This window comes from Canis aureus, chromosome 19 (genome assembly GCF_053574225.1).
Source record: "Canis aureus isolate CA01 chromosome 19, VMU_Caureus_v.1.0, whole genome shotgun sequence".
Taxonomy (NCBI): Eukaryota; Metazoa; Chordata; class Mammalia; order Carnivora; family Canidae; genus Canis; species Canis aureus.
In genome coordinates, this window is record NC_135629.1 from 21,284,730 (window position 1) to 21,356,818 (window position 72,089).

At 42.2% G+C, this 72,089-nt stretch overlaps 2 protein-coding genes across 2 annotated transcripts; one reads left to right on the forward strand and one right to left on the reverse strand.

Annotated features, from left to right (window-relative positions):
• The first annotated feature begins 29,537 nt into the window (after positions 1 to 29,537).
• On the forward strand, positions 29,538 to 43,254 carry PROK2 (prokineticin 2). The gene is made up of 3 exons (XM_077858063.1): positions 29,538 to 29,687; positions 33,099 to 33,224; positions 41,612 to 43,254. Exons 1-3 carry the CDS (start codon positions 29,592 to 29,594, stop codon positions 41,714 to 41,716), a joined length of 327 nt encoding a protein of 108 aa, XP_077714189.1. The 5' UTR covers positions 29,538 to 29,591; the 3' UTR covers positions 41,717 to 43,254.
• An 11,743-nt stretch (positions 43,255 to 54,997) lies between these two features.
• On the reverse strand, positions 54,998 to 57,665 carry GPR27 (G protein-coupled receptor 27). The gene has a single exon (XM_077858078.1). It carries the CDS (start codon positions 57,615 to 57,617, stop codon positions 56,457 to 56,459), a length of 1,161 nt encoding a protein of 386 aa, XP_077714204.1. The 5' UTR covers positions 57,618 to 57,665; the 3' UTR covers positions 54,998 to 56,456.
• Positions 57,666 to 72,089: the final 14,424 nt, after the last annotated feature.

Genomic DNA, 72,089 nt, shown 5'->3' on the forward strand with positions numbered 1-72,089 from the left:
GTCTAGGCCATTCCTTTGACATACACAAGTCAACTTGGACTTACATTGTTTTTTTACAGCCTATATATATGGACAACTTCATTTGCTATATACATTTAACTCCATTTATACAGGACATTGTCAGTAATTGCTGGGGAGTATCTTAGACATAAAAGAATATGTCATCTTAAGGATTCATCCACAAGATGAAACCAAAAACAAAACAGCTAGTCAATTCAGAGAAAAGATAACATTGCTTAAAGGAATCCAAGAGGTGGGGCAGCCCCGGTGGCTCAGTGGTTTAGCGCCGCCTTCAGCCCAGGGTGTGATCCTGGAGACCCGGAATCGAGTCCCGCGTTGGGCTCCCTGCATGGAGCCTGTTTCTCCCTCTGCCTGTGTCTCTGTCCTTCTCTTTGTGTGTGTCTCTCATGAATAAATAAATAAAATCTTAAAAAAAAAAAAAAAAGAATCCAAGAGGTTAGCTGAGTGAGCCATTTGGGTATCCAATTAACAGATATTCATACAGCGGTTTGCCAGCCACAGCAGGTGCTGTCCCCTTATGGCTGGCTCCCTCCTCAGGTTGCTGACAGTCTAGCCCAGTGGTTAGGAGCACAAATCCTTAGCTGCGTGACCTAGAGTAGGTTATTTAGGCCCTCTGTGTTCAAGTTTTCTCATCTGTGCAGTGGAAAACACTCCCTACCTCAAAGGGCAATGGTGAAGGAGTAGATAAATTCATAAATATCAAGTGTTTAGCACAGTGGCACCCAAAAAGCACTGAATTCTCATTACTGTGTGTAATCATTTATTTTATGTGTCAATTTGGCTAGGCCATGGTGCCCAGATATTTGGTCAAACATTATTTCACATGTTTCTGAGAAGGTATTTTTTAAATGAGATGAACACTGACAAATCGGTAGAGCTTGAGTAAAGCAGATTATCAACAATGTGGATGGGTCTCATTCAATCAGTTGAAGGCCTTGGCAGAAGACTGACCTCCCCTAAGGAGGTGGGAACTGCACCACAGACTGCCTTTGGACTGAAACTGCAATTCTTGCCTGAATCTCCAGATTGCCGGCCTACCCTGCAGATATTGGATTATATACATCTATATGTATATATAGATAGATATACATTCTGTTGGCTCTGTTTCTCTGGGGACCCTGACTGATACACTATGGGATAATAGTAGCTAGTTTTAGGGGATTTTTAAAGGATTTTATTTATTTATTTATTTCAGAAAGGGAGAATGGGTGGCGGGGAGGGGCAGAGAGAGAGGAAGAAGCCTACTCCCCGCTGAGCAGGGAACCCAATGTGGGGCTTGATCCCAAGACCCTGGGATCAAGTCCTGAGCTGAAGGTAAATGCTTAACCCACTGATCCACCCAGGTCCCCATAACTAGTATTTATCAAGCCCTTCATACCTACTATTTAACACTTCAGATATGATCTCACTTATTCTTCATAAAAGCCCTATTACTCCCATTTTACAAAAAAGCAAACTAAGCCTAAGAAAGGCAGCAGACTTGGCCAACATCCATCCAGCTAGTATGTGACAGAGCCAAGTCTCTCCTCCAAACTCCCCCTCCTCCAGTAAATGCTGGCATTGTTTAATTTAGGGTCAAAAAGTTAAGACTTCCAGTTCTGGGTAGAGTGATCTGTCTTTGGCTTACCCACAATGCTGGGGTGACACAGAGATATTGATGTAGCTGTTTTAAAACCCATTTCAAACTATTGAGAGATGTTAGATGCCAAAAAATACATGCCTAATGAATTTTGCTCACCTTTGATTGTAATTCTTGACTGAGTTGAACTGCTGAAGTGCTTTCGTGAAGCTGTTCACAATATTGCAGACAGAAGCCAACTAGACAGGAAAGAGGGTGGAGCCCACCGAGTCCCCTTACTGTGTGGGTTGTCTGGCAGAGACCAGCAAGTGTAACATCTTAAGTGAAATTAGCCAAGTTTCCAAGAAGACCAACTATGGTTTTGAGGGGAACAAATGTCTTTTGAGTTAGATGGGAGGTTCAACTGTTTGAGAACAGACTTTCAACCCCACTCCGCCCCTATCCAGGGAGCACATTAGCGAATTGGCAAATCCAATCAGGCCTCTTCCAGTAAATGACTCTGATCCTTGAATGAAGCTTATCTGAGGATTCACCACCTGCATTTAAACCAGTCTAGAATCATCAGGCAAAACCAAATTAGCTTGCATTCAGAAACAATTTCCTTTTATGTACAAAGCTGTTCTAAAAAAAAGAAGAAGAAAGAAAAAAAGCCCTACAGAGTTCAAAAGAGCTGTAAGGAAATATTTTTACAATCTGTTCCTCTGGGTAACAGATTGAATTTAGCCTCAGCTGGTGATTTTTGTCTCCTTAATTATGGGCAATAACAACACTTTAAATTGATATGGTGCTTTTAACTTTGCAAAAGATGGTCAAGTTCATTTATCAACTGATCCACTTTGTTGTATTGTGCTATAATTTTCAACAGATAGTCCAAGACAGCAGGTTAGTACATTATACAGAAAGGCATTCTAAGAAAGGTGGTCAATATATCTTTTTTTTTTCTAAACAGGATTGAGGTGATGATGACATAATTTAAAGAAGAGTATCTGATATAATTTATTTAGTCCCCAGAGACAAAATATCTACATGTAGGTAAACGAATAGAGGACATTTGATAATATATATTTTTTTTAAATTTCACTTGCATGTGTTAGTATAAAAATACAAACCAAAGCCAACTAGGAATGACTGGGCAATGAACTTTGCTCTGTGTTTCTCTCTGTGAGTCTAGGCATTGAGAATTTACTGTGCTCTAAGGGTTCTGAGAAATACTGGAACAAGATTAAGAGCAGGGGCTTAGAACTGACTTTTGAAAGATACATGCTGTGCTTGGCTATAGAAGCATCTTTATCTGGTTATAAAAAAAATAATTCAGACACTTACCATAATAAGGAAGTGATAGTTATGTTGGCAAACCCTTCAACTGTAAAACTTGCTAAATGGTGTTTAAAACAGCAGGAGAGCCTTTGTCTATACATCTTGTATTTCTGTTTTGAATTGTATGAGATAAGATTATATGGCATATTTTTAAATCACGTGACAAAGGAAGGCAAAATTCTTAAAATATATGAGGCTCTAAACTTATATTTTAATATTTCACTATATAAAGAGACAAATTTGTAAAATCAAATTAATGGAGACATGCTTACACAATTTCAGAAGGTAAATCACAGAACTAAGGCTATAGGATGTGGAATTTCCATCCAGGAATAAGACATGAAGATAAAGGAGTCAATAAGAGGTATGTGTATACCCAAAATATGTACTGAATTCTATTATTTCATGTTTGAAAAGAGGAAAGTATTATCAAATAACTATAAATGTCATGTTACTACATCCAGAATCAAGGATTTTTACAGCAAAATTGCAAAAAAAAAATCTGTGATTAGTCACAGTTCACACTTCATTTGGTCTCTATCCATTGTATTCCATAATGCTAGCCATTTCTCTTCCAAATTTGGTGCTGCACAGATCCAAGCACCAAATTGGAGGTTTGTTGCCTTTTAATATACTCAACAAAATTACTGTGGTCATTACCTATTACCCCAAGAATGAGGTCTGTGTGTCTTCCTTTCTGTAACTTCCATGAGCTCTCTATCTGTAATGGCAGAAGAAAAGCAGAAACCCAGGGCTTGCAGTATTGTATTACACCAGGGGCAACATTCACATTTTCGTCCAAGTGAATGTCTAGCACTATTTATATAGACTACCATGTGAGTGAGGCTTTTGGAATGATGTAAATGCCCTCAAGTTAGGTTAAGCTCTAGAAATTGACAAAAGTAGGTAAGGTTATATCAAGAACATACAACATTTCTCTGCTGTTTTGTGTTCTCTCTTCACCTTTATGAGGGTCAGACACTTCCTTCTCATCTTCCTGGCTTTGCTTAGCCCTACAGTTCAGGCACCTAATAGTACAGACCAGATTGGAAAATCCAAAAGACCCAACATGGGCCAGGTACCTACACCTTGGCTCACACAGCCAAAGCCACAGAAGTGGTTTCATGTAGTTAGCAAGAGACAGAATCTGAGAAAAGTTGATGGATTAGACAGGCAAGTTGGTTTTTGAGCTTTCTGTGGTTACATAGATAATGCTAGATTTTTGTCAGGAGAGTCTATGATCTCTATGAATATTCCCATTATGCAGAAGTCATTCACCCTGAGATAACTATTCTTCCATGATAGTAAACTACTTCTCTTAATGAGTAAATTTTATTATTTATTTTAAAATATTTGTTTCCCCTCCCTGTGAATGAATTATGGTTTCTGCCCCACTGAAGTCAGGCTTGGCCATGTGACTTGCCTTAGCCATTGAAATGCTAGTGAAAATGGTGGCTGTCAGTTGTGAGCAAAAGCTCTAAGAACCACCATGCACTTTCCCAACTCCTCCGTTCCTTCTGCTATGATAGAAGCAACAGTTTAGAAAGTCCTCCCTATAGCTTAGATCAGAGTGAGCCAGAACAGAGGTGATAATCTCTGCCTTTTGATGGACATGCTTATCCATTAATATGTAATGCAATTATCAAGATGATTTCATTTAGATATTTCATTCTATTATTTTTCTCTTTTCCCTTCTGCCTTTTGTTCCTCTGTCTCACCTTTCCTGTCTTCTTTCTGGTTATAATATAGAAACTCTTGCTTCTGTTATATTCCTACAAAGTGTTGATGATTTTGTTTAGTAGGCAATTAACTTGGACAGACTCAAACGGTGAACTCTGTGCTGCCATGGAAGGTAGCAGCTCAAATCTCAGTGTACTTCTCTTAGCCTTCCTCCAAGCTGCTTTAAGTCTGTCACACACATTGTTCAGGGGTCAGAGACCTGGAACAAAATTTATGCACAGAATTGGTGGCCCTTCTGTTCTGGCTCACTCATTTCTGGGATTTCCTCCTCACTTTCCAGCAGCAGTGAATGGCTCAGAATCTATGGTTTTTCAGACCAGGAAAACAACAGGTTTTCTAGTAAATTTTAGCCCACCCATGCTGTGACTCCAGGCTGACCTCACACTGAAATGGGAAACTCATGTGATCATCATCAGCTCTGGTGACGATGACTCTTCCAAGTTTTGACTCCTTCCAAAAGCTGCCTGCTTTTGCTCACTCTCCAGAGCCGTTGAGTAGTTTTTGTTCTTGTTGTTGTTTTGCTTTGTTTTTATTGTATTTTGTTCAGAGTTCAGAGTCCTTATTTTCAGGAAGAGCAGTCTATTTGGAACTTGCTCTGCCATACTGGAAGTAGAACTCTCCAAAGCCAGTCTGAGGTGGGTGTATAATGAGAAGCAGAAATCAGTCTGTATGATTGAAAGTCTTTGAGATTTGAGGGTGTATATGTTCCTGCAGCTTAATTTGCCCTAAACTGAGTAATTAGCCAGCTAGGACAACCTGGGGTATTATTACTATTTGACTATTTTACACCTGTACTTGTAAAATCCATTCAAAGGCAAATGAATTTCCCCAAATCATTCTGATTTTATGAATTTTGCTTTGCTACTGACACTGTTAGCATCCTCTAAGTGGTGGTACTCTTTCCTCCTTAATTTCCACACAATCATGAAGAATAAACCTCCTAAGAAAACATTCTCTTTCCATGTCTCCATATCTCATCCTTATCACTGAAATCACAAGGTTTGGATACCAGGATTCACGACCTAAACTGAATGCATGTCTACCATACTGAGTCACTAACAGAATTGAGCCTGGTAAAAATATGAAATATTTCATTTAAAAGCATATAATTAATTGACTTTGAAAGCATGGTAATATCCAGAAGCTGTAGAAATTAAAAATAAAAGAGAAAATTAGGCAAAGGTGGGCAGCCAGGATGGCTCAACGGTTTAGCACTGCCTTCAGCCCAGGGTATGATCCTGGAGTCCTGGGATCGAGTCCCACGTCAGGCTCCTTGCATGGAGCCTGCTTCTCCCTCTGCCTGTGTCTCTGCCTCTGTGTGTCTGTGTGTGTCTCTCATGAATAAATAAATAAAATCTTTAAAAAAATTAGGCAAAGGAAAGCATTTTTTCTTGGGATTGCCATTTCAATGTTTACTTCCCCTAAAACTGATTCAGTAGAAAGTAGATATTTCTTCCTGTAATACGGCAAAGCAGATCTTTGATACAGTTGTTGCATGTTATATATGGTATTGCCTTTAATAAGAATGCAAGATTATGGATATTCAAGCTTCAAAATTCATAGTTATCTCTCTTAGTTGATTAAAATCATGAAAATATATATATACACACAAGCTTAATTACAACCACATACATTTCCTAAGATAGTTACTTGGCAGTTTAGGATCTAACTGGTAATAATTTCTTCACAAAAGTCTATCAGAGAGTTATAGATTAGAAATTCTTTTGGGGTGTCTGGATGGATGGCTCAGTCGGTTAAGTTGGCCGACTCTTGATTTCAGCTCCGGTCATGATCTTGCAGTCCTGGGATGGAGCCCCGCGTCAGGCTCCCTGTTCAGCAAGGAGTCTGCTTCTCATTCTCCCTCTGCCCCTCCCTCTGCTTGCTCACTCTCTCTCTCTAAAATAAATAAATAAAACCTTAAAAAAAAAAAAAAAAAGAAAGGATGTCTTTTGGAAGTGCATCACAGTCTTTGAGTATTGTTGATTTCCACTTAAATTAGGAGTAAAGTCTAGGAGGTTGACCCCAGGGGATGTCCTATAGGCATCCTCGTAACTTGCTTTTTCTTATTTGAACACACATCTGTAACTCCTTGTAAAGAGTCTGAACCTATGTTTATATAACTAAGCTCATTATGTTTATTTTCGTCCTTTACATATTTTCATCAAATTCAGCAGACTCTTTATTCAACAGATATTTTGTTTCAACAAATATTTATTCAATGGCCACTTTGTGCCAAGCACTGAGGATACAGGAGTGAACAAGACAAAATTTCAACCTTTCATGGTGCTTCCATTCTCCGGGAGAGAGAGAGGACAAGCTAACACATAAGTAGTATCATTTCACATCGTAAAAGATGCTGTGAGGAAACATAAATCGGGACAAGGAGCTAAAATCCACTGGAATTCTCTTTTGCTCTGTAATTTTTTTACCTTTGCATCATCACTAATCACAGTGACTGTTCTGACTTGTAAGTAAGCCCTGCACGCAAGATCAATGGTTTGTCCACATTTCACTTCTACATAGCCCAAACCTAACCCACGCCAATGACGCTGCTCTCAACAAGGACATCAATAACCTCCTCACTTCTAAATTCATTGAACACTTCTCACTCTTTTTCTGAGTTGAGTCCTCTGCAGCAGCTGACATCATTTCCCACTTCCTTGAAGAGCTCTCCTGAGCTGGTGACATCTCTGGCCACATTTTCTCAGCTTCCTCTAGAGTTTCCTCTTGCTCTGGCTGTCCGGTCATTCTAGTCTCACATTGTGGAGTCTAAGAGGGCTGGGCCCTCGACCTTCTTTTCTTCTCCTCTGACATGTTCTCCTTCACGTATTTCATGCACCCCCACACCTTCTTCCTTACCCACCAGCAGCAGTCCAAAAATGTGCGTCTCGGGCTGAGCTATTACTCCCAAACTCCAGATTTGTGTCACCAACAGCCTTAAAATACATCTACTTGGATATGTCTCAGGTTTGTCAAGTTCACTATGTTCAAAACTGAATTCACCATCTCTATTTCCTCCCCACCATGCCTCACCTCCAGCTTTCTCCTTCCTAGCCATTCCCCATCTCAGGAAATGGCACCACAGTCTAATCCTCAGCTGCTCAACCCAGACAGCTGGGTGTCATCTCTCTCCCTCACCCTCCACATCCACTTTATTACAAAGTACAATCAACTTGACTGCTCTGGTATTGGTCAAATCCATCCCCATGGCTTCATGCCCACTCCCACTCCCTTAGACCAGGCTGCAGTGTGGTCTACACATTCTCAGATCTATGCTTTCAAATCCTCCCTTCACACTGTAGCCTGGATGAGCTATAGCTCTAACCTGATTGTGGCTGCCCCAGGCTTGCAGCCTTTTAAAACTTCTTTTTCTTTTATTTGTTTAAAAAGATTTTATTTATTTATTCATGAGAGACACAGAGAGAGAGAGGCAGAGACATAGGCAGAGGGAGAAGCAGGCTCCTTGCAGGGAGCCCAATGCAGGACTCGATCCTGGACCCCAGGATCACACTCTGAGCTGAAGACAAACACTCAACCACTGAGCCACCCAGGCATCCCTACCTTTAGAACTTGTTTTCAGGAAAAAGACTATGTTTCACATAAACCTCTCCAACTTCATAGATTCTTTTAACTTTCTCCTTTCTGAAGGGGCTCAGTTCTGCTGGCTGGGGCCCACGTCGAAGTGGTGGGCCTGCATAGCCTTCCAGTCTCACATACCAACCTCCACTTCCAGAATTGCACAAAATGCCACACAATGTGGCATAAGGTCTGGCTTCCCAGCTAGTGCCAGGTGATGCAACCAGAAAGATGGACAACTTAACTCCCAAAGGATATTATTTGAATAAAGGAAAGTAGAAGATGGAAGAGAGCTGGACAGAGAAATTTCCCCTTCTTGATACTTTTGTGAACTACGATAAGAAGGGGTTTCTTCCTGCAACATTTCAAGCAAAGTCCCTGTCCCAAGTAGATTCACTTGCTAAGTTAGTTACCTGCTGTCTGATTTTGGCTTGTAACATGGTGGCCACCAAGGCCTTGTACTACAGTTCCCTCACACTGCTTTGCTTCTGCATTTGCCTTACTTCCCTTTCTAACTTACCCTCACTGCCCAGCTTTGCATCTCCCATATTGTCACTGCTTTAACTCTTATCTCAGGGTCCACTTTCTATAGGCCCTGTGCTTAGACAAAGACCAAACTTCCTGGCTGCTGCTTATCTCCCTGATTCTAGAGTCTGTCTTCCCCTCTCTTTGGACATTGGCTCAGCTCCCACACTCAGCAGCATGATGAACAATGCCATGTTCTCTCCTTCCTCCTGCAGGCCTCTGTAGGGTGCTCTCATATGTCCCCGAGCGAAGTCTTATGTCTCATTTGAGAGGCATTCATTGACACCGCTGTTGCACCAACTGATTTAGGCACCATGTTTCAATGCTCCCATGGTTCAGACACTTTTTTTTTTTTCACCTGTGAAGTCCTCCCCACCTGGCCTGGTGATTGCTGTTTGGCTGGTCTGTCTTTCCTACTAGACAGGAACTTTTTTACTCGTGTACTTCCAGCACCTGGCACAACAGCTGATGCATAAGGGCCCAATAAATATTTAATGAATGACTGAATGGATGAATACATGTGTTCAAAAAAGGATACATTTTATGTAAAAGGGTACACCAGCAATAAAATTGAGCAAGTGTTAGACTATTTTTTGAGAAAGATTTAGTACTTTTTTTTTTTCTAAAAAAGTGAAACATATTCCATTCTTGTTTTGCAGTGGTGATGGTGTGTATATGTGTCATCGTGAACCTTCATAGTTTTAAATACTGTATAGTTCAATGGTTAGGTTTAGTACTAGGTATAAGTCTGGCTCCAGAGCTACACTGCCCACGTTGAAATCCCAGCTCTCTCACTGACCTGTTTTGGAGAAATTGTATGTGTGTGTGTGTGTGTGTGTGTGTGTGTCCTTGACATACACCTGGACAAGGATTTCCTTATCTGAAAATGAGGTTAATAAAGATCTCTACCTCACATGATTGTTTAGAAGCATAAATAAGTAAAATAGCCAAAGAGTTTGGTACAAAGGTTGACACAGTGATGAGTAAACATTGGATATCATTACTATTATCATTTGAAGAAGGCACTATTAGTATCACCACCTAAATTATTCTGCAGTCCATTAGGTAAAATGTTTCTGGTTGCAAGGTACTTGAAAAGCCCATTGTAGATGACTTCCACAATAGGCAATATATTATCTAATGTCATTGGAAAGAGAGGAACCATCAAGGTACTATCAAATACCCAGCTCTCTCTTTCTCTCTGCTCCATTTTCTCATGATGACTGAAATGTAATTCTGGAGTACCATGTGATTGCGACAAGCCTTCAGTTGAAATCGGACCTACACGCTTCTTTGTCCTCAACCTTCGAATGGGAGAGGGAAAAACCACACCATTCACATGAAATGTAAATCTTTCCTTCATTCTGATTGGACCAGCCTTAGTTATGTGACTAATCAGAAACACAGAAGTGGGCAGAGAGGAAGGGATGGCCTGTGATTGGCTCAGACTGCTTAGGGTGTGGTGCTAGAGTTTAGTCTTGCGTTACATTCTCTGGAGGCGTGAGACATGCAGAATGGTGAGACTCTGGATTCTGTTGGCCAGAATCTGGATTCTGTTAAGAAGAAAGAAAGGGGTGAATGGAGGCCGACTGATCAATCAGCAGTGTTGACTACGTGTGCTATTGCTGTCAGAAAATAGGGAGATGCCTCTATTAATCAAAAGGATGAATTCTAATACGTCTCTCTATATAGATATAGATACTGACATAGATATAGATATAGATATATACAGATATAGATAATACTGAGAGGTTACTTTGTACCAGACATTATGTTAAGTCCTTTACATCACTGTTCCCTTCAATCTTCACAATCTCATCCTTCATTAGTAAGGCAATACTTATCGAGCACATACCATATTTTGGGCACTGCCCAGTCACTAGGAAGTTAGTAGTGATCAAAAGAGACCAAGACCTCTTTCTCCCACGTGCACCCCATTCTATAAATAGGAAACTGCAGCCCAGAGGGCTTGAATGTGTTGCACTCTACCACAGAGCTTGAATGTGACGGAGGTGGGATTTGAACAGGGGGAGTCTAACTCCAACGCCAAGAGTGAATTGTGACAGGACAGTGTTTGACTCGAAGTTGAAGCAATATAAATGTGAAGTAAGATGTTAACTGAAATTCAGTCACAGCACCCAGCCAATCCCAGATTCCCTTCTTTCCAGCCTCTGCTTTTCCAGGGAGGCTGTCTGTGGCTGAGAAGGGGCATTGCTCCAGGCTCACATGGCATGACCTGCAGCAGAGTCACCGCCAGAGAGGTGACCCCAGGACCATGAAGGGAAGACAGCAGGCTAAGAAAGGTGTAACAAACAGAAACGATGAGCACTGAGGCCCCAAGAGAGCTCTGCATAGATTTTAAACTCCCCATAGGAATTCGCCCTTCTTCCCCAATCTCCACTCTCCTCTGTAGTAACTTCATTTAATGTCACCTGTAGCTTTGCTTCTGGGATGCCATTGTAGCCAGCCCGCTTGCCAAACAGAGGGCTTTGTGGTAGCCAGTAGGGTGAGACTGCTGGGCTTGTCAGTGGGAACCTAAAGCTAATGGAGGAATGAGACACACTTGAAGATCTTAGTCCCTCTCCTGTTATATTGACCCATCACCTCAAATTTAAGTGAAAATTTAATATCCAACTTTGACTAGGTTACTTTGAATTCCAGTTTAACCAAACAGAATCAAACCTATATAATTAGTCACAAATTGTTACTGAATCATATGAACGCCTGAATTCAAATGTCTCATTTCCCTAGAACTAGTTGGTCAAGTTCAACATTGTTATGTTGGTTTTTTAAAGCAATCTTGCAGAGGTTTTCAGGCACCCACTGTGTGTCAGGTGCTGTACTAGGTGCTGGTGAATAACAATAACAAGGTTTGTTCCCCGGAAGCAGATGATGAGACAAACGTCTGTGAAAATGATTTCTAAAGGCAGTGTTCCCAGGAGACCCATGTAAAGCAGAGGGAGGGAGGGAGGACAGACAGAGCAAGCCAAGGAAGACGGCAAGCCAGGTGGTGCTCTCAGGCAAAAGCCCAGCCTCTGCCCATTCCTGCAGGGAGCTTTGGGAGACTAATTACACGTCTGAGTTGTCTCCGACGACTGGCACATAACTAGCATTCACTGGCTACAGGCCACCCCTCTGAATGGAAACACCCAGGCATTTCTGGCTCCCTGCACAGACAGAATGAAGCCTGTGAGCAGTCTTGCCCCTGGGTCTTCTGTTAGCAGCAAAGGTATAAGGCAGCTACAGGAGGAGAGTGCAGGAACCAAAAGAAGGATGGGGGTGCAGCTGCGCAGGGCCCAGCCTTCCCTGCTACTTGCTTCTTACAAAGTTTATCATCTACTGGGTTGGCAGGAGGGACCAGTCGCAATAAAACAGATAACAATGTCCTTATCAAATATGATAAGTGCACATGGGCAACGAACAGAGTGTGATTTTTAGAGACTAACAGGTAAGCATCTAGTTGGAGTGGTCGCCGGAGGTGGACATTCTCAACCCACAGGCACCCTTTACCCTTTGCTCTTCTTCTCTCCCCACCACCCCAGGGCTGTCCATGGAGCAGCCAACTTACCACCCTGGGGGGACATGCATGAGGACCAAAGTTCTAAGAATGGCGGGGCGGAAGGGTGGAACAATCCCTTGTCTCGGATGGCATCATGGAGCCAGTGTGCCATCCTGGAGAGTCACCTCCAGACTTCTTTTTTGTGAAGAAAACAAAACTCCCGTTTGTTGAAGCCAGAGGACATTGGATGTTTCTGTTACATGCCACTGATTGCATTTATTTTTAAAAGACTTATTTATTTTAGAGAGAGAGCGTGCATGGGTGGAGGGTGGGGGAGCAGAGGGAGAGAGGCGGGCAAGCAGACTCCAAGCCAAGTGGAAAGCCTGCTGCGGGGCTCGATCCCCAGGACCCTGAGATCACCACCTGAGCTGAAATTAGGGGTCGGATGTGTGACTGACTGAGCTGCCCAGGTGCCCCAGCCGAATTTAATCTTAAGTAGCTCCCAAGCTTTGGAGGAGGGGTTGACGTTCTAGAAGAGAAGATCAATTTCACAGGAAGGAAGCAGCAGAGGGTACATACAGAAGTAGGTCAGAGAGTTTCTCACAGTAGCTTCTCTACAGAGATTCAGGGTTATTATGACACTTTAATACAGTAGCGCTCAACAGACTGAGCACAAGAACATGGTTTATTATCATTGTGGGAATCTTCACCTGCAGTAATGGGTTCATTTAACCCGGGCCCTCAACATCAGCACTAATGACATTTGGGGCCAGATAATTTCTTTCTCTAGAGGCTGCCCTATGTATTGTAGGATTTTTACCAACATCCTCGGCCTCTGCCCACTGGTGGCTGAATAGCACCCCCTCCCCCTAGGTGTTACAAACAAAAAAATGTCTCCAGAGGTTACTGAATGTCCCCTGGGAGTCCAAATCACACCCAATTAAGCCACTGGTTTAACCTGTGGCCTTTTTCTTTCAAAATGCTATTTAAAACCTCTAAGTTTTATCTATAAACTTTACAGTTAATGATAAATTATTTTTAGGGTCGCTTCGTGGCTCAGTTGGTTAAGCATCTGCCTCCTGCTCAGGTCATGATCCCAGGGTCCTGGGATGGAGCCCCAAAGGGAGCCTGCTTCCCCTTCTCCCTCTGCTCCTCCCCCCAACTTGTGCTCTCACTCTCTCTCATAAATACATTTCTTTTTTAAAAATGGTAAACTATATTTAAACCACAAGAGGACTGTGAAGAAAACAAACTTCTTTTGTTCCTATAGGCCTACCTTCTTTTAAGTGCACATTGAAAACAGAATCTGTTTTTATTAAAAAAAAAAAAAAAAAAGAATAGTAATACAAATCACAGAAGAAACTCACTTTAACTGTACCTTAGGTAAGTCATTCTTCACTGTGTATCTCAGTTTCCAAATCAACATATGGAGTAACTTACCTAAGATAGCTCAGAAGTCTTTTTTTCCTTTAAAATTATTCTGTGATTCACTGAAAAGTTTTTTGTTATTTCCCTGGACCTGAAATGATGATTCAGTTTACAAAAATGTGATTTACATGCAAATTTGGGGAAAACAGGTCTATTGAATGAGGCATACTGTTTTTTCCTTCCAAAAGTCTTGCTGAGGAATATAGGAATATAATTATTTTAAGGAAAGAAAAGAGTCATTGATACATATATACAAACACATATGTATACGTGTATATATATTTCAAAATTCTACAAAGCAATTGTGCTATCATTAATTCAAGGTCAGATTTTGACATTGCCATCTTCTGAACACATTCATTAGGAGGTTCTTTGCATTCTTTTACAACTGACATGGCCACAGTCAAAAAAAGAATAGGCCAAGGAAAGGTCAGTAAATGCTGAGGTGAGTCAATTTGCATAAGGGAGAGAAGGAGGGGGCTGTTTCCATGGCTTCTAATAGAAGCAGAGAGAGAAATGTGAAAAATGAAAACTAGTTTGCTGTGGCAAACAAAATGAACTGGTCTATAAATATTTCATCATTTTAGCCCCATAAAGTCTCATTGTTTGGTGGTAATCTTTATTATGACTAATCATGGGTTGCTTTTGTGTTTGTTTCTGGCTTGTTCTGCTGATCTCTGTGCCATACATCTCTGAAATAGCACCCACTAATTTCTTTTTTAATTTACCTCACTCTGGTATAGAGAGAATATATGTAGTCATCAACTAGGAAGTTAGAGACATAACTATCCAATTTAAACGAATAAAGTACATTTTTAGAGTCAAAAGAGTATTGTATGTAAAAATGAAAACCCAAAGATAAAGTCCTCAGTCATGTTTTCCTTTTGGAATAGAATGATTTTTTTAAATATCCTAAGAGGTTAGGAAGGTCAACTATACATAGGAGCAGTTATGTTTTTCTTGTGTTTTGGGAGGGTGTACACGGCTCTTCAGGAGCTGAGATGTGTACATAGTAACCCTCTGCTCATAAGCAGGGCACTCATCTCTTGCCTTTGCCTGTCCATGCCCCCCTCTCTTCCTTTGTTAACAGCACCTTCATTTTCTTTAGGAAAACCAGCTCCTCTCACCCTAAGTACAAGTGGTCTGATGGGGCTACCCTCATATGTGTATCAGCATCACCCACCCACCCCCAAATCACAAGCCTTTAAGGCAGCACATTCCAACCTTGTGGTTACAGTGATTGGTTCAGAGATGAGGGCCTAACTCAGAATGGTCCACTGAGACTCAGTCCTGGGATTTCTGCTGGAAATGTTGGGGCAGGAGGTAGATGTAGAATTCCACTTTTGGTAAATGAGAAATAGCAAGAATATCATCCTGGAAATGCTGGGGTAGTTCATTCAAGAAAGCAGGAAGAGGAGGAGACTGACCCAACCCAAAACACGATTGAAGACCAGCCTGGACTCAACGCCTGCGCCTCTGTTTCCGGGGTACGTCAATTCTTTCTTTGCCTAGCCCAGTTTGCATTGGATTTCATTATCTGCAATTGGAAGATTCCTGAGGAATTCAGAAAGTCAAGTTCTGCAGATCCTGGAGAGGACTAAGGGCTCAGAGATTCGTGTGGAATGGAGTTAGAAGAAGAAGCCACATTTATTTACGATCTGTGCATAGTCGGCAAAACTACAAAAACACGACTTAGGAAATGGTTAACAAACAAAAAATTCAGGATTTGTATTTGGGGAAACCTAGAAAGGGCTTTGGGAGCAGTGGCCATGTCCAAACCCTTTAGCTAGCTGTTGGCCACACAGACACTTAACTTACTCTTTTTTTTTTTATGTACATATGTATTTTATATCTTATGTATGGGTTATGTATTTCTTATTTTCTTAGGGTTAGGAAACCTGCACAAAATCACAGGGTTTATAAATGGGGCAGTATTAGTACTTATCTCATGGGTCTGGAAGGATTAAATGAGGCAAAGCATGTAAGGCTTTGACATCATGCCTGGCACGTGGCAAGTGCTTAGTAGACGTTAGATGTTGTGCTAATAATAACTGTTTTGGGATGTTGGGAGGATTACGGAAGATAATACATATTGAACACTTTGTACTGTTTCTGACATCTTGGAAGTGCTTATTTTCATGTTTGCTATTATCGTTTTTACCAGAACTGGTTAATATGTTTTTCTGGCCAACATATCTTCTGTAGAAGCAGGTCATCCATGGTGTTTGTGGCTCGAGCATTTCTCTCCTACTATTCAGGCTATAGCAGACATTTTGTACAAAAACGATATGGGGAGAGATACTGGTACATCCTTTGTATACTTTTCCAGCCTTACGAGTGAAGGTTCTTTACAGCAGTGTAGAAAAATTTCAATTTGTACCTGTACTGTACCATATAGTAATCATGAGTTACATATGTCTATTTAAATTTAATTTTAATTGGAAAGTTTATTCCTCAGTTATAGTAGCCACATTTCAAATGCTCAAATGCATTTCAAGGCATTTGAGACTAGTTGTATTGCTGTGGACTGCAAGGACATGGAATAGTCTCATCATTGTGGAAAGTTCTTTTGGCCCACAGTGTGCTGTTCTGGGAGTGATTGAAACCAAAGCTGGAAAAGCATTAAAACCCTCCATTTGTGAAGCTCAGAGAAAATGCACTTTTAGGGGAAATTTTCTGGCTGTGTTCCAAAAGGGGTCACAGGTGACCTCTCCCCTTGACGCAGTGACAATAGTCCACTGTCTCCCTACCCGTCTGTACCTCCAAAGAAAGAGTGAGGCACTTAGGATAACCAGCCTCCTCAGTTTGGGTCATGAAATCCTAATGCCCACCTGTTGCTTTAGAATGAAAAACCTCACTGCCCAAGGACTGGCACTCTGGCACTCTGGCCCTCTGGTTCTATATAAGCAGAGAGCTGTAGCGATCCAGAGTGAGAGCAAGGTCAGTGGTTCCTGTGGTCTGAATGTGCCGTTCCCCAAGTTCAAGGGAGACCTGCCAGTCACTGGAGCTAGACAGGCAGATTCTGAGGCCAGAAGCCCCTGAGCCCAGTGATGGTCAGCTTTGCTGAATTTGTATTCAGAGACTCCCCATTTTTCTTTCTCTCTCCTTTTAAAGCTTTTATTTATTTATTTACAAGAGACACACAGAGAGAGACAGAAATATAGGCAGAGGAAGAAGCAGGCTCGGGATCATAGCCTGAACGGTAATCAGATGCTCAACCACTCAGCCACCCAGGTGCTCCTCTTTTTCTTTCTTTCTTTCTCTTTCTTTCTTTCCTTTCTTCCCTCCTTTTTTCCTTCTTCCCTTCCTTCCTTTCTTCTTTTCATTCTTTATTTTGAACTAATCTTATACTCACAGGCATAGCAAAAATGATACAGGGGGTGCCTGTGTACCCTCCCCACACATCCCTCCAGCAGCCACATGGTACATAACCAGAGCACATTCTCAGGACCAGGACATTGATGTTGGCACGATACCCTTTTCCTTTGATAAGAGCAAATGTCTCACTGGGTCCTTTTACTGCATGAGGCACATTGTCTTTTCTCATAACAACCCTGTACCGCAGGTATTACTATATTTAGCTCCGTGTTCTTGATAAGAGAACTGACGCTCTAAGAGCTTAAGTCTCTTTCCCAAGAGTGGTCAGGCTGTCAGCGGTGGAGCTGGGACCGGTCACCATCAGATCTAACCCCAGAGCGGCACTCTCCAAATATGATTGGGATAAAAAGACTAACATGCATGTCTTAGAGGCCAGAGCAGAAAGCCTTTCTGCCTGTTTGCTTTCACATCCTCCATCTGAGTTGATCCCATGTCTGTGTAAATCTGCACATGCCACAGGAGGGGGAAGGGAGAGTAGTTGACTATAAGCTCCAAATTGTGACAACCTGTGGTTCCACCCCAAATTTGCTCAAACTTTCAGTAAATTTATTGTGATACGTAAGAGAGGTAAGTAATAGCATTTCAAATATAGAGTATGTTTTAGATGACTTGTACTTTTATACTCTTTGAGTTCAGGAGCTCATCATTTGATATCATGGCTCATTATAATTGGGACAAACATTCAATAATCAAAAAACACCCACCAGAGGCCTAATATTAGGGAAAACCAGAAAAATTATAAATAGGTTTACTCTGAGGAAATGTAATAATACAAAAGAATATGCAGTGATAATAGCTCACGTTTTTCAAATGCTTCTGTGTCAGGCACTTTGCTGAGCACTTTAAATATTTAGATATGTCACTTCCATTATTCCTTACTCCACAGCTCCATGATCTGGAAAATGTGTTTATAGCTGGGTTGGAGGTGGATACCCATACCTCAGAGAGGTGCACATATCGTCAAAAAAGCATGATCTCATCCTCATCACTAATATAATAGGTACCAAGCAAAGTATGCTGCTCAGTTTGCTTTCTCATTTAATCTCATTTTAATATTCTCAATCCTTTTGTTCTTGCCTACCTATCATTTCCTACTTATTAGGTAGGGAACTGACAGCTTACAGCTATTGAGCTCTTGTGATGATGCAGTTGATGGATCATAGTTAGTCATTATTTCATTTAGTTCCCATAACAGCCCCCTGAAGATGGAGCCATCATTATCCCCATTTTACAGATGAAGCCAAGTCATGGTGTCACAGCAGGTGAGGGAGCCCTGACTCAGATCCAGACATATCTCACAAGTGATTGAAGGGTACACTCCAAATGCTCTCAGGTTTTAGAAAAAAATTTCAATGTGGACCGCAGTCACATGGACAAGAGGTGATGCAGAGCTTTGGCCTTTAGGAGCAAGTAACTAGTAAGACAGAAGAGGGACAGTCCTGTGGGAGTGATAGAAGAAAGAGAGATGCTCACAGCTTGTGTGATGTCAGGAAAGAAATCTACCTGCTTGGGGACCCCTGGGTGGCTCAGCGGTTTAGTGCCTGCCTTTGGCCCAGGGCATGATCCTGGAGTCCCGGGATTGAGTCCCACATCGTTCCCCCTCTGCCTGTGTCTCTACCTTTCTCTCTCTCTCTCTCTCTCTCTCTCTCTCTCTCTCTCTGTGTGTGTGTGTGTCTCATGAATAAATAAATAAAATTAAAAAAAAAAAAAGAAATCTACCTGCTTGGAATTCAAAGGGGAGACTGCAAGGGTGCCTGGGTGGCTCAGTCAGCTAAGCATTTGCCTTCTGCTCAGGTCTTGATCCTGGGGTCCTGGGATACAGCCCTGCATTAGGCTCCCTGCTCAGTGGGTAGCCTGCTTCTCCCTCCCCCCCTCTGCTGCTTCCCCTGCTTGTGCTCTATCTCTGTGTCAAATAAATAAAATCTTTGAAAAAGCCGGGGAGGGGGTGGGGAAGTCTGCAAGATAGGACCTGTGTTCCAATCACAAAGAAATTTGAAGGTTTTCAGAGGGATGTAGATTTAAATGGAGTGAGCTTGTCGTTTAGAAAAGCAGTTTAGGGATCCCTGGGTGGTGCAGCGGTTTGGCGCCTGCCTTTGGCCCAGGGCGCGATCCTGAAGACCCGGGATCCAATCCCACGTCGGGCTCCCGGTGCATGGAGCCTGCTTCTCCCACTGCATGTGTCTCTGCCTCTGTCTCTGTCTCTCTCTCTCTCTCTCTCTCTCTCTCTCTCTCTGTGACTATCATAAATTAATAAAAATTAAAAAAAAAAAGAAAAGAAAAGCAGTTTAGTGCCCTTGTCATGATGAGCCCCATGTGATGTATGGAAGTGTTGAATCACTATATTGTACATCTGAAATTAATATAACATTGTATGTTCACTATACTGGAATTTAAAATAAAAGAAAATCAGATTAGGACTTTGAACATGGTAATGGTGAGACAGTTGCTCTAAAAAGAACCATCTGGTACCAGCGTGTGGTGTAGACTGATTCTCACTGCACTTTTCTCACGGTGTCCACAGACCCGTGTGTCTCTAGTGGATAAAATTGCCTGTGCTCTCTCCTCACAGCTCCCCCTGCCCCATCTGCGTATAAAAGCACCAGTAGAGAAAGGCAATAAGGAAGAATTTTATCTGACAGCATTCTTACCAAAATTTGGGTGTTCCCCTAAGGGAAAAAAAAATTTGAAATCCACTATTTTACACAAACGGAATATAGAAGAGATCAACTTGCAGATCAGACTAGCTATTAATTAACTTAAAAATAACTGAATAACTGCAAGCAGCTTGTGCTGGGATGAGATTTGGGGGGTTTCATCAGCTTTAAGGAAGACTATGAGCACCTCAGTCAGGGTGGGGTTCTGAAGCCCCACCTGCTCTACAAGGAAAACACTTTGAAGCACCCCAGTAAACCTATCTCCTGATCTCACTCCCTCTCCTCCACCCCCAGCTATTATGATGGGGGTCTATTAAACAGACAAACACAGGAGGAAGTAGAGGGGAGAATGTGTAATAAGATCATAAAAGCACAATTACTATGGATCATTGGCTAGGGCTTGGAAATACTTTCATTATGGTGAATTGCATCTACCAGTTCAAAGACATTTTAGAAGTAAACAAATGAGTTAGCAGTTTACAGCTTAGGATCCTCCAAGTGAGGGTTTATCCCACCACAAGTTATTTTCCAAAACCCTCCACCCCCAAGCCTATGCTATCCTGTTTGCTAATTCACAGACCAAATGTTGATAATACTTATATATACATTGAACAAACCCAAACGCTGCCAAACCATATGAAGGGCAAACGACAGACCAAGGGTGCTTTCACATCGAATGCACAATGTATTGGTGGTCATCTCTCACTGTAGGGACAGTGGAACCAACAGCTGTAATGGCTCAACATGTAGGGCAGGAAGCTCCACAAAGTAGTTTCCTTTCTTTTTTTTTTTTTGGAAAATGTATTTATAACTGTTTTGTAAATGGAGGCCCATACCTCAAAGAGGTGCATGTATAGTCGGAGAACATTTGAATTAGAAAGTAGGAGAACTATGATCTGCCCCCAGCTGTCTCCTAGTTTCTATGAGATGAGGTCTTCTGGATTCTCAGTTTCCTCATCTGTAAAGCAAGTTAGATGAATCAGAATATCTCAGCATTCCTAGTATTTGATTGATGAGTTCATCTAAGACTCATGATATTTGCAAAGCACTTATTCTAAATTTAGTGGGGGCTTTTTGTTAAAGCTAGTATGTGGTCAAGATAGGGGATTTAGATTTGCCTAACATTTTATCCCCAACACATGCAAAAGGTGCTCTATTACCAATTGGTTTGGAAATCCTAGGTTGCACCAAGTTAGGTTGATTTCTTTTTGCAGGACTTCTCAGGGTGTATAATGTGTTGATAGAAATGGGGACTTCTTAAAAGATCTCTTCCTACCTAAAAAAGCAAGCAGCATGCCTTTGGCAGGATAGTTACCTTATGAGCAGAGGTACCAGTCTTCTCTTCGAACCCTAACAAATGAACCTGAAGAATAGAAATATTGATCACCTGTTTCCTTACCAAAAAAAAAAAAAAAAAAAAAAAGATAATAATAGCTCTTCTGAAACTTCCCTGCTTTAAAATCCCAGGGAATCCCTCTGGACAAAGCCTCAAACAAAAAAATCTAGAAATGTACCTGCTCTCTGACATTTTGTTCTTGAGTTTGATCTCTGAGTTGAAAGAGAGAGAGGGAGGGAGGAAGGCTTAGAGATGAGTGTGAGGAAAATTCATACCATAATGATAGTTTCTTGCTTCTGGTTATTGGCTAGCTAAATTTTGTATGGCAATATTTATGTAAACCATATACATAGGAGCCAAAGCTATAATATTGAAGTATTTGGCATTAGACTGATTGGGTTGAAACCCAGCTTTCCCACTTACAAATTGTTACAATTCTGTGCAACATAGTTCATCTCTCTGAATCACACTTTTCTTGTCTATAAAATGGGGGTAGTGATGGTAGTTACCCCCATAGAGCAACTGGTACTCTTATACAAGATGTATTTTTTAAAGATTTTATTTATTTATTTATGAGAGATAGAGAGACAGAGACAGAGACACAACACAGGCAGAGGGAGAAGCAGGCTCTAGGCAGGGAGCCCGACGTGGGACTTGATCCTAGGTCTCCAGGATCAGGCCCTGGGCTGAAGGCGGCACTAAAGCACTGAGCCACCTGGGCTGCCCTCTTATACAAGATGTATTGAAATTTATTTACCATGTGAAAAGCATAGAAATAGTCAGCCTTTACGTTTAGAAATGGAGGCTCTGTTTGGATCCTGGAGTCCTGGGATCGAGTCCCACGTCAGGCTCCCTGCGTGGAACCTGCTTCTCCCTCTGCCTGTGTCTCTGCCTCTTTTTCTCTGTGTTTCTCATGAATAAATAAATAAAATCTTTATTTTAAAAAAAGAAATGGAGGCTATGTTAACTGGTTTGTGCCTTAAATCCCTATACCCAGAAGCCTTATTATTCCAAGTCATTTCACTCAGTAGAAAAATAAATATGATCCAAATTTAGGGGTGAAAGACAAATTGCTAAGTGAAATTTATTGGTGTGGGATAGCTAATAAATGTTGATCTAAAATAATAAAGTAATTACCTAGCCCTGGTTTTTATCTTAAAACTCTTTACTATGTGAGCTTTCTCTCTTTCTCTGTGGAAAGTTACTAAATATACTACAGATTTGCATAACAATCTCTTCCTTTTAGTGAAGTACATGATATATAAACCTTAGCCTTACGGCCCATCTTCAATGCTAAAAATGAATATTAAATACATTCAGCATTAAAATGAATAAAACCTAAATCTTTTAGAAACAACTATTCATCCTGACCCCTCAAATTCTTCCAGATGAATTTTATACTAATTGTTTTAAGAAAACTCTTTCTCCTGGATTATATTTCAAATACTTAAAAATAAAATAGGTAAACTTTATTGTACATTATCACTTGAATAGACTAAATAATTTTGGTGCCTCCATAGACAATTGGCTTTCAAATGGAAGCACAGTGATTTATTTTTAAAAATAAAGAGAAATCATCAGCATTGAAATGATTAAAATAGATGTCTTATTTAGAATTATAAAAGCAGTTCATTTTTCATATGTCACATTTAAAGCCTGGTTATTATTTGTAAAAAAGTATTTCAGACTGATAATATGGGTTTGCTAACAAGAAAAGCCACCATGTAATAATATACAGTGATAAAAGATGGAGTGAAAAAACAAGCATAATATGTATTTTACTTTGTCTGTTTGCTTTAAAGAGAGAGCATATGCACAAGCAAGAGGGGCAGAGGGAGAGGGAGAGAGAATCTTTTTTTTTAATATTTATTTATTCATGAGAGACAGAGAGAGGGAGAGAGAGAGAGAGGCAGAGACACAGGCAGAGGGAGAAGCAGGCTCCATGCAGGGAGCCCGACATGGGACTCGATCCCATGTCTCCAGGATCAGGCCCCGGGTTGAAGGCAGCGCTAAACTGCAGAGCCACTGGGGCTGCCGGGGATAGAGAATCTTAAGCAGACTCCATGCTGAGCACGGATCCTGACTTGGGGCTCCATCTCACAACCCTTAGATCATGACCTGAGCAGAAACCAAGAGTCAGATGGTTAACTGACTACACCACCCAGGCGCCCCTATTTTACTTTTTTAAAACCCATCTAAATGAAAATCATTTATTAAGACGAATGGGACCAGCTATGAAGTTAACAGGGCCACCTATTATGCTATAATAATCAGAAGTCACATGAAGAAGACACACACGAAAGTAAGTTCTCAAGCGAGCTGGAATCATTTTTAAAACTAGAGTTTCATATACAAGAATATTAAAAGTTTCCTCGATGTATATGGTTGAAAAAAATATTTCAGATTTTTAGTTCAGCATGGCAGACCAAACAAATGTATTGTCCTTCTTCCTCCAGTTCTACCAAAAAACATTTATTGAGCATCTACTATGTAACAAGCAGTTGAAGTGGAAGTACGTATAACAAGGTGAATGTGCTAGGGGTCCAACAGGATACTAGAATTTAAGGTAACTTCCCAAACTTGGAAAGCTGATAAATTAACTGATAAACCAAGGGTTTTCCTAGCCTATCTTAGGCCCAGGGAAATTTTATGGTAACAAATTTTCCCTGAGGAACAATAGAAAAAAATCCATATATGTCTATGATATAGACAAATGAAAAGATTTTGAAGGAAACAGGCCAGAATTTTATACCCAGCCCAGCCTCTTCTCTGTACCCTAGTCCTGTCTGATGGCCTGTCCCCACACCGGGGTATATTTCCTGCATCCCTAGCATTGCTGCTGTTGATATGAGGTGAATCCTGGGAATAAATCTTGATTTTTTTTTTCTTCTCTACTCTTATCTTGACCAACAGTGAACTCCACCTGTTTCACTTAAGTGATTCAATTGACTATTGTCCCTCTTTACTGCCAATGATGTTAGCAGAAGCCCCCTGGACCTGCCATCAGATCCATCTTCATTCACCCTATCCTACCTGCAACTTCTTCTCCACATTCCCAGTAATTTGTTCAGCAAACACTTGTTGAGTACCTACTATGTGTCAGGCACTCTTTCAGATGCTGGAGATAAATTGGTAAACAAAAGACATTAAAAAAATTTCTTGACCTCATAGAGCATATATTCTGGACTATGTGTAGGCTATGTGTAGGTGAGACACAATGGGACAAAGCAATGAACCTATAAGTAAGTAATAGAGTATGCTAGAAGATGGTCAGTGCTATAGGAGAAAACCAAATATGCAAAGTAGAGTAAGGGACTCTGGATTGCTGGGGCAGTTGCAAATTTAATTAGAGTGGTCAGGAGAAGCCTCTTTGAGAAGGTAAGATTTGAGCAAAAGGGAGTCAGTTGCATTCTTGTCTATTTGGTGGAAGAGCAGTCCTGACAAAGGAAGTTTCAGGTCAAAGTTCCCATGGTGGGAATATGCCTGTGTGTTCCAGGAGGCCAAGACAACTGAGCCAGCAGTAAGACAAGTGGTAGTCACAGTGGATGAAGCTGAAGATCTCAAGTTTCTGCAAGGGAAATGGGAAACCACTGCATGGTTTTGAGCAAAAGTTCTGAGATATAGATAGATAGATAGATAGATAGATAGATAGATAGATAGATAGATATAACATATTATATATATTTATATATATAGCTGAGATAATATTTAAGATTTATCCATTTATGACTGAGACATCCAGGCACGCCCTGACTTATATTGTAAAAGAGCTCAGGCAGCTGGGGTGATGATAGGATGTAGAAGGTAGGAGTGAAACCAGGGCACCAGGCAGGAGCTGATGGCAGCAATCCAGGCTGGAGATGGTGGTGGCTCAGAACAAGAAATGTGGCCATAAGAGAGGGCAAAGTGGTCAGATTCTAGAAATATTTTGAAGGAAAGGTCCACAAGATTCTAGGTAGATTGGACATGAGGTGTGAGAGGAAGAGACAGTCAAGGATGTCTCCAAGGTCATTCTCAGAAGGATGGAGTTGCCTTCAGCAAAAGAGGTTTGGGTGGGGGCCAGAAGGAGTTTGGCTCCGGACATGTTGCATCACACTGCAGTGAGTCTTCTTTACAGAAGCTCTTCTCATCATGCCTGGTTCATCTCCCTGGCCATATAAAGATGGAATTCCTCAAAGCGACCCTCCATTGGATCCCTACCACCTCTATTGCCTCATATTTGTACTAGATTTCTCTTTAGCTCATTCTTCCAGCCACTCTGATCTCTCTTCAGCTCCTTGAACATGGATGGTCTTTCCAGTCTCCAACATAAGCTGATTCCCCTGCCTGGAGTGCCCAGCCACCCTCCACTCATGCTGTTCCCCCTCTTCATCCCAGTTAAATCCTGTTCAAGCTTCAGAGCTCAGCTTAAGCTTTGCTACTTTAAGGAAATCTTCAGGTCTCTCCCTATGCCATGTCCTAATGCACTACATTTGTTTCCTGTAATTACGTAATTGTATGATTATTTGATTCATGGCCTTCCCACTAGACTGTACGCTCCCAGGGGGCTGGATTCACATCTGTTTTGCTCACCATTATACCTCCAGTGCCTCACACAATATCTGGCATATAGTAAGTATTTAGTAAATGTCTGTTGAATGAATGAATGATGGCTTATTACCCACCTCAAAGAAAATATCAGCTTATACATTTACGCTCTTGCAGAGTCTTTGTATAATTATAGCATAAGGAATACTGAACTAGAAAAAAAAAAACACAAAGGAAATAACACATTATCATTTATAATCATCCAGAGTTCAATATGCTCATTCAGGAATCCAAGCCACGGCAGATCCCTTTCCTATAACAGATGGCCTTGCTCACCAGATTTCTGGTTCCCCTCAGATTTACATTGTCCATCCCTTTGAAGACAGGCTGTCATGTGACTTGCTTTGGCTATTTCAATGTGAGGAAAAGTGATAGGTGTCAATTCGAAGCAGAGGCATTTGAAAGCTGGCAGGCAACCCTCCAGTTCCACCCACCTGTATTAGTTTCCAGTGGCTGCCAGAAGAATGTATCACAACTCAGTGGCTTAAAACAACAAAAACCTATTCTGTCACAGTTGGGGAGGCTAACAGTCCAACATCAAGATGTCAACAAGGCCATGCTTCCTCGGAAGTCTCTAGGGAGGAATCTTTCTTTTGACTCTTCCAGGGTTGGGGGGCTGGGGGCGATCCGTGGCATTCCTTGCCTTGTAGATGCATCATCACTGCAATCTCTGCCCGTCTTCACATGGCTGTCTTCCTGTGTGTCTCCTCGGTGTCTCTGCGTCAAGATCTCCCTCTCCATTCTCTTATAAGGATACCATTCACTAGATTTGGAGCCCACCCTAGTCCAGGATGGCCTTATCTTAAATTGATTACCTCTGCAAAGACCCTACTTAGAAACAAGGCCACACTGACAGGTACGGAGGGTGGGAATGTGAACACAGCTTTTGGCAGGGACACAGTGGAACCATTCTATTCATGAAGCACATGTTGAGGTGGAGCCTTCATCAGCCCGGTTCCCTGGGTCATGCAGTGAGACAGGTTTGTGTCTCCCAGTTCACCTCGGTCAGTTCCATGTCCCCTGAGTTAGAGTGGTGGGCTGAATCACCCGCACCGGGCCAAGTATTTATCCCTACGGCTGTTTGGTGAGTACATTGCACTGATTCATGCAAATTAAATGTGTCTGTGCTGTCTTTTTCTTATGACCTGTCTCCAGACTGTGTTCCATATGATATATTCCTGTTGATCATTAATTATGCCTATCATTATGTTATGTGCCAAGAGGAATGTGTGGGAAATTAGACACAAGGAGCCCAATTATAAGGTTTATATAATCTAATCTGGTGGACAGAACAGAAGAAACTATCAGTGTTGGCATTTGAAACTATCACAGGACACCAAATAATATCATGGAATAAGAGATCATACTAACAGGACTTCTGGTTTGTTCTAAGTACTATGGTAAGCAATTTACAAGTATTATACTCTTTCAACCCCATGGAGGTGTATCCCATTGGATGATGTTTTATAACTATTTTACAGGTGAGGAAACAAGCTTAAAAGTCTCAAGCAGCTTGCCCGATGGTCATTCAGGATTCCAGTGCAGGTTGGTCTGATTCACAAATTTGGGGTCCTATGGACTTTACTGCCCATTTAATTCAGCTCAGCCTTGATAGCCTGCTAGTATATGGTAGTCGACACTCTGAGCTACACCAAGTTTGGTTCTCCTTATGCAGTTAACCCTGGGCTGATTGATGGTTCGATCTCAGTTTTAAGTTGGCCTTCCCACCTGATTTTTATGAAGTAATCCAAACTCAACCTCCATCTTTCTCTAACTTTTTAATTTTAATTCTCTAAGCTGGCAACAGATACAATGATTTGTTATATCGGGGCCTTCATTTCTCCCCTAAAGCATTAAAAACAATTAAAAGAAACAAAACGATCAAAGGAAATGACATGAAACCAAACCAACCCTATTTTTAAGTGTTTCCAACCTTGTTTCAAAACAGCCTTATGAGGATTGTTTTCCCAACAGCCATGTATGAAGCCGTCCACTTTTGAAATCTGATTTTCCTATGTAGACATATCCTGTTTTCTATGCTTGGAGAAGCAGGGAATACCCAAGCTGGCATTCAATCGCAGCAAATATGAAATAGACCATTTTAAAAAAATTGTAGGAATGTTAAAATCCATGTTGACTGGTTTTTACATTTACCCGGCAGCATTCCCATGCTAGCGTTGGCATAGAAACTGGAAAAGGAAACTTTCCACCAATCTGTCACTTGCTACTGTTTCCACTTACTTTGCTGTAAGTCCAATTTTAACAAATTTCTTTTAAGTTAAAAAAGTTTACTTTTTTTTTTCCTGTTTCAGGATGTTTCCCCAAACATAAAAACACGAGCAAAAAGAAAGATTTTAAAACTCAGTCAAAAATTTGGTTTTCCAAATATTCAGCTGTTTAAAATTCAGATAATTGCCTTGCTTTTTTTTTTTTTTTCTTTTTCCACATTTAGTCTGAATGCTTTGGCATGGGGAACCCCGCAGTCTGAAAGTAACTTTGTCCCGACTCTCCTCACTGCATTTATTAAAGAGACCAAAAGAGGCATCTGCTTTTCAACAGTTTGTGGTCCGAAGGCCACCAGGGAAAGCCAGAGAGGTTCTGACGATTCAGGAACAAATTCGGGTTTCCCCAAAACTTCGATGCAAGCAAGGTTGGCAGCGGTCACAGCTAGGTATTCCTGAGATCGTTTTCATTGGAGAGAAACAGGCTGGGATTCTCGGAACCAGGCTTGGGTCAGGGAGGGAGGGCAAATCTGCCACTCGTCCTCTCGTGCGTAGCCTAGAACCCAGTAGGCACTCAAGTCCTGCCTCACGTGAACGAATGAATCCCAGTGATGCTGTCTGGCATCTCCCGAGACTGAAGGGTGATCTTCCCGGGGCTGGAGCGTGAAACAAGAGGGAGCTGCCTACCTGGGGCTCAAGGGGCCTCAGCCTGGCACCCCAAGCCAGGCGTCCTCATTTCCCTTTGGCACCATCCTGAAGTGCTCTGGAGCTGGCGCGATGTTCCAGAAGGGAGGAAATGCATGTGAGGAGGATCAGGGAGGAGAGCAGATGTGAGCATAAAGGGAAAGCATTAGAAATGAAAGAAAAGAACTTGGACTCCCACAGCTGGAAGGACAAACCTCACAATGTCGTCAGGGATGTGGGATTAGGGGTGATTCCGCCTGCCCTTTGTTCTTGTTTTCCCCCCTCCTGTCTTCCACGTTTCCCGGTTTATTTGTTTGATGCGTGCCTTTTCTGCTCGGTTATTGGACCACGAGGCCAGACCCCCCCCCCCTCCCCGGGTGGCCGGTACCTGGCACGCAGCGGGCGCCCCAATGCAGGCGGCCCGAGGCTCCCGTGCCTCCCGTGCCTCCCGCGCCGGCTCCCCGGGGGGCGTCTAAGCGCCTGGCACGTAGTAGGCGCTCCCTAAACATCTGCGCAGCAAATGAGCTGCAAGTTTTCGGCGCCGAGCACGTGGAGCCCTGGCAAGCAGGAGCAGGACACGGCACGAGCGCGTCTCCCTGCGACCACAAAGCGGCTGCGGCGCGTGCTGGAGGCGGAGGCGAGGGGCGGGCGGCTGCAGACGAGGCGCGGGCCGGGAGCGGGGCGCCCCGCGGGGGGCGCTGCCTGCGTGGCGCCCGGGGCGGGGGCGGGGGCGCGGGGAGCCGCGCGCGGCACGTGCTCGTCCCGGGGCCGCCGGGCCGGGCCGGCCGGGGTGGGCGCGCGTGTGCGTGTGTGCGCGCGTGTGTGTGTGAGTGTGCCCCCCGCGCGTGCTGCCGGGCGGGCGCCGGCGTGAGTCACGGCGGGGCTCGCCTTTATAACGGCCCGGAGGCTCGCGCCAGCCGCCCGCCAGCCGCCCGCCAGTCCGCCCGCCGCGCGCCGCGCTCCAGCGAGCGCGCCCCGGCCCCGGCCCCGCGCCCCCAACCGCCCCGCAACCGCCCCGCAACCGCCGCGCCGTCCCGAGGGCGCCATGAGGGGCCCGCGCTGCGCCCCGCTGCTCCTGCTGCTGCTGCTGCCGCCGCTGCTGCTCACGCCCCCCGCCGGGGACGCCGCCGTCATCACAGGGGTAAGCGGCCCCGGGCGCACCTGTCCGCCGCCGCCGCCGGGGAGGCGCGCCCGCGCTGCGCCCCTGGGGCTCGGGGAGGGCAGCGGCTCGGGGAGCGGCGCCCCCGGGCGGGGACGCCCGCCCCAGGCGCCCCGTGGGGCTCGGGGAGAGGTGCCGGGACCCGAGGGCGGCGCACGGCCCGCCGCCCTGGGCGCACCGTGGAAGAGACGGTGACCCGCGTGCCAGCCGCCGTCCCCCGCTCGCGCCCCTCTTAACCCGCCGCCAGCTCCCTCCGCGAGCCCGGTCTGCGTTTGTGTTAGCGCTGCAGGAAGTTCGCGTTCACATCTCCTCCGGCACTTCTTGGAGACTTCAGCCTCGAACCTTAAGATTTGGGGAGGCCCTGCCTGACGCGCGCAGCGGCCAGAGAACCCCCCCCCACACACACACCCCAATCCTGAGACTTTAATCCTCTGCTCAAGGACCTTACCCCCCCCTTGCACCCTCCACGGAAAACCCCTTGAAATAACTTGCTCTGAGGCCCTGTGTGCGCTTGGAAAAGCAACGGGGGTGCTTCCTTTTGGTTTCCACGGCTTTTTGCTTGCTTCTTTTTTTTTTCTTTCTTTCTCTCTTTTTTTTTTTTTTTTTTTCTTTAGCGTCTTGAGGTTTTCCTCGTAAAAGTTTTTTTTTTTCCATTTGCAATTCCCTGATAAAGCACCTCCAGAGCTGGACATAATTATGGAGTTAGGTTACAATGTTGATGTTTGTTTCAACTTAGAGAAGTTGTCCTCCTCATTTTCGGAAGTGGGAACTGACTCAGTCCTCTCCTACTCCCACCAACAGTCCTGTGTGTGTGGACCTGCAGGACGAGTTTAGAGTACAAAATTTAAAACTCTGGTCGACATCCACAGTGCAAAATCGCTTACCATTGCCCGGCTCCTCGACTGCTTTACTCTTTTATCTTTTTTTCTTTTTTTTTAAGTCTGAAATTTTTTTACACCTCCATTACATTATTTCAGTTATCCATGTGCGCATTATGGGATTTAAATAAAACCTCTCTGTTTGAACTGGTAATAGATAATGAAATAGTTAAATGTGAGGGAAGTCGGCCCTTGTCTTGAGAAAATAAAGCTCCGTAGTCTCCAAGTTAGTTAATAGGTCCATAGCATCTTGAAAGCCCTTGTACAGTAACAGTATTTGGTTATATCCTATAGGTATAATAAACATTGTGGTACTTATTAAAATACAGATTTTTTAAAAGTGTATTTGAATAGCTTTGTTAGTGTGGTTGGAAAAAAGAAAAGTTTTTACAGGTCCTTCTAATATATGTGTTGGAACATGATTGGGCTTTTCCCCCCTCTTCCCCTGCTGGCTCATTTTAAATTTCTCCTAATCCTCTGAGCCCAGAATTCCTTTGCAATATAAGTATCTTTTTGTTCCATTCACAGGACAACACTATTTGAATAGGTCTGCAATGGGTTAAGGATGAAGGGCGTTAGGAAACAGCAGTCTAATTAAAATTATATAAACCCATGCATTTCTTTGTAAATATTTCCAAGAAGTGAAGCTTTCTGTTACAGAAGTGAAATTTTATCACATTGGATGTTTGTCTGTTAGAGACATTCAGGGTGAACTTACATGGGATGTTTTTGTTGTTGTTTTAACTCAATGTTACAAAAAGAGAATTTTTTAAAATTTTTCTAAGCAACGTGGCAATAAAGAAATGTAGTTATGTCTTCATGACAGGAACCATCTGGAGCCAAATGAAAAACTTGGTAACTTATAGTCTTCAGGATGTTAAACATCCAAGTGATTGATTGAATTTTTGAAAGATTTTGGCTGGATTTTGATTGTCTTATAAAAAGAGTTAGTGGAGCTTCAGAATTCCAGATCTTGAGCATCTGTTGACAGAAAATACTGCCTGAAACCTCCACCTTAAATATTTACATTTTTTGGTAGTAGGTGTAGTTATTTTGATGTTGATTTATATTCCGCATAGATTTGTTAAAATGGAAAAGATCATGTACTGAACCTCTCATTTATGGAATGTAATGGCCACGTATACATGATTCCTGGCGTACAGATAAAAATTGGAAAATGGAAATGTTTGGATGTTTTCCTGTGTATGTCCTAAGACCCCAAGGTGAAAATTGTTGCTTTTGTCCATATAGTTTTAAAGAGGCTGAGAAAAAAATTCTAATGAAGGAAATAAGCCAACTCTAAAGTAGGATGGTTAGTAATTTTTAACAAAAAATAGTGAATAAGGGTATGCCCATATATTTATATTTTGAGAACTTGTGGCTGGCCCCAAACTTTGAAGGAGAAGAATCTTGAAGGAGCGTTTCAGTTGTTTACAATAAATGTAAAAAAATTTAAATTTTTGTCTAAACTATAGACTTTTTAGTTTCTTACTTATATAGTACAGGGTGTTTTTGCCTTATTGCTAGCAAAACATTATTACACACTACTTAAGCAAAGCATTCTATTTTTTGTTAGCTCTAGGAAGGAACAATTGTTTTTCAGATCTATTTTCATGCAAATAAATTTAGACTGTGTTATTTATTTCTACTTAGAGTATGAAAATTCCTCCATAGTTGATTCTTTAATTATTTATATTTACAATTTTTATATTGGGAACAGATGCCTTCGGTAATCATTGCCGAAAATTGCATCTGCCATTTGCATTTCTAAATCTGATTAATCTTAGGTGTTCAACTGACTTTGTAATATACACATATGTACACTCTGAGCCAATAATTTCTTTTTTTGCATGTTACCTGAAAAAAAGTAACATAAGACAAAAGTCTTGGTTTGTCCATTCCCAACCTATGAAATTTCTTTCTTTAAAGAGGAAATGTGAAAATCAAGCCAGTGGTGTGAGAAACATCAAGTCTCATGAACCAAAATGCAAATATTTGAAAGGGAAAATGAGCACTTTTAAAATTTACATCAGTGCCTTTATGGGTCTGGAGCATTTCATGCCAGATTTAGAGACCATTTAAATCCCTTCTTAAATTTGGGCCCAATGTATTCTGCAGTTAATAGTCATAAAATCTCATGATTCAATTTATGTAGTTCCTAATGGCCATGTATGGTATAAGTCTAACGCAGACTCGTTTTTCAAATTCAAAGCCAATTCAGCCACAAAACACTAGAAAAATAGAGGTGATTTTCTGTGTGTGTTTATTTAAGATTTTCATAATGTGTAGGCCATTCTTCAGGCCATTTTTTATAAAACTAGGAAAATCTCTTCTCGTCAGATTTTATGGTAAATATGTGCAAGCAAATGAAGATTACAGTTTTTTTTATATGTGTCTGATTATTAAAATCCTAGTGGTTGGTGATTTAAAGAGCATTTTTACTGCTAATTTTAGATTTCCTTAGCTTGAGTCTTCCCCGCCATCTATATTTATCTGTTTGTTTGTTACATTTCAGGCCTGCGACAAGGACCCCCAGTGTGGTGGAGGCATGTGCTGTGCTGTTAGTATCTGGGTTAAGAGCATAAGGATTTGCACACCTATGGGCAAAGTGGGAGACAGCTGCCATCCGCTGACTCGTAAAGTTAGTATATATATTTGGATTTATGGTGGTTCTCGTATGTTGCAGTAACTCAGTAACTCAACTCCCAACAAGGCCTGTCTGACATGAAACCCAGGGTAATGTGCTTGAAATTATAAGTTAGAGAAGATGACAATGGAAAACCCCTCCTCTCCCCCTCCCCTCCTATTTTAAAGAACTGGATCCTCTATCATCCTTACTCTAGTGAATCATTTTTCATGTCATTACTCTCATGACATGAGAAACATTTCATAAAGATAATTTCAAATGCATGAATTTGCCTAAAAATTATTTAAGGACAAAAAAAATGTATGCTGCTTTGCAGAAATCAGAGTACAGAAGTTCTGGAAAAGCCTTTTGATATCAGACCTACTGATAAGGCAAAAAGTAAATAACTTTGTGTTTTGTTTCTTGCAGAAAATCATCAATGGTACAGTTATCCTTGTATCTTTAAAGGTCCTTTATTTTCACTCTGTCTACTCAGTACACTGTTCATAATCCTAGAGGTTAAAGACATTTAAGTTTTCAGTTTATTCTGTATCCTAAAGACCTAAACAACACTTTTGAACAGTTTTGGTGGTAAGTGGCATGACCGTATATCGGCAGGATTGGATGGCACTTTCCAGGTTGTGTTGCAGACGCTCCTGTCTCCAAGAGCCAATCAGTGACATTACTTCAGGAAGCGGAATGGGGATGGGTTAGGGACAGGAGGGAGCAGAAAAGTGTGTGGAGCCTCAAGAGTCTTGGCCCTTCTGAATCAAAACTTGAAAGAGTGGGATGTCAGTAAGATCCCCTAGAGAGGCCAGGTAGCAAGCAATACCTTGCTCCCCTAGCGCCATCTCCTGGTTTCACCCAGTAGCAAAGTGAAGTCGGGGCCAGCAGAGGCCTTGTCCCAGGCCAGGTGGCTTGACTGGAGGCAGAACTCAGTCTCTCTGCCACTTTTTCTCTAGGCCAACGTTGTATACTCCTGTTTTGAAATAGATAGAAGGCTTTCAAAGCAAACGACGTGCCTTCTACCTTTTTTTTTTTTTTTTTTTTTTTTTACCCCACCTGTGGTTTAGGGTTGAAAGCAGCAGTAGAGCCCCTCATCTTCCCTATGCTGGACAATTGCAGATAACAGTTACTATTTTGACTTTCTTAGAGTGAAGGTAATGAAAGAAATTGGTGTATGTTTAGCTCTGTGAGCTGTAATAGGGACTCCACTTGTTTGAGTCTCTCTGAAGACAGAGCTTGTCTCTCCTGTGGTTTCCTTGAGAAATACTTCCTGTTCCGTTTAGACCATTGGTCCCCATGGCTTCAGTATCATAAAACATGACATGCACCTTTTATTCTTAGCCACTTGAAGACAGAAAAGGTTGTAAACGGTTAGTTGTCTGTCTCAATGCCAAACTCCCAGGGAGGAGATGACACCAGCCCAGCCACCTTTGGCATTGATGTCAGTTTTGTCATCACCCTTATCGAGTGTGAGTCTCAACTTTTGTACATTTGAGCCACTGTCATTGCAAGGTTTGCTCTTAATCTTTTCCTTTAAGAATGTTTTTGTTTTTGTCCAGTCTTACCATACCCTTACACCCCCTGCATACCAGAATCATGCAGCCTGTTTGCTAAAACAAGCAAAGAGCAACACATTCTATGCAAGTGTTCTTTGTAATTGTGGCAAAGCCCAGTTGCCACTGGTTGAAGGCTCTGATGCACCAGACACTCTGTATGAAATGTTGTATATGCATTTCATATTTAACACAACAAGCCCGTGAAACACATTTGTTTCCAGCACGTTCTGCATACAAACACACTAAGCCTTAGAGGGACTCGGTATCTGGCTGAGGTCACGAGGTGAGAGGTCTCAGAGCAGCACTGGACTTTTCATTTCTGTCTGATGCTCCATTGGTTGTGCGGTCTTGATCACCATACCCTTGTGCCACCTTGAAAGTGGTTTCATCTGAGCACTTTGGACTCCAGTTAACCAAAACTGGGTTGTGTAGGATAAGATAATGGTCCTCCAGGGGAATTTGTCACGACCTGTATTTCTGATGAGTTTTCCGAATCCGAGGGATTTTAATAAGAGAACCCAGTTCTGTTTCCCTGGGTGCCTGGACAGCTTCCAGTTCAGGTGTAGTGCAAGGTTATTTCTGAGAGTAAACAAAATCATTTTTCTCCCAGAAATCCAGATACATCTCTACAGCTTCGTTTTTAATCACAGTTTGAGTAATGAAGTCTTTAATAACAAATTATGCTTTTCATAGCAGAATTAAGTGATAAAAGAGTGAAAGGACTAAAAATAAAATAAAATAAAGGTTTTATGTCAGATCTTGACTCTTCCCCCATTCGGTTGCCCACTTGAAAAGTGTTACTAGAACTCATGCTTTACAGCTTTTCCTACTGGATACTTTTCTGTCTTGAAAATACATTTTCATATGTCATTTCTATTTTTAAAGTAGGTCCTGGAGTTGTTACTTATTCTAGGTGATATTAATTTATCCTGGTAAAAATCTAGTTACTTCCAGATCTTCTCTCCACTATATTCTATTCAAAACAACTTGAGAAGAATATTTTTTGCAAATATATCCTGGTGAATGTAATACACAGTGTTCAACTTCAAATTACAGTTTTAATGGCTCATTAGTATGTGGCAAAAGTATACACGCTGCATAGAAAATTTTCTTTTAATGTGATGTGATCATTCTTTTCTATTTTCTTCCTTTTTTTTGGTAAAGGGATTAACTGGTTGTGGTCACAGAGATTGGTGTTTTAAAAACACAAGACAGTTAATAAGTGGGGATTACACCTGTTTAAATTTTAAACTTTCCGTTCTGGCTCGGCTTAGACATTAGCCACAAATGTCTGTTTATTTTGATAAAGCGAGTAGTATTTGATGAATGAAATTGTGAACTTCAAGTAGGAATTGATAGTCACAGAATTCAGTCTACTATTTTATTTCAGATACATCAACTAATGTGTGGAGTTTATAGTAACTGCTAGGCTATAATTTTATAATTGTACAATTTTTAACTTTATATTTGATAATTGAAAAATAGAATGAAATATCAGTTCACCTAAGAAGAATAGTATGTTTTCCAAACACACTTTTAGTCATAAGTTTTAACATGTATTCATTCTTAGCAATTTTTAAAGTTAGGGATGAACTATTGAATCATATGTCTACAAGGAATATTTTGCAATTTAAAAAAACAACACTATTTTGGGGTGCCAGGGTGGTTCATTTGGTTAAGTGTCTGCCTTTGGCTCTGGTCATGATCCCAGGGTCCTGGGATGGACTCCCACAGCGGGCACTCTGCTAAACAGGAAGCCTGCTTCTCCCTCTTCCTCTGCCTGCCACTCTGCCTGCTTGTACTCGCTTGCTCTCTCTCTGTTAAATAAATAAATATTTTTTAAAACCCCCCACTATTTTAGTATTTTTATTAATACCTAAACTTTTCAGAGTTTAAAAGATTGGCTATCTCCATCCCATTCTGATTACTGCTTGGCTTTGAAAGTTTATGTGATTAATACTTTCATTTTTATTACTTATCATTTTATAAATTATTCAATTTAAATGACTGTTTCCTCCCCCAAAATTGTTTTTGCTTCACTTTTTATGTTAACATTTTTAGTACCCGTTTTGCCTTTTGTTTTCTGGTAGTTTTTTTGTTTTTTGTTTTTTTTTTTTTAGCTACACTTTAAAATTTGACCAATACATTTTCCTTTTCTGAAAAAAAAAAAAAAAAATTAAATTAAAACCTGGGGCTTGTCTGTCTTTTTTTAAAAAAAAGGAAGATTTAAAATTTATTAGTTTCTGTTTCAGAACTAACCTATGATGAAACATTGTAAACGTACTTTCAGGATAGAGTTTACCTTTAAAAAATATTTAAAAATATATAAAATATATAAAAATATATTTAACTAAAATATAACTACAGAATTTAGTGGAAGATGGGTGGATGAAAGCTTAATACATTAATTTCCTCATCTTTCCTATCACAGATGTCAGGAGCCACTATCTACATTTTCTCTCTCTGGGCAGCATCATTGGTGTGAATACAAGTTCATTGTCAGACTCAGAGGAGGTAGATATACAGAGTTTCTCAGCCTGGGCACTGTTGACAGGATGGGCCCGATAGCTCTTTGTTGTTGGGACCACTCAGTGCATCATAGGATCTTTAGCAGCTTCCCTGGCTTCTATCCACTAGATGCCAGTAGTCTCCCTCTCTCAGTTGTGACAACCAAATATGTCTCCAGACTGTGACATTTCCCCTGTGACAGTTGGGGAGATGGACGTTGCACTGCTTGAGCACCACTGGCCTAACACTACATTTACCTAGCCCCACAGGACACAGTGTAAGAGATACAGCAGCATCATTGCATTGTGAGCTCACAACTTCGCTTGCCCTCTCTTCCACATGGGGTACTTGTGGTTGCCCCAAATGAGAGCCCGAGTGTGTGTGGGGTAGGGTGTGGGGGGTAGGTCCCCTTGACTCACAGGAGCTACCATCCTTACTTCTTGCAAGTATTTGCCCAGGCTTGCATGCCAACAGCTTCCGCAGCCCAGATGAAGTTCCACACAACCCATGAGCCTCACTCCCCTATTCCTTCCTTTCTGTTATTCTTTCCAAGGACACAGTGAGATGGGAGATGAGATCTCATGTTAACCCTCTACTCACAAGGAGATAAATCCTTGCATTGTTTTGGGTTACATGGATATATACTTTGAAAGAATTTGAAGAGACCTCTTAAGACTTGACCAAATTAAAGTATGTTGACAATCTTCCTAATTACTAAAGCTGGAAACTTGTGGGAATGGGACAGGTACTGTGAGACTTTTAGTTTCTATTTTATGTGCTATTACATTATCTGAAATTTTTTGAACTGTGTAACTTTATTGACAAAAGTTATAACAAAACTGGCTTCATTAAAAATTGCACATTGTTTTGATGAAGTAAAATTGGTGTCTAAATTATATAAGTTTCAGGTATACAACCTGAATCAATCACAGTCACAACATTGTGCTTTGACGTCGGTCTGAAGTACAAAATGATCCTCATCCATCACTATTCAAGTTGACTCCCTTCACCCATTTTGCCTACCCCAAACCTCCGTCCCACAGTAGACCCGTGCGTGCTCTTCATGTGACACAACCAGGGTTTCCTCCATCAATCCTTTGTTATATTTTTTTCTTTAAAATTGACTGTTTTGAGAGAAGTCACAAACAATACTCTGCTTTGTTTCTGTGCTATTTTCCCTTTAAAGGTGCTGCAAATGGATCACATTGGATTGAGTTTATTCTAAAATAAACCCTCAGGTTGGGACTGAATGGTTAGCTCCTGGGCCATATTTATTTGTGCCTCTGAATATGCACCTTCTGTATACTTTTTCATGTGACTATAAGACACCTGTGACTATAAGACACCTCTTAAGTTTGTCACACAAAATGTGTAGAGCTAGTGAGTAGGCCAGTGGAGGAGTTCCCAAGCATCTACTAAGTGTATAACGTCAGAAATGATGTTCTTTGTCATTAGCTCACAGATGGAAGGGGAGGAGGAAAACCACTATGTGCAGGTGCAGATAACAGGACCTGGGAAGGCTACCCCTCTGCCTTTGGGCAGCGCACAGTCTTGGGGTTGGGGGCGTTGGAAGGATACCAGCTTTTAACTTGTATTTGCTTAAGTGCCTCCTGTGTACCAGGCTAAGTATCATGTGTTTACAAATAAGATGTCCTTTCTTCAAAGAGCTTGGCATTGGAGGGAATGGTGGTGTTTGAGAAAAGAGCAAAATCTGGAAGAAAGTGGGACTGCATTTGATTGTGATATGTTCCCTTTTAGCTGGGTGACTGCAGTTAGCCAAGTAATTTCACCTCAAGAGGAAGCCACTTAGCTTGTGTCAAAACAAGGCAAAAATCTGGCACACAGGTTGGGTGTGACATTGACATGCAGTGCCTTATGAAGCCTGCATTGCAGGCTGCCACCATTATTTTTCTTTGCTCCTGTTTTCAAGGCACTGGGAGCCCACATGAAGGCCAGAGGCCGGCCATGGTGTCTTGATGCACACAAATCACAGGACTGCAAGCTCCATGGGGGTGCCTATTCAGAGCTTAAACTATCTTACTGGTTATCTGTCTTCCATCATTAAAATTTACACCCCATGAGGGGCTGAGGCCTTTCCTGTTTTGTTCATCACTCTATCTGTAGCATCTCAACTATGGAGTGCTGTGTCAGTGGCACTCAGTATATATTAGCTGAATGGGTGAATAAAAGAAACATGCTTGGTGTTGTCCATGTGTAATGGTTTGACATGTTCATTATAGTTACATTTCACCTATCTCAGGCTTCTTTACCTTGGGTGTTGCTGTTGTATTTGTTTTTCTCAACGTTGGCACCGTTGGCACTTTGGGCCAGAGAGTCTCATTGTTGAGGGGCTGTCCTGTGCATTGGAGGCTGTCCAGCAGCATCCCTGGCCTCTACCCACTACTAACACTCCCTCCCCCAAGTTGTGACAATCAAAAACGTCTCTGGATATTGCCAGATGTCCCCTTGGGGACAGAAGCACCCTCATCTGAGAACCACTTGCCCATATAGTGACATATGTGACAAAATGAGGCTCTCCAAGTCTCAGGGCTAGAATAGATCATAAAGGTCAGGGATTATAACTTCTCGTACTGTCCACTTGTAATTGTCTGAGCCAGCGCAGCCAGGTCCACGTCCTCTGACAATAGTCTCAGTGCCAACAAATGAGCTAGCCATCCATGTGCCCTTTGACACACACAGTGGCAGAACCATTCTGAGCACAAGCCTGCATGGAGCTGACGGCCTGCATGGAGCTGTGGCACCCGCGTGTAGGCACTGTCATTACAGCCTTGAAAATAAGGCCCTTGCCAAATGGCAGAGGAACCCGAGGTGGCTCTGCCTCTTCACCACCTGCCTGTCAATGTCTGCCTGTTGCTTCCCTTTCTTCCTTTTGTATTTATTGATCTCCATCATTTCCCTGGCCCTTCCAGAACCATTTTGGAACTGGAAGGCAGGAAAGAAGAAAGAGGAAGAGAAAAAAAAAAGGAAAGAGGAGGTAAGAAGAACATGAGCATGGTACCAACCCAAAGATGATGCCCAGCACAATCAGCCCTGACCATTTCTGGACTACTGTACAGTTGGGTCTGTCCTATTAGTTCAACCCCAAAGTAAAGTTAGAATGGTTCTGTCACTGTCTGCAGACAACATTTTTTTTTAATGTACAGAGAAATCATTTAGAAGGCATCTGGAAGATGCATCTCAGACATTCTCATTAGGACAGGGATAATTGGCATGGGGTGGCCTTTTTGGGTGGAGTAGAATAGGAAATACACTAGAACGATACTGAATAAAGCATCTGAGTTGAGAAACAGGATGCATTTTTCTGCCATGTGGAAACTGTAGAAGGATCTCTGAGGCATGAGTCTCTAAGTAGCTTGCCTCTCTCACATTACTGTGGGCCAGTGTAATTTACCATCCCATTTCAGTGACAATCTGTCACCTCCAGGGCTGGGGTTAAACTTTCTCCCTATACTTGCAAAGGGGATTCTCAAGAGGGCGCCGATGGGGGCGGAGGGGGGGGGGTATTGGAGAGAGAATGAATTTTGTTCTTTGCCTCTGGAAAGTATATGTACTTTGCGGAACTCCACCGCCCATGAGACAGAGGACCACCATGCCAGTTTCTGGTTGACCATCCTCAACCCAGCTTCATTGGTGGCATGGGCAAGACTCAGAAATACCACTTGGATGACTCTTGGAATGAAGCCACCCGTTCTCTACTGGCTCTCCCTAGGTCAGGGTTTGGTTTGTTCCTTTTCCATGACTCCAGCTTGACTTCTTCCTTAATTTCCCTTTTGTTTCTTCCCTACCCACACTTCCCAGAATTTTGACCCCCCTCTGCCAATCTGTGTGCAAACATGTGAGTTTGTATATTGCTCATTGTCCGTGACTTCATATTTACTCATTATATCAATGTGGTCATCCCCTTAATGTCATGCCCTCCTTAAGGAGCTTCATTAGTAGGATGCTAGAGAAAGAATTGAAATGAAGAAGTAAAAGGCAGTATAGCTTTGTGGTTAAAAGCTTGGTCTCTCTGGTCCAGCTGCCAGCCAAGCTCCAAGTTCTGAGTTGGGACCTTGGGCAAATTACTAATCTCTCTGTGTCTCAATCTCTCACTTGGAAAATGGGCATAATTCAAGCATTTGTCATCTTCACAGAGCGGTTGTAAGGACGAAAAAGGATAATACATAAAATGAGCGTATTGCTTGATGAAGAGTTAACGTTCAATATAACACTAGCTGTTATTATTCAAAAAGAGTTCTGCAGAATAGTTTATTTCTGGTTTTTGTTTTTTAATGTTTCTTGCTCTGACTCAGTTTTCTTCTTTTATCTTAGGTTCCATTTTTTGGGCGGAGAATGCATCACACATGTCCATGTATGCCGGGCTTAGCCTGTTTACGGACTTCATTTAATCGATTTATTTGTTTAGCCCGAAAGTAATCACTTGAGAGCAGAAACTTTAAATGTGAACAGCCACATGATGTCTCTAAAGTCTATTTACTTGTGATTGTGCCAAACAAATAATATGCCAGAAAGAAATGCTGTTGCTTCCTCAACTATCCAAGTAACATTTCTATCTTTGATGTTTAAATGATGTTTTTTTTTTTTTTATTGAAAGAGGATTTTAATTTTGGATACAAATGTAAAGTGCAAGGCATTATGGAACCAGTTCTCATTTCCCTGTTTATGTTTTGGTTTGGCTTGGCTCTTTAGATGCCAAAAACTCACCCATTTTCACAGAAATGAGGAGAGTAAGAATTTGATCTTTTGTTACAGAAACGTTTTTTTCTTAAATTCCCTTTCCCCAGCCCTGCCCATCACACACACACACACACACACACACACACACACACACACACGTACGCACACAGACACACACACACCCTCAGGTCTCTTTTCTCTCCTCAAAGAATTTTAAGGCTCTCACATTATTCTTCACCATTTCCCTCACCAGCCCTCTAGCATTTTAAAGTGGGGAACAGGGTCATTCCATATTCTCTAACTTGCTGGCAGAGTCAGTGTTAAGAATCAAGCTTTTTGCCTAATACTTAAACAGTGAAGGATGTGTAGTTGAACTAGACACTCCAGACTTCTCTAGACAGAGTAGAGGTTGGGGTGCTTCCAAGCTTTCATGGACCTATTCATGCAACATGACTTCAGGTCAGCTGTGTGGCAGGTGTGAGTAAGTCCAGAGGGAAATGGAAAGTCAATTTAGTCCCTATTTCTAGATTTGTTTTTGTTTTTTTTTAAGGTTCTCCAATACAACATTACATTTATTTCTCTTTTTATGAAGTTTACTTTTTTTAAATCTCACAGTTAGAGATATTCCAGAAAATGTCACTTGAAGAGGGATTGATTTTAATCTGGCATACCACTTGTTACCATTTTAAAATCGGTATGAAGTTGTAATTTAAACTCCCATTTGTAACCAGAAGGTCTCTTATAATGGATTACCTGACATCCTGCCATGTGTACCTATATCAATATTGCTGTGTAAAAATTCTGTATCAGAATAATGACAGTATTGTATATCATTTGATTTATTTTAATATTATATCCTTATTTTTGTCACAGTTGTCAGTTTTTATTACAAGCAGATTTCTATTAGCTCACGTTCTGAAATGGGTAACGCCCCCAAAGTTGGTAAAATAGCACTTAACAGTATGTTCTTGTGTTCACTTTACATACAGGAAAGTTCTGTTTGCATGAATTTTAAGGTAGTACAAAAAAACAATGTGTAAATCAGTGAGGTTTTGGAACACGAAGGAAAATTGTGATGTGCAAAACTGGTTGTAATCAGGAATGGACTCCTGGGATTTCACTGTATTGATTCAGCAAGTAGTGATAAAGCGTTTCTCACAAGCAGTTAGGCAGGATGCTAGGTGCTAGCCATACGGTGATGCCTGGCCTGGCCCTGAGAAACCCACCAAGTATTGTAAATGGAATCAACGTCGCAAATAAACAACTTATGAAATGTGTTTAACTGACTAAACTCAACCTGCCAACCCACTAACTGTTGCCAAAAAAAAAAAAATTGTCCATTTTGTAGGTACTTATTCAGGCAGGGCTCACAGTTGCACATTGTGTTTGACTTTACCCTAGGGGCTAACATGTCCCGTAAATGTATGGGATTTTGCTGTACTAATTACCATACCTGGGCATAGGAGTATTATTTTTGGTTCAATTTAGCTTGTGTGCGAGAAGCATTCCTCAGTGAGTTTGTTGGAAAAAACATCGACTTCAGCAAGTGGAATTACGGGTAAAGAAATGCCCTTCTGCAGTTTTGGTAAATGTCACTTTCATATAATGTTTGAGACATCCTTTTTCATAAGTCGTAAGCACTTGATGGGGTCAATCATCCATCCTCACCCAAGTTAAAAAACATATAACAAACTATTATAAAATTTTAGTTTTACATATACCAATTCCACTTTAAAAAAATCACTACAAGCGGTAAACCATAGTACTTGTTCACTACCATTCAAAGAAACAGATCTTTATTATTTGGTACCTCTCCCCTTGGCTATTGCTTTTATTGGGGGGAAGACATCCTTTTTGGGGAACAGCTCTTTTTAGTGTACAGCTTTAATTGGCTAGTATTTTTTTGTTAGCTTGTCACCAGAGTTAGCACCTGTCAAATAATTGTTTCAAAAAAAAACTTGTGATCATGTTCCATGGAGATTCTTTAAAATTGTATGCAAAGCACACAAAGTCTTGCCCTATAAAGACTGTGGTACTATTTCTTCCCACCCCCAGGATCCTCTCTCGCTGAAGTTGGCCAGACTTCATAGGCCAGAATTTCTGCAAGATAAGGCAAAGTGAGAATTTACACACGAAAAGTTAAAGTCAGCAATCTACTTTGATGTAAATATTGTGAATGGATTCTGTCCATTCTAAGATAGAAATCTTAGGCCAGAACCTACTGGCCAAACTCAAGTGGACCTTTGGATTCCTTTGCAAACATCGACTTTCATGAAAACTATCATTTCTGACTTCAACCTTTTTTTTTTTTTTTTTAAAGCAACACTTTCTTTTTAACTATGGAAAACTTTGGGCCAAAACCGTTTCCTTACAAACCCTCCTCTCTAACCGAAGGCCTGTCCTCCCAGCGTTTCAGTGTTGTTCTGTTGTCGGAGCTCTACAAAGTCAGTCCAGTGAGAGATGACACACGTAAGCCAATTTTCTTCTTCACTGGTTTTAATATCGGAAATCTCATCCAGCTCAGAATTTACTAACTTCCAATTTTTTAGAAGATTAAAGTTGGGGACCATTTTAATTTTAAAAACAGGGCATTTGGGGTATTCAGTGAGAATCACTGTCTAAAAATTCACTGACACCCTTTTCTGATCTTTCTGCTTGAACCTGTGGCCATATATTTCAGGTAATCCCCTCAGCGTTGATATTTCTTTGTTTCTTCCACATCTCGCCCCTGGTTTGTTAACGGTCAGTGTCCTCTTCGACACAAAGGGGGACTGTATTTCTTCTAGTATCTTTAACAGCATAATCCTTTAGTGAATTTAGTTAATACTCTCCCCTCCAAACCGCGCCCCTCCCATCACCCCAAATCAGGGCACTTTCAGAACACACGTCTCCCAAAATTAGAGGTGCCATTAATATGCTGTTCTTGAAGTACCACTGCTTTTTTTTTCCATCATCCGTCACCCTCAGAGATTCTGGTTCAGTTTTGGGCCTTTTTTTTTTTTTTTTTTTTTTTTTTCTTGAAGCCTCTTATTGGACTCTATGGTGCACCAATGGTTGAGAGCCACAGAGAAAGAATAAAGGAATACGCTTGTATAGGAAATCTCCTCCTTCCCTGGGACACCCCTTTCTGAGACCTCTTTCTTGTTAGAAGTGGAGGGCAGCCCAGGTGGCTCAGTGGTTTAGCGCTACCTTCAGCCCAGGGTGTGATCCTGGAGACCTGGGATCGAGTCCCATGTCAGGCTCCCTGCATGGAGCCTGCTTCTCCCCCTGCCTGTGTCTCTGCCTCTCTCTCATGAGTAAATAAATGTTTGAAAAAAAAATGTGGAGTAGCTAAATGTCTGCTCTTGCCACCCTCAGAAGTTCCTATGAGCCTCAAGCATAAGTGAATCTGTTTGGGGTTTTTTTCCCCCTCACCATAACGCTTAACTAAAAGGACAGTCACAGAAAGGTCCCAATTGAGAATTTTAGCAGCAGTTCCATAGCTCATCTGAGAAGTCTATTCAAATTTTCTTAGAATTAGATTTTAGGGATGTAGGCCTGGTTGCAGCCTCACTGGTCCCTTGGCTCTCATGCTAGCCCTGAAGCAGTCAGGGCATGGAGCCACTGCTCTCTTTCACCAGGCAAACCCTCCCAGGTGACAGCTTCTGAACTGCCCCCTCTCCCAGGCCCACTTTCCCATATATCTCCAGATTTCATTCTATTTCACTGGGCCCATAAATTATCAAAATGCTTTAGAAAGTCCAATGTTGCAGCAAAGTGTAACTGAGTAACTCACACTACTAAGCATTTAAATAAACCCTGTATATTAAAAGCCAGAAAGTGGAAAATCATGGTGTGGGCATGATTTCTGATGGTAAAAGGCATGGTCTAATCTATACCGTGTACATAGAGCATATCTACCGTTGGTTGTGTCCATGGCGGACTTCATGATTTTGAAGGAAGACTCGAACATCCACTCATTAATTGTGCCAGCCAGGTAAAAGCATGGCCTGCCCCCTGGAATGGCTGCTGTGGGGGATATTTCCAGGCATTCACTCGCTTTAGTTCAGGATTTCTCAACACTGACCTTCCGGGCCAGGCCATTTTTTGTTGTGAGGGTCTGTCCTGTGTTTAATAGGCTGTTTAGCAGTACTTCTGTCCCCTACCCACTAGATGCCAGTGGTTTCCCTGAGCTGTCACACCCAGAAACATCTCTGGACATTACCAAGTGAAAGAGCAGGGGTAAACTGTCCCCCTGTGAGAACCACTGGGTTGGTCTGAAGATACTTTCCATCTGTTTATATAAATTTTGTTTTGGTATCAAACGGAATTTGAGATGACAGTATTAAAGAAAAGTTAAACCTCCAAATAGGGCTCTACAAAACAGTTATCCTGAAAATAAGATAAATAAAAAAAGTACCATTTGTATTCAAAGTCATGGAAGGGTAAACATTGGATACATTTTAATACCCAACCACAGAAATATCCATTGTACATCAGCTCTGTTGTTTACTAGAACAAGGAAGCCGTTTTTTATAAGCTCTTTAAAGCTTAAGGCAAGGGGCTCAGATAAAATAACCTTGGTCGTAGAGGAAGGATTTCACATCTTTGGGGTGCATGGCTGAGCACATTTCCACATTGTTTATTTAAATCTAGATTTTCGCCATCTTAATTAAGATATACAATTTTTTAAAAAATGTTTTTGTCATAGAAACTCTACAGCTGTACCAGAAAAAGTTGGAGAAGACTGTGTTTTTTATTATGTTAGATTTGAATAGCTACTGAAGAAGCTTCACAAATTGAGTTTTCTCAGTGTCACTGGACATGGACCTGTTCTCTATCAGCAGAGCTGAGGCTGGCTTGAGCGTACGTGGCCCATCCAAACAAGACAAAGACTTTTTACTATGAAAATTTTTAAATATGAAAGTAAACAAAATTGTGTAAGACAGCCTCATCTACTCATCTCCAGTATCTTATCAGCAGTTCCCATCTCAATGCCAGCTCTACTCCATTGCCCCTCCTCCCGAGACCTCCAACTATCCTGTGTTGTCTTGAAGCAAAGCAATTTGGTTCTGGATAGCTAGGGCCCCTGTGGGAAAGACAGCCACAGTCTTACGTATTACCGATGATACCAATCCTTTTAATGACCGCTCTTTGCTTGGATCTTACTAAAGTCTTTTCACTAACCAGCCTGTGCTCCTAAAATACTGACTCGAGTTACATTTTTGAAATCCCGAGTTGGAGTTCAAAATAGAGGAGCAAAATATTTCAGGCCCAGAATGTGAATATATGAAAGAATATTTGCTCCTGTATAAAATTTTAAAAGAAAATATTCACTGCTCAAAGTAAGGGACTCACAGAAGAGTAACGCTAACTATGGTGTTGCGATTGGGATATGGGGAGTTGAATGTTGTCTGCAACCAGCAATCCTTTGGACAGCACATATTAATATTCCCTATTTTCCTGGATTTGGTTAGGAGGGGGAAAATCCTTGAAAGGAAGACATGGCTGGCTGATGGACTCTGTCTTCCATAATTTATTCCTTCATTTTCCCATTCTCTCTCCTTCCTTCTTTCCTTCCTTCCTTCCCTCTTCCCTCTTTCTCTATTTCTATTTCTCTCTATCTCCCTTTCCTCTTCCTCTTCCTCCCCTTCCCTCCCGAATGTTTTTGCTAGGCACATGGCCACTCATCTAGACATCTAGAGCCTTCACTTACCAGAACCCTTGGCCAAGTTGACCATATAACTGAGTTCTTAGGAATGGAATGTGAGAAGAAGTCCTCTGCCTCACTCACTCAAAAAAAAGTTATACCCTCCACTTCCTCCCCAATAGGAAGATGCAACAATGAATCTGGCTACTTTGGTCCCAGAGACTGGAAGGCACTTGGGGAAGATAGTGGAGCCGTCCCACTAGCCAGGTCACTGGATGATGCCCTGAAGCAGTCATCCAGAACCCCAGAGAAATAATCAAGCCACACTTATTTCAGGTCTTGTACACTTCTACCTCTGCCTCAGCCAATACAGATGGAGTCCTTGTTTTCAAAAGTGCATCATTGTGTTGTACTTTATACTTGATTCTGTGATCTTAAAAATGATGCTTCTGTGTTTTCCTTTAGTGACTGTTCTGCAGAGAGTAGAATCAACCCCCTACCCAAAATTGATTTGCATTTTGTGACTGATGATGGCACACCCCCCAAAGGACATGACAAAAGTTATTACTCACATCATAGGATTTTTCTGGTGAGAGTAGAGCAGGTGCAAGTCAGCCTAGGTGGCAGTAGGCAGGCCATTTGCTTGGTTTTAGCTTTCACTGTGGCCAAGAGGCAGGGTCCACATGAGAATTCCTACCTGCTGGGGCCGGGTAGTCCAGCTGTAGGGCGAATAATTAAGGGGAGTGTGAGGCTTGAGAGCAGTCAGTGTTCAAATATCCAAATTGGGGTTTTCCTCTTTATTACAGTCCCGAAGTGCTATCTTTATGAAAACCCGATAGCCAAATGGAGGAATAATCTTCAAATCAGAAATGGTCAAACTTACTTACACACTTTGGCCTTGAGAATATTAATATTCCAAACCTAAGAAAATGTGTGTAAATCCATTTCCTGCTGCCACCATTCTCAACTCAAATATGTCATCTACCCATGGATTAAGAAATTTTGAAGACAGGGAATGTCACTGAAGTCCATTACAATTGTAAATTTTCTTAGGATATGTAAGTGAATTTTAATCTCACCAAGAGGTGCTGGATAAAAACTTTAAATGACAAACTTTCAGTGAACAACATTGTTTTTTTCCAAGTAGCAAAAAGTAAAGTAATATGCCATTAGCGGAAAACTAATTATGCCTTTGTATAATTGTGTTCCTTTCAATAGAGGCAGGTTATTAAATATATATCTAAAGGTGTTTAATTCTAATATCTTTATAAAACTTATAAGGTAACTTAGAAATTAAAAAAAATCTTTTGTCAGACCACATGTCACCATATTCATAAAGGATTAGAACAATTATGCAAATCAAATTCTAGAAATAGCTCTGGGTATCCCATAATTCCTCAAGATAGATATGCTAATTAAACGGCTTGTGACTGTGGGTTGAAAGAATTACACACTGTACAGTTTCACTCTTTATGTCACTCTGCCAAATGAATACCTGTGACAGGGCTTCCTCCCTCTCTCCTTCTTCATCTTCTACTGAGCACACTGCCATGTAAATTGGTCAGCACTCAGGAAACACATGGGGAAAATACATGGAGGAATAAAAGGAGAAAAGTGAAAAAGACAAGGAAAATTTTCATCGCCTCATGCATTTTCCATTTCATGATCTCTAGAGACTGTTCTAATAAGGCATGTATTAAGTCAGCATCGAAACTTTAATAATTTTTCAAAGCCTTTTGAAATTACAGCACATCTGTATTTCAAGAAAATGAAACCGTTTATTGCACTCTCTAGGTTCCAACACACGTCCTAACCAAAAAACAGCCTGTGCATCTCAGATAGCATACTCTGGCAGAAAATAAGATTCCCCATCCTAGAAAGCTACACACACTGGCATAATTCAGGCAATAGAAACTAATCAGGGAAATTTTAAGAGACATATTTAACCAACAGTTTACGTGTTCACCTACTGTAGACTGGCCACTTAAATCTTAATTTATAAATGACCAAATTACTACTCCTAGAAGCTAAATAATTATAGCTTTAATGTACCTGTCTCTTTAATGTTACCAAGAAGGAGAATTGCATTTATGCCTTGACATTGCAACTTAAAATATTTTCACATGTTTTCACTGCATAATTTGAAGTGACTTCAAGACTTGGGACTTTTAGATAAAAATTTCAAGCTGTTTCTTTATCTGACATGACTGGAAGCAGGACACGGGGTGAATCAAAAACCTACTAAGTTTTTCCCTCCTCCCTTTTCCTTGACCAAAAACACAAAAATACCCTTTCTGTAGTGTCAACTGGTACTCTATCATTCTTTTGGGAGGGAAGTGGAGTGGTCTTCTTAAGGACTACCTGTTTGATTTCTCTTATGTTCTGACTCCTCTGATCAATAATGTCTTTGCTGGCTCTTCTTGAGGTGAGATTTTGTGTAATTTCCTCCATTAAAATGACCACATTCTTTACTGGACTTGAATATTCAGAGACAAGTGGAACAAAAAATGCTGAGCAGAGAATTATGTGGTTTTATTTCACTTGGAGGAATTTACTTTAAAAATGGATACCAGGGCAGCCCGGGTGGCTCAGCCCAGGGTGGGATCCTGGAGACCCGGGATCGAGTCCCACATCGGGCTCCCTTCATGGAGCCTGCTTCTCCCTCTGCCTGTGTCTCTGCCTCTCTCTTCTATCTGTGTATTCTCATGAATGAATAAATAAAATCTTTTTTAAAAATGGACACCAGAGTGGGGAGAATGTGGGAGTCAGAAGGTAATGCGAGAACCCAGGAGGAGGGGGAAGATGGAAACTGGAAAATTTTTGTTCCAGTCTTCTGGTTTTTCCTGCTTTCCTCATTTGGGTAACCAGAGATAGAGTGACTACGGCCTGTCACAGACAACTGATTATGATGTCTGATCTCATTATCCCCAAGCTCTTTATCTAGATCTCCCTTTTGGCATCTATTATGTTCTGACTTGATTTGTGGTTTGGGGCATGTGTGCTACGTTCCTCCACTTGGCTTGCTAACTCATTAGCATGAGAACTGGACCTTCCACACTCCTGTGTCCTCCTGCCCTGCCCAACACAGAAACTGGCTTCCTATTAGCTTACAATATCTATTGATTATGGTAGATGGAGTCATTCAAGTGGTTTTCCATTTTCTTGTCACTAGATTTATGAAATCAAAATCTTAAACATACACTGACCAAAACCAGCCTAGTGATAGGTATTTTTTTAATTTTCTAGATTTATTTCATTCTAAGAAATCAAGTCAAGTATACTTTTACCAGAGGCAAGTTAATTTAACAGTAAATAGGCTGAATGACCTGATGGTTGGAAAGAATGAGTTAAATAAGTACACCTGGTGTACTTATTTGGGGGCACACCTGGGTGGCTCAGTCGGTTAAGCGTCTGCCTTCAGCTCACGCCGTGATCTCAGGGTCCCGGGATTGAGCCCTGCATCAGGCTCCCTGCTCTGCAAGAAGCCTGCTTCTCCCTCTCCTTCTGCCTGCCACTCTGCCTACTTGTGCTCTCTGTCAAATAAATAAATAAAATCTCTTTTTAAAAAGTCTAATTTTTTTGACTTTGTAAATACAGTTCCAGGATATCTAGCATATCTGTCAAAGGAGTGAAGGGTATTGAATATTTTAAGTATTGTTGCAGTTAGTTGTTGCTTCAGAAAGGAACAATATTAGTGCCTGATGCAATAGTAATTTTTATTTCAAGACCAGAAGTTTGTAGATATGAGCTTGCTTGTTTGGTTAAGCAGCTCAACAATGCCAAAATAGTTGCCTGCTCTTTTTATCTTTCTGGTCTGCTACCTTGACTATGTTGACAGTATCTTTTCTCATGGCTGCAAGATGGCTGCTGTGGCTCCAAGCATCTAATCCTCACCAAAAACATCCCAAATGAAAGGAAGTGGTGGGGGTGGAAGGGAAACAAGAGAGCTCTATTCGTGGGCTAGGCTGGCCCCAAATGTCTTGTTTAGTTGGACAAAAGGCTTAAAGAACCACTTGGACTCAGATTGAGTTTGCTTTAACTTCCATTCACTCCAGAAGCAGCTAAAAAGTAGTGCAATAGTGGTCTAGTATGTGGGTGGGTAGAGAAGGTTTCCCATTACCTCCTTTACCCCTCATAAAGGGGATCCTGAAACTCAGCAGTCTTGGTAGGTGACACAGAATGACACATCTGCCAGGTGACTGGAGAACAGCATTTTTCATCCACTACATTTTATAACCTCAGCCATGTTGGCATGCAGACAACTCAAAATACCAGTAAGATAGGAAGTTTGCTATTCAACCCACCGTGGCACTCAGATCTAATGAGTGGGTTTGGAGATTTGAAAATTTTTCAGGGTCTGCCCTAGAATGATCTCTCCCTCTCCATGGAAGCTAGTTCACCTTTTATGTCTTGGAATTAACCTCTTATATCTGAAGGTTTAGTAGCAATTGAGTTGGGGAACAAGGGAGTGAGGACTTTGGATCCAAGGAACAATACATGTAAAGCCATGTTGGTACGACACAGTACAATCTGTTCAGGGCACTGGCAGTGATGGAGTAGCTGGAGGACAGTACCTGGGAAAGGAATGGGAAGAGATGAGACCCAAGGGAGCTGGAAGTCACCGGCATGCATGAGGATTCATGCAGGTAAACACATTGTGCCAAGAGAGTTCAGAGGAGGGGTGGCTGGGCCAAGAAGGGCTTGTCTACAAGTCTTAGATCTGGGTTCAGCACAAACCCAATGGTCAGCCAGGATCCAGGGGTATGGATGTACAGGCAAATTATGCCTGTGCCATCCCAGGTCTTAAATATTGTGAATATTGCCTCTACTCTGGAGGAGTTGGTGAAGGATTCCCAGACAGAGAAGAGGACATGGGCTTTCCAAGGAGAGCTTATACAAAGGTCATCAGAAAAGGAAGAGCTGGAAATGCACAGAGACGGTGATGCCAAAGTCGTGGAGGGGCCAGACAATGAAAGGGTTTCAGTGGCAGGCAAAGAAGTCCGCGCTCTATCATGTACGTCTTTAGAAATATTGAAGAGGGTAGACCCAATCCCGCGCATCCAATCATCCCCTGCAAAATAAACCGCTAACTCCGCCCTAAGATCCAGGACCCTTTTATCTCTTAGTGGGCAGGGCTTTTGAGAAGGTAGGGGGTGGGGGTGAGACCAAAGACTTGGCAAAATAATTTATTTCTCTTTAAAAGAGGGAGAAAGAAAGGAAGAAAGGAAATGGAGGGAGGGAAAAATGGAGAAAGGGAATAAAAGAAGAGGAACAAAGAAAAGAAGGAAAGAAAAGGGCAGCGGAAACCAATATGGTGAAACTGACAGACTTGTTAAGGTTGGATAATGGATACAGAGATTATTTGCCATTATGCTTATTGACTTATATGCATCCCCACTTGAGATATTTTTTTAGAAAGGAATACAGGTGGAAATGTGAATACCTAATCCTTTCTCTGCAAAGCTTTTAGACATATATCAAAACACCTAAAAATTCTTATTTTTGACCCAGTAGTTCCATGCCAGGACATGCTGATGAAGATTTATACACAAGAAATTTATTGCTTCAAGTGCAGTGACAACGTGTTTATCTCGTGGGGGGGTGGGGTGGGGGTGGGGGAGAGGTGCTAAATTAACTTCCCAAATAAACAAATGAGCTATTTCAAAGGAAGTCTTCCCCCAAAGACCTTGTACCTGTCCTAGTACAATGAGTAGAGTATTCTGAAACACAACTAAACTTGTTCTTGATGCTGTCTTATTAATATAATTAGCAATCAAAGTACATGTTAATAAATTCATTGATCCAAAAAGCTGTTGAGGTGTGAGGAGCTTTTTGCCTCTACATGCTATTCCCATAGACCGCTCCTTTCACTGCCTCTCTTTGTTCTTCTGTTCCCTTTACAGTTAGCTGTCATTTCTCATTATTCTTCACCTGAACACTTATTAGAAATCATCCATCTAGTCAGAATAAAACACAACAAAACCAGATAACTAAGTTTGTAGACATGGCATCCAAAGTAAACCTTTGGGCAGCCCTGGTGGCTCAGCAGTTTAGCCCGCCTTCGGCCCAGGGTGTGATCCTGGAGATCCAGGATCGAGTCCCACGTCGTCGGGCTTCCTGCATGGAGCCTGCTCCTCCCTCTGCCTGCGTCTCTGCCTCTCTGTGTGTCTCTCATAAATCAATCAATCAATCAATATTGAAGATATTTTAAAACAATAAAAAATAAAGTAAACCTTTGTCTGAACAAAGGCCTGTTGGCATATCTCCAGCCAACTGGTGCCCTTTTTAAATATGTTCTTTCCTGGGTCCAACCTCAACTCTTCCTAATAAGAATCTCTGAACTCTGCAAGCACTTCATGTAATTCTAATGAATATTAAAATTTGAGAATCATTGGCTTACGGATTTTTCCTATGAAAAACAGATTCTGGGCAGCCCGGTGGCCCAGAGGTTTAGCGCCACCTTCAGCCCAGGGTGTGATCCTGGAGACCTGGAATTGAGTCCCACGTCAGGCTCCCTGCATGGAGCCTGCTTCTCCCTCTGCCTGTGTTTCTGCCTCTCTCTCTCTCTGTGTGTGTGTCTCTCATGAATAAATAAAATCTTAAAAAAAAAAAAGAAAGAAAAACATATTCATGAACTTAAAGCCATATATACACAGAGCCAAAGGGTGTCTCAACCATCAGACTGTGTATAAGGCTGGATGTGTTCAGGAGTCAGGTGACTTGGTACCTGAGCCATGCCAGGTGCTAAATATTCTGAAAATCATAGAATGACTAGTGACTTCTATTTTTTTTAACTTGGATCCCTGGGGGTGGGGGCATTAGATGAAGTTTACTTCCTGGGCCTGTGCTCAGGTTAGCTGAGATTTCTGACAAGTGGCCCTTGGATAATTAACATCTGGTCTCATGACCTGAGGAGAAATAGTGTAATAGTTACTCATATTTTCCAAATATGAGACCCTCTTCACAGAATGATTGTCTTTTATAGACAAAATAATGCATTTCTCAGAAATAAATGAAATTGGCTACACACTCTTATTATGACTTAACTCTCTAGGAATGAACACGTATTAGTTGATATTATGCTCAACTACAGTAAATTTCAACATATTTACTGTACCCTTAGCTATTTTGATTAAAATGCTCAAACCATGTTTTTGTATGTTCGTTTTAAAAAAAGTCATAAGAACAGTATATACATCTACTGCTTCTTTCCTTTAAAGAGAACATTTGCAGATTCTTACCCTGCATTTTAAGACTCCAAATGTCTTAAATATGCTGGTGGTCAACTAAACTAAACAGACATGCACTAAAAGGATAATGGAACATGAATACCACATTTACAAGTGTCTTAGTACCAGTCACAGCCTCAAACAACATCAACAAAAAACCACTCCAGAATGAAAATACTGGTATATTTGTATAATGCAAAGAGAAATACAGATATAAATCCTCAAAACGGAAGGTACATTAATAAAAATGTAGCATCATAAGCAAAAAATATTATACAGTACTTGCAGAATTTAGTCTTTCCATTTAAGATTGCAATGTGTCTAACAAATACTTAAAATTATGGTTGTCATTATTAATTTAAAATATCCATCAGATGAACAGCACAGCTTAACCTAGCAAACATTTTAAGGAAATGCTTTGTCTTGTAGAAGTAGAGTATCATTATATTCCATTCATTTATACCATGAACAAAAGAACACTTTTCAAAGTGGAAATTAGTTTCTTAAGACAACAAAACTGGGCTTCTCAAAGCACAAGCTGTTTCCATACATGTATTTTAAGTTTTATTGGCAAAAAATACCTAAGCAATTCTGATTTAGTACTCTGCTTCTCAGAGCCTTCCCATTCCGTGAACCACAATCAGTACAAAAACATGCAATACTGTATTTTCTCCACACCATCACTAACCAAAACACTTTTACTCTTTTAAAAGTTACAATTTTACAGAAATGTTTCCACTCAAGATTGGTATAATACAGAGAGCAGTTGTTGATGTGTATTTTATAGTAGTAGAAAGTAAGGTAGGAAACAAATCCTGTTACCGCTTAAAAAACACTGCCTTGCTACTTTACACTCCCATTTCTGCTCTTTAAATTCATCATCAATTACCGAACAAAGTTTTCAACACTTTCAAAGTACCAGACCTGACTCCACGGCCGCTGGCAACTCAGAGGGAACTCAAGACAATCTCCCCCCTTCCTCCTGCTTTCCAACAGAAGACCCTCAAGAAATCAAACTCGTGAAGTCCCCCCTAGGTTCCTCTACTTCACTGCAAAATGTAATGCCACTTGAGGTTGTCAAAAATAGCTTCTGTAGAAAACTGGCCATGGTCTTTAGGAAACGTTGCATGAAGAAAATTAGTTTAGCCTTTATTTAAAAAAAAAAAAAAAAGGAAAGAAAGAAAAGAATGAAAGAAAGAAAGAAAGAAAGAAAGAGAAAGAAAGAAAGAAAAAGAAAAAGAAAGAAAGAAAAAGAAAAGAAAAAGAAAAGAAAGGAAAAGGAAAAAAAGGAGGGGGGGAACACATGGAATAAAGGATGTCAGTACCAGTACAAAGACTCCAAGGCCTATTGTCAGGATGAAAATATACTTAGTAGGACAAATGCACGGAGCTGGGGTGGGGCTGGAACATTGAAACCCATCCCTCCCCCCAGTCCACCCCCCCCCCCGAAAAAAAAGTAGTCTGTACAGTCCAAGTGCTTATGCACTTTGGAGAGTCATTTTGAAGGCAGCTTAGAAAATTAATTAAGGGGGCTAGGAGAGGGAGCAACGACACCACGGTCCGAGCCAAAAGGGAAAGGCGGGGTGGGCGGGTGGAGGGAGGGAGGGGGGGACACCCCCTTTCATAAGCCGATGCCTTTCAAATCGCAGGGGAGGGTGGCCTGGGTGGTCTGCGGGCTCTGGCAGCAGGGGAACTGGGCCCTGAAGCAGTCCCGCAGCTCCCTGTTGAAGAGGAAGCACACGACAGGGTTGATGCCGGCCTGGGCGAAGGTGAGCCACACGGAGGCCGTCAGGTAGGCCTGGGGGACGGCGCCGGGCCGCACCAAGACCCGCAGGTAGCTGGCCACGACGTAGGGCCCCCAGAGCAGCAGGAAGAGCAGGGTGACGGCGTAGAACATCTTGCACAGCCTCTTCTCGGTCTTGAACTCCTCCAGCACGAGGAGGCGGCGCGCGCCGCGGCCGGGCCCCGCGGGGCGGATGCCCACGAGCGCGGGCGGCGTGGGGCCGCGGCCGAAGCCCGCCGTCCAGTTGGCGGCCGCCTGGCCGGTGGCGCCGGGGCCGTGGAAGGTCCAGTCGTGGCTGACGGCGGGCACGAGGCGCGCGGGCCGCATCTTGCGGCGGTCGTGGATGAAGAAGAGCAGGCGGAGGTAGACCAGGTGCGTGGCGCCCACCACCACGGCCAGCAGCAGCAGGAAGCCGAGCGCGCCCGGGGCGCCGTCGGGCCGCTGCTCCAGGGCGCAGGGCGCGTCCTCGTCGTCGCCGCCGCCGCCGCCGCCGCCGCCGCCGCCGTCCAGCACGGGCGGGAAGGCCGCGGCCAGCGCCAGCGCCCAGGCGGCGCACACCAGCATCGCGGCGCACGGCCAGCCGGCCAGGCGCTCGGCGTAGAAGCGGTGGTGCGCGATGGCCAGGTAGCGGGTGACGCCCACGCCCAGCAGCAGGAAGGCGGCGTGGAAGCAGAAGAGCGCGGCCAGGAAGGCCAGCAGCTTGCAGCCCAGCGCGCCCGGCGGCGCCCCCGCCGCGGCCGCCGCGCGCCTCGCCGCCAGCATGACGGCCGGGAGGCAGGCGAGCGCGCGCAGCCCGTCGGCCAGGCACAGGTCGAGCAGCAGGTAGTACGGCGCGCGGTGCAGGCTGCGCTCCCGCACGATCAGCAGCGCGAACAGCACGTTGCCCGCCAGGCTCACGCACAGCAGCAGGCTGAGCGTGGCCAGCTTCAGGCCCAGCGCCGCCGCCTCGCCCCCGCCGCCGCCGCCGCCGCCGCCGCCCGGCTCGCTAGCGTTCGCCATCGCGGCCTCCGCAGGCCGTGCGCTCCGCCGCGGGGTCGCTCCGGGCCTCGCCGCTCCCCGGGGCCGCGCGGCCGGGCTCCTCCGCCGCCGCCGCCTCCTCCTCCTCCTCCGCCGCCTCCTCCGCCGCCTCCACCGCCGCGAGGGGCCCGCGGCCGAGCTCCCGGCCGGCGGGGCTCAGCCCGCGCCCCGCTGGCCCCTCCCGGGCTCCCCGAGCCGCCGCCGCGCTCCCGCTCCCGCTCCCGCTCCCGCCGCCGCCGCCGCCGCCATCTCAGCAATGATGCGCGCAGGAGGCGGCGGCCACTCCCTGCACCCCGGGCGCCGCGGGCTTCACTGCGGACAGGGCCGCGCCGCCGCCCGCAGCCCCCCGCATCCTCCGCCGCCGCCGCGCCTCTAGGCTCTGCCCCCCGCCGGGCCCGCCGCCGCCGCCGCCGCCGCTGCTCCCGCCGCTCCCGCTGCCGCTCCCGCCGCCGAGCCCCCTCCCCTCCGCCGGAGCGCGCAGCGTGGCCGCCGCCGCCGCCGCCGCCGCCGCCGCCGCGTCCGGGCCGGGCCGGGCCGGGCTGGGGGCGCCGCCGCGGCAGCCGCGGGCCGGGAGGGAGGCAGGGCCCAGGACGCAAGGCGGCGGCGACCAGTCGCGTCTGGCCCCCCAGGTAACGGGGGTCCGGCGGCGGCGTCCGGCGCCCGCGCTGGGGTCACGGGGGCCGCGCGCAGGGGGAGGTGGCCAGGGCGGGCAGGGTCCGGGAGGCCCCCGGGGCGGGGCGGGGGCGGGGGCGGGGACGGGGACCGGGCGCCGAGCCGTCCGCCCGCCCGCTAGTGATGGGCAGCAGCGGCCGGTACCATCGCAGTGTCCCGTGGCCGCTGCCGTTCAGGTGAGCGCTGACGGGGGGCGGGGGGGGGGGGGGAAGGGGGAAGGGGGGACGGGGGGAGGGGGCGGCAGTTTGCTGGGGGAGCTTCACAAGCGTTATTTCCCTGACGTTCGTTCACAGTCACCGCAAAGTTGGTCCCATTCGTAGCATCACTTGAATACCCGAGGGCGCAGAAGCTCGGGGGCGCCCGGGAGTCGAGAGCCAGTAAGCGGGCCCGGGCTGGGATTCAGATTCCACCAGGTCTGATGTCCGGGGCCGGACTCCCAGCGACGCTGCAGCGCGCCCTGGCTCTGGGCCTCACCTGTGGTCCCCGGGAAGAATTATATGGCAGGGGACAGAAATTCAGCTTTTTCTCCGAAGTGCATTGGAAGGTGCACCCCGTGACACCTTCCCGCCCCCCCTCCCCCCAACAGGAGTCTGTTTTCCGGATGATCCTGCAAGGGCAGCCCCTGTTCCCACCCTGAGACACACCGGACCCTCGCAAGCCTTTGCACGTGCCATTCCCTCCGCCTGGTCCAGCCCCACAGCAGGCTTCCCACGGTGTGGGCCATCCTTCTGACCAGTCCGCCCCCTTCCATATCCCTGCCTGCTCATTTTCTTCAGAGCCCTTATCGTTTATCATCTCATAGATTTATTTATTTAAAAAAAAAATTCTCTCCTTCCAATCAGTCTGTAAGCTCCATGAAGGCAAGTGACCATGTTTGGGTTTTTTTTTTTTTTTTTTTATACTACTGAATTCCCCAGCCTAGCAAAGTCAGAATCAAGGAATATGTTGTTTCTCAGGTACACTCTTTTTTTTTTTCTTTTATGCAGAGCATTATTTATTGTCCACCGACTGTGTGCACCCCACGCAATTTCATGGGCATTTCCAAGACAACATAAGATCATAGAAGGCCTCGGCCATCAGGCCTAAGGAGTCTAAATTTCAGTCTAGGCAGTGAGGTGACCTGAAGTGTTCCAAGAAGAGTGACATTGTTAGAGCTGTGCTTCAGGAAGATTCTGGTAGCAGTAGTGCTTAATTAAGAGGAAGGACAGGGTAGAGCTTGGAAACAGGCTCAGAGCCCCAGACTTTAATGTGCACAGAAATCACTGGGATCCTGTTAAAATGCAGATTCTGACTCAGTAATTCTGGGATGGAGACAGAGATCTTGCAATTCTGACAGGTTCCTAGGTGACACTAATGCTACTGGTCCACACACCACACTGAGTAGCAAGGACCATGAGGACAGTTTAGACCTTTTGTAAAAACAAGTGATGACCAATGACAGTCTGACTTAGGACCCCTCAAGGGCGGGGGTGGGGGGGCGCGCATCCCTCGAGCTGAGATGCACCAGGAACAAGTGGATGCCTGACCAGGTAGGTCTGCAAATATTTGTTGGCAGAAAAGAGAAATATATTATGGAGGATATTTTGGTTAGGAATTGGATTTTGATAATGGTAGCTTAAATGTGAATGTGCATTTATTTTCCTCATGAAACAAGAAGTCCAGAGGTCAATGGTTGCTGGCATTGCATTATTGGCCCTAGGACTGAATTTCTGAAATGCTTTTAGCCCTTCCCTTGTGATCAATAAGCTGCTGACACTCCAGCCATTGCTTCAGCATTCCAGGCAAAAACAAAGGAAAAGAAAGAAAGCGTAAAAGTGATCCTGCCATCTAAGTAGGCTCCCTCTGAAGAGCTTTTTAGAAGTCCTCTGTTATAACAAACACATCATTGGCTACCACTAGCAGCAGGAAGGGAGATTGAGAAATTGTTTTTGTTGCTGCTGCTGTTGGTTTTTTTTTTTTTTTTTAATTTTATTTATTTATTCACGAGAAAGAGAGAGAGAGAGAGGCAGAGAGACATAAGCAAAGGGAGAAGCAGGCTCCGCACAGGGAGCCTGATGCAGGACTCTATCTCAGGACCCTGGGATCTTGCCCTGAGCCAAAGGCAGACGCTTAACCACTGAGCCACCCAGGCACCCCTATTATTTTGTTTTTTAAAGCCAGAAACGTAGCCAAGAATGGGATCCTACCTTGATACGGACCTTAGCACCTGGGCTACTTCTGCCCCGAGGAAGGGATGCCTTCTTAAAACCCAAACAAAGACAACAAATTTGGTTCCTTTACGGTAATATTAAAGGCAACCTCGGTTTACTGTTTGCTATGTGCTGTGCACTGTGTTGATTTCCTGACGTGTGTTATTTCATTTAATCATTTTAAGGGCCAAATGTAGTAGGTACTGTGACAGTTCATTTTGCAGATGAGGCAGACAGGTTAAGTAATTTGTTCAGGAATCACATACCTGTGACGGGATTGGGAGGCAGAGTCTGACTCTCAGAGCCCAAACTCATAACTTTGATACATATTGCCTCTTTATCATAACTGCAAAGAAAGTTATTGAGTTTCTAGAAAGAAGAACAAGCAAGAACCACCAACGTTCATGCTCACAGCATTATAGCCCCTTCAGAGAGGAAAGGACTTTTCAAAACCATCTGACCCAATGCTTTCATTTTATAAATAGAATCACATTAATGGCTAAACGCAAAGGAGAATCTGAGTCTTTTTACTCCTAGGTCAATACCCTTCCTGCTTACTCGAAATCATAATATTATTTGTCTTAATGAACACATGACTTTGGACTCACTTCACTTCATGGAATCTGAGCTATTGACATTTACAAAATCAGACAGTGGATCAACTGATTTCAGAGCTTTGTCAGCAATGACGTTCAGTGCATCTATGAGAAAATGAAAGTTAAATGTTTATATAATCCCAAATGCGGAGAGTTTATTCTTCAGAAAAGGGACCTTCATCTCTTATAAGTTAGATTTCCCGGTGTTTCCTCCTTCTCCCTGTGGGTTCAGTATGCTTCTTTTTGGGATTTGAGATTTGGTTTAGTCATTTGCCCGGGATCAAATAGCAGAAGCAACAAAAGAAAATACATAAATCATGGCTCCCACAGCATTTATATGACTGCTGCTTTCATTCTCAACATTTGTTCAGTAGATTAATACTTAAGGAAAAACTATTAACATTTTATTGCCAGAATCAACTTATTTTCCTTTTATTGTTTCTAGGAAGCATCAGACAAGAATTTAAAATAGTTTCTTAGGCACGGGCTTAAGTTCCTGCATCTCAGAACAGCTCTATGAGATTTTTCTCTACAAGCAAAATGTTTGTTTTGCTTATAACCAAATTCTTCCTTTTGTACATAGATAGAAAAGTTGAGATTTCACCCCCAAATCAACCGTGTCACTTCTTTTGCTGCACATGTAGATGGTGTCAATGGTAATGGAAATCCAGACCGTTGGGAGGAACTGGTGGACCCATCTTGACAAATACAGTCAAAGCCATGGGTCTCATTGTCAAGAGAGCCAATTTGACTCTCGTCTCTTGTCCAGCCTCAGGCCCCTGGCCAGTCATCTCGCAATGAGTGCATCAAATACCAACTTAGAGAAGACTGGTTTGACTTAACCCCATCGTAACTCTGAGAAAACATGAGCCAGAGTCTATATCCAATGGATGTTGGGTTATCAAAGGATGACACTCACATTAGCCTCTCTGTGGGAGGGAGATGTAACTTCAGCAATGAAAATGGACCCGGAGTTAGTGTGCCTTGGTTCATATCCAAGTCCCACACATTGCTAGTGTGCATCCTTAGCCACGTCCTTTGCCATCTTTAAACCTCCGAATCTCAGAGGCCTGTTGTGAGGAAGATTCCACTAAATGCAAACCATTTACAAGGAATATAGCACATGGTGTGCACACAGGTGATGTGTAATGAGTAACTACTACAGTTATTCTCATTTGCTCTTACCAGACTATAAATGCCTTGGCTAACCATGTCTTGATTAACTTCTATATTTTCTTCCCCGACTTAGACTAACAGGATGCCCTATACATAGTGGGTTCTCAGTATTTATGTGGCAGGTATGAATGTCAGTCTATAAAATCAAGGGCACAAGAACTGTAACTGCTTCCTAGAAACCTAATTTCTGACTCTGAGTTACTATTTTGCCTTGTTGGTGGGGAAAGAAAATGTAATCTTATAAGTGCTTCTTGGGTTTCATCATGGCCCCTTGCTTCTTCAGATGTTCCATAGTTCCACGGTAGTGCCCAGACTGCACAGTATGCAAGCATTAAGGATGTAGCATGTGCAGGGACACCTGGGTGACTCAGCAGTTGGGCGTCTGCCTTTGGCTCAGGGCGTGATCCCAGAGTCCTGGGATCAGATCAAGTGCCCCTTCGGGCTACCTGCATGGAGCCTGTCTCCATTCTCCCTCTGCCTATGTGTCTGCCTCTCTCTCTCTCTGTGTGTGTGTGTGTGTCTCTCATGAATAAATAAAATCTTAAAAAAAAAAAAAAAGGATAGCGTGTGCATGTGTATGTGGGGTATTCCATTTGATGTGTGGTCAGTTGTTGCCATATTGTTCCTGTCCTTATAAACTATTGTGGTATAGTGATTCTTATTTGCCTCATGCCAGACTTAGGGTTGAGAATCTGAGGTGAGATGCACATGGTATATAGATGTATCCACACATCCTCTCAGCAGTATGCCTGGCAAACCAAGTACAGATCCCCTGTCTCTCAGTACCGCCTTCTCCTCCCTTCTACTTATCTCTGGAGGCTCCCAGTCTACACTGTCAAAGGGAAAAAACAGTTTTTCCTTCTTTTTCTGGGATTAGATCAATTCCCCTAGGGATCTATAGTTCCAGAGTTTAGGTGTTTGGGAAAATAGCCGAGAGGCTACCCTGACATAAACCTGTCCTAGGCAAGGAAGCCTGCTGGCTATGTGCTTGAATGTAGGGAAGGAATAGGGAAAATAGAAGAAGAAAAGTGTCAGTTCATATCCCAAAATATTGTTCTTGCTGCATGTATTTATTGAATGATTATCTTTTTGTGTCTTTGAATGGTGTGTTGTAGCACTGTAGTGAAAACTCTTTTAATGGTTGGTGTTCTGCATATGCAAAAGAATGAAGTTGGACCCCTGCTTCACACCGTATACAAAAAATCAACTCAAAATGGATCATAGCCCTAGAAGTAAAACCTAAAACTATAAAGCATTTAGAAGAAAATATAGGAGTAAATATTCATGACTTTCGATTAGGCAGTGATTTCTTTGATGTACCAGAAAAGAGATAAGTAACAAAAGGAAAAATAGATAAATTGGATTTTACTAAAAAAAATTTTAAAGTTTGTATTTCAAAAAATACCTTCAAGAAAGTGAAAAGACAACCTACAGAATTAGAGAAAATATTTTTAGGTTACATATCCAATGAGGGACTTATGTACAGGATAAAGAACTCTTATAACTCAACAGTTAAAAAGACAAATAACCCAATTTTAAAGATGGGCCAAGCAAATTGAATAGGCATTTCCTTAGAAAGATACACAAATGGCCAATAAGGTCAAGGAAAAATGCTTACCATCATTAGTCATTAGGAAAATGCAAATCAAAACCACAGTGACATACCACTGCACACCAACTGGGAAGGCTATTATCAAAAAGACAGACAATAACAAATGTTGGTGATGATGTGGAGAAATTAGAACCTTCCTGCAATGCTGGTGGGAATGTAACTTGATGCAGGTGCTTCGGAAAATAGTTTGGCAATTCCTCAACAGTTAAATATAGAGTTACCATATGACCCAGTTAGACTCCTAGATATATACTCAAGAGAAATGAAATAATGTCCACATAAAAATTTGTGCGCAACTGTTTATGGAAGCATTTTTCAGAAGAGCCAGAAGGAGGAAGCAATCCAGATGTCCATCTGTGGATGAGTGGATAAAGAAAATATGGCATATCCGTACAATGGAATATCCACTCATAAACAGGAATGAAGTGCTGATACTTGTGGCAATATGGATGAACCTTGAAAATGTTAGGCTAAATGAAAGAACCCAAAATACAGAAGACTACATGTTATGTGATTCTGTGTATACAAAACGCCAAATAGCCAAATCCATGTAGGCGGAAAGTAGATCGGTGGTTGCTAAGGCCTGCAGGTAGAAGAGATTAGAGAGAGTGACTGCTAATGGGGTACTGGGTTTGTTTGGGGAGATGTGGAAAATGTTCTAAGGTCAGATAGTGGTGATAGTTGCACAGCTCTGTGAATGTCGAAGGAAAGATAGAATTGAAAAAATTCATAATAAATTCAGATCATCTCTGTGTCCTTTGGCAGTGACCTTATTAAAAAGTGGATGGCTAGGGGCATGTAGGTGGCTCAGTCAATTAAGCGTCCGACTCTTGATCTCTGTTCAAGTCTTGATCTCAGGGTCGGGAGTTCAAGCCCCATGAATGAATGAATGAATGAATGGTAGCTAGGGCCCTGGAAAGTAACGGGGATTTCTTGTTAGTTCTTTCTGAGTGAATATAGGCCTTTGAGGTGTGAATTCATATGTCTGTTCCTGGGGTTGGCCACAGAGATAACTCATGCCTTGCCCTGTGGTCACACGTTGCCTCTTTGGTCCACTTCAGCATTTACATGCTTTGGTGCAGACGTGAACTTGAAAGGAGGGGTTAAATTCTTAATTTAGTCAGTTGCTCTATATTGCACTGTCCACTAGAAAACTATTCTTTTTTAGATCTGCTAATGCTCTCAGGTGTTTTGCATACATTATGTAATTCACGCCTACAAACCCTGTACCCACATTTTACAGAAGAGGAACCCTGAGTCTCATGTTAATTAGAGCAGATAATCACACAGTCTGTGGTCACACAGCACAAAGTGGTGAAGTAAGGTCACAATCGAGACTATCTGGCCTGCAAGCCTGAACCCTTAATAAATATATACAGGGCTGCGTCGATGAATACATAACGAAGGAAAACCTATCATTATCATATAAATATTAAGCTGGGGCTTGTACTACCTGACAGAGTTGAGAAAAACCACTATGCTATAGGCAATATTTTAATCACCCGAAAATGAACACTTCCAATCTTGGAAAAAAAATCGACGCTAACATGTTATCACCATTTAAACTCTGATTTTTTCTTTTTGTATTTCTATCATAATTTTTTCCTAAGAGTTACAGACATGGCTCTGAGTGAGAAAAAAGCTTCCTTTTATATGACCCCCTCTTTTTCCCATTATGTTTAATAGCTGTTTAAACTCCCTCTAGTGGTTAAGTCGTGGCGTGACCCTAAAGTTTGCTCCTTAGAGATTGAATGTGACCACCTGCCTGGACAAGGTTGCTACTGTGAATGTGGAAGATTGTAGGGTCACACCTGTTCCTTGACTGTCCTCCTCCTGTGTATGGACTAAGGGTGTGAATAGCATGTATCAAAGCTCTACTGCTATAATCCTCTCTCCAATCTCTGTCCTATTTGCTCAAAAGTTACATCATGCATTGATTATGGTTACTCTAGAGAATTAGAGATGGTACTTTGTAAGATAACAGATTTGTGGGGTACATCCCTATAAAATGCACGGAGCTGTAGAACTGAGGCCCACAAGACAGATCTCTAGGGATATACCTACTATTTCTTGATTTGCTTTTACCTATTATGCAACGACTTTCTTGTAAGGAAAAAGGAAACTATTTAAAATACCCACCCTCTCTACCCGTACACATCCTACACGCGTACAAATTCTCTCTCCCCCTTACCACCAGCCTTTGCACTGGGTGTTGACTTAGATAAGGTAGAGACAGGCTCTTTCATTGGCCAGAATTTTTACCGTTTTTGGGGAGAGCATCTGCAAAAATAAGATCCCTGCTTATAGACCAGGCAGGCCGACTTGAATGGTGAAACAGGTCACACAGAAGCTATGATTTTGGCACATTTCTTATTTGACATTATGGTTAAACAGCTACATTTCTCTGAACCCCCATCCCCACCCTGACACTTTCATAACTTTCTAACGTGCATAAAGCTCACTTAATGAGTACAAGTCCGCTTAGCATTAGTGAGGTGTGCAATCGTGAAATTCCACGTGGCCTAGTGTACTTCACAGCTGAATCACGTAATGCATTTTATTAATTGTACCACTTTTTTGTTGTTCCTTAACGCGAATAATTGTCTTTTCTTCTCCCTCCCCCTTAATGTGGTATGTGCCACTTTGACCTTGGGCTTTCTGACAGAATCTTGTGGTTTCTCATCATCCATCCAGTCGATCGGTAATAGGGTAGGGTTTTTTTTTTTTTGGTTTGTTTGTTGTTGTTGTTGTTTTGGCTTTTGGTGTAATATTTTTGTTTTTTGGTTCTATTTTGTTTTTTTTGTTTGATTGGTAGTGTTTTCATCCTTGGCGACTTCTCTCCTGAACCTTCCTTCTCTTCTCTCTGGTCTGGACAGTTCTCTGCACAGCTGTTGCCCTGGCACTTTCCATTAAAATCATGCTGGCCTCTTTACTCCCCTGCTGTGTGAAATCTCCCATTTCCTGAAACCTGCATCTTCCTCTTTCTTGTTTTGTTCTTTCATTTTATTTTTAGGTGGTTGTATGTACATCAGGAACTTCCTGAGAAAGGTGGCTTGGAGGTAATTAGTTTTAAGATTTTACACACCTGAAAATGCCCTTATTTTATCTTCATTCTGTAATAGTTTGGCTGGGAATAGAATTGTACCAGGTTGAAAATAATGACTAATGATGTTGAGCATCTTTTCATGTGCTTATCTGCCATCCATATATCTCCTTTTCTAATGAGTCTGTTCAAATTTTTGCCCATGTCTTTTTAATTAGGTCACTAAATTTTTTTTATCATTGACTTTTGAGAGTTCTTTATGTATTCTGGAAACAAGTTCTTTTTCAGACACATGATTCGCAAATATTTTCTCTTGGTTGGTGGCTTGTCTTTTTATTCTTTTAGTTTTTTTTTAAGTTTTTTTTTTAAGATTTTATTTATTCATGAGAGAGAGAGAGAGACAGAGGCAGAGACACAGGCAGAGGGAGAAGCAGGTTCCATGCAGGGAGCCTGACATGGGACTCGATCCCATGTCTCCAGGATCACGCCCTGGGCTGAAGGCCGCACTAAACCGCTGAGCCACCTGGGCTGCCCTTTTTATTCTTTTAATAGTGTCTTTTGATGAGCAGAAGATTTTAATTTTCACCAAGTCCTGGGTATCAATTTGGATTATTTTATAGATGTGCTTTTGGTGCCTTTTCCAGAAAGTTCTTGTGTACACCAGAGTCACAAAGATTTTCTTCTATGTTTGCTTCAAGAAGTTTGATTTTTTTTTAAGTTTTACGTTTAGTTTTATGTTCCATATGAAGCTAATTCTTATAAATGGTGTGAGATATGGCTTGAAGTTTTTGTTTTATTTTTGGCATGTAGGTATCCACTTGTTCCTGTACTCTTTGTTGGAAGACCGTTATTGTTCACAGAATTGCCTTTGCTTCTTTGTCAAAGAAAACAAGTGTTCATACATGTCTATGTCTATTCCTGGGCCCTCTATTCTGTTCACTTTCTCTGTCTTGATGCCGATACCACACTTTATTGATTACTGTGGCTTTTTAATAAGGTTTAAAATCAGGGAGTGTTATTTTATTTTTCCAGGTTTGTTCTATGTTTTCAAATTGTTTTGGTTGTTCCTTTTTTGTTTTTGTTTTTTTAGCTTTTTAAAAATATTTATTTGAGAGAGAATGAGCAGGAGAGAGGAAGCAGGGGGAAGAAGCAGAGGGAGAGGGAGAAACAGGATCCATGTTGAGCAGGGAATCTGATGTGGGACTCGATCCCAGGACCCAGGGACCACAACCTGAGCCGAAGGCAGACCCCCAACTGACTAAGCCACCCCATTGCCCCTATTTTGACTGTTCTAAATCATTAGCATTCACATATGGATCTTAGAATCAAGTTGTCAAATTCTACAAAAAGGCCTGTTGGGATTTTAATTGGGATTGCGTATAGATCAATTTGGGGAGAATTGACATTTTAACAATACTTCACCTTCCTGTACATGAGCATGGCATATCTGTTCATTTATTTACATTTTCTTTAATTTCTCTTAGTAATCTTCTGTAGTTAGTATATAGTTCTTTACATTTTTTGTTGGATTTTTTTGTTAGCATTTCATATTTATCAAACTGTTATAAATGGCACTTTGAAAAACTTTAGTTTCTAATTGTTCAATGCCAGTATTTAAATATATGATTTATTATTTTTTTTAAAGATTTTATTTATTTATTCATGAGAGACACCTGGAGAGAGAGAGAAGCAGGCTCCATGCAGGGAGCCGGATGTGGGACTCCAGGATTGATCCCTGGGACTCCAGGATTACACCCTGGGCCGAAGGCAGGTGCTAAACCGCTGAGCCACCCAGGGATCCCTACATGATTTGTTTTTGCATGTTTATCTTGTGTCCTGGAATTTTGCTAAGTTCATTTATTCTAGTAGCTTTCTGGGGTTAGTTCCATGAGGTTTTTTACATAGATGACTGTGTAATCCCTGAATAAAGACATTTTTATTTTTTATTTTCCAATCCAGATGCTTTTATTTATTTTTCTTGCCTTATTGTACTGGTTGGAACCTCCAGTACAATGTTAAATAGAAGTAATGAGAGCAGACCTTATTGGTCTCTTCCCCATATCAAAGTAAAGGCATTCAGATTTTCACCAGTAAGTTTGATATTAGCTATAGGTTTGTGTAGATGCCTATAGTTGAGAAAGTTCCCTTCTATCCCTGCTTTGCTGAGAGTTTTTTTTTTAAATAAAATATGATTGTTGCTTTTTGACAAATGCTTTTTCTGCATCTATTAAGATGATCACATGGACTTACTAGCATATTTTGTTAAATGATGAGTTGTATTGATTGACTTTCAAATGTTAAACCAACCTGTATTCCAGAGAGAAATTACATTTGGTCATGATATATTATCCTTTTTATATAATCTTATATTCTATTTGCTAAAATTGTTTGGAATTTTTGCATCTGTATTATTGATACTTTACTTTTGATTGATACTTTTCTGGTACTGGTTTTGTCTGTTTGGTTTTTGTTTGTTTTTAGGATGAGACTGGCTTAATAGAATGAGTTGGGAAGCATCCCTCCTTTAAATTTTTTTTAAAGGTTTATTTATTTTTTTTCAGTGTGGATGGGGAGAGGGATGGAGAGAGTCTTATACAGACTCCACGCTGAGTATAGAGCCCGATGTGGGGTTCAGTCTCCTGACACTGAGATTATGACCTGAGCTGAAACCATGAGTCAGCCACTCAACTGACTGTGCCACCGAGGTTCCCCTACAATTTTTTGAAGAGTTTTTGTGCTTGGGGTATTATTTTTTCCTTAAGGATTTGACAGAATTCACCAGTGAAACCATTGAGCAAGTTTTCTTTGTGGGATGGTTTTTAACTACATGTTCTATTTCTTGCATAGCTATATGGCAATTTGAGTTATCTGTTTCTTCAGTAAACTTTGGTAATTTGTGTCTTTCAAGTCATTTTTCCAGCTCATCAGTGTTATCAATTCACTGTCTTAAAGCTAATTTATCTTCCCTCATTATCCTTAGAATTCCTATAGACTCTGTGTTGATATCGTCTCTCTCTTGATTTTGCTAATTTTTCTTCTCAGTTTTTTTCTTGAACAGTCTAAAGGTTTATCACATTTTTTTAATCTCAAAGAACTATATTTTTGTTTCATTGATTTCCTAGTTTTCTCCTTATTGGGTTCTACTCTGATCTTTATTATTCCTTTCTTAACTTGAGTCCAATTTGCTTTTCATTTCTAGTTTTTAACATAATTCAATGATCAAGTTCACTGATTTGAGACCACTATTCAAGCATTTGTATTATAAATTTTTCCCTAAATTTGTATTATAAATCCTATTATGAATTTACTGCATTAGTAGTATTCCACAAATTTGATTTATGTGTTTCATATTCATTCATTTCAGAATACTTTTTTCTTTTTAAGATTTTATTTATTTGAGAGAGAGAGCGAATATGAGCAGGCGGGAGGGGCAGCCGGAGAGGGAGAAGTGGACACCCCACTGAGCAGGGAGCCAAGTGCAGGGTACCATCCCAGTACTCTGAGATCATGAGGTGAGCCAAAGGCAGACACTTAACTAACTGAGCCACCCAGACACCCTTCATTTCAAAATACTTTCTAATTTCCTTTCTGATGTCTTTTTAAAACCATGGGTTAATATAGAAGTGTTTTATTTAGTTTATAAATATGTGGGGATTCCCAGAGACATTGCTATTACTAATTTTTCATTTAATTCCATTGTATCAGAGAAATTACTAGTATGACTTGAATTCTTTAAATTTATTGAGAGTTGTTTCATGGCCCAGAGTATGGTTTGTCTTGCTAAACATTCCATGTGCCCCTGCAAAGAATATATATTTTGTGGTTGTTGGGTAGAATATTCTATAAATGACAATCAGATCAATTTGAATATTTTTATATTCAAAGAAAGTTAAAATACTTTATATTCTTACTGATTTTCTGTCGACATTCTATCAGTCATTGAGAGAGGAGTGTTAAAATCTTGGACGAAAAGTGTGGATCTGCATATTTCTCCTTATGCTGTAATAGTTTTTTCTTCATTTATTTTAGAGCTGTGTTGTCATGGGCAAAATGTTTAGAATTGTTATGTCCTCTTGGTGGATTGACTCTTTTATATAATTAATTGACCTTCTTCATTCCCCATATTCTTTGGTCTAAAATTCTCTTAGTGTGATATTAATATAGCATTTCCAGCTTTCTTCTTATTAGAAGTAGCACAGTATATCTTTTCACTCTTATTTTTTTATTTTAAAAATTATTTTATGATAGGATATGTCCATAAAGTCAAGCTAAGGATCAAGATAACTTACAGTTTTGTTAACAATTTAAACTTAGGACTTAGGGGGTGCACTCATGTTTGTGCATGTCCTCAGGTGTGTGGTTTTGAATGATACAGTTCTTTTGTTGTCTTAATCGTTTTTCTCACATATTCTTGGCTCATAGTAGGTGCTCAGTAAATATTTATTAAATTGAAAGCTTTCATTTACTACCTGCAGAAAGGGAAACATTCTAATCCTTTTACTTTTCACCTATTTCTGTCTTTATATTTAAAGTGTGTTTCTAGGGCAGCCCTGGTGGCTCAGCGGTTTAGCGCCACCTTCAGCCGGGGGTGTGATCCTGGAAACCCGGGATTGAGTCCCATGTCAGGTTCCCTGCATTGAGCCTGATCTCCCTCTGCCTGTGTCTCTGCCTCTCTCTCTGTATCTCTCATGAATAAATAAATAAAATCTTTAAAAAAAAAAAAGTGTGTTTCTAGTATGAAGTATTATTGATAAGTCTTGCTATTTTATCCAATCTAACGATCCCTAACATTTAATTAGGATATTTAGACTGTTAACATTTAATATGATTATTAATGTGGGAAGATGAAAATCTGTCATCTTGCTGTTTTTCACCTGTCTTACTTCCTCCTTGTTCCATTGTCCCTGTTTTTATACCTATTTTGGATTAATTAAATATTTCCTAGGATTTCTTTTTTGTCTCTTTTGTTGGATTATTAGCTATAATCCTTTGCTTTGTTATTTCAGTGCTTTATTTAGGGTTCATAGTGTAATCTTGGACTTACCATGGTCTATCTTCAAATGATACTGTGCTTCTTTCCATAGAGTATACAAATTTACAAATAGTGTATTGTCATTTCTCCCAAAGTTTGTGCTATTGCTACATATTTTTGTATGTGTGTTTTAC

Coding starts and splice junctions, on each gene's coding strand:
- PROK2 (XM_077858063.1), top strand. CDS start 29,592: ATGAGGGGCCCGCGCTGCGCCCCGCTGCTCCTGCTGCTGCTGCTGCCG. Junction 29,688..33,098: donor ACGCCGCCGTCATCACAGGG/GTAAGCGGCCCC, acceptor GTTACATTTCAG/GCCTGCGACAAGGACCCCCA. Junction 33,225..41,611: donor GCCATCCGCTGACTCGTAAA/GTTAGTATATAT, acceptor CTTTTATCTTAG/GTTCCATTTTTTGGGCGGAG.
- GPR27 (XM_077858078.1), bottom strand. CDS start 57,617: ATGGCGAACGCTAGCGAGCCGGGCGGCGGCGGCGGCGGCGGCGGCGGG.